We start from the raw sequence: 72,089 nt of genomic DNA, 5'->3' as shown, positions 1-72,089 counted from the left end.
GCTAGGTGGTTCTTTGCTGCATGTGCAGTCATTCCCTCAGCAGCATTCAGCTTGGAGGCCTGGGTGGTTGGCCCTGGGGTTAAAAGGACAAATAAAGCCTTACTCAAATGTCTAGTGATTTGGCCCATTTTTAGGTGGCCACTCAATGTGACTAGCAAGGGCTTTCTAATAGAAGTGTGGTTTCAGGCTAAACTTTTATATGTGGCTGCTGGTTTCAAGAGAGAACGTGAATGATACTGGACCTCTTAAAGTCAGAATGGAATTGGTGTGGTGGATAGAGACCCCCAGGCTTCAGCCCCTTCCTGTACGCTGCTCGCTGCTCTCCATTGCTCCTGCTGAAGTGGAAGAAAAGACCGAATGGCAGACCTGCTTGGTTAAGAAAAGGAAACAAGTTCCCGGGATGACTTGGCGCTCTCCTGCGACGCTTCCGTACAGATTATACTTCCACATAAAGGAGGCCAATCAGCCCTGAGAAACCCCGGAAAACGTCCCGTTACCATCCCCCAACACCCGTAACCATAAAAACTCACCCCTAACCCTGCCAGGTGCTCAGTCTTTGGGAAATGATCCCACTGAGCCCGTGGGCGAAAATAAAGCTGTGTTCTCCCAGATTTCTGTGTGCCGCTTGAGTTTCCTCGGTGGCTTCAGATTTTCCCCAACATTGGCATCATGACGTTTCTGCCACATTCTGTTGGCCATGGCAAGTAACAAATCCAGCCCAAATTTATAAGGAGGTGTGATGGTTAATTTTATGTGACAACTTGGAAGAGGCTACAGGATGCCTAGAAATTTGATCAAATTTTATTTTGGATGTTTTTGTAAGTGTATGCTTAGATGAGATTAACACGTAAATGAGTAAAGCAGATTACTCTTCCTAATAAGAATGAGCCCCATTCAATCAGTTAAAAGTTTGAATAGAATAAAAAGGGTGACTCGCTTATGAGTAAGAACAGGTTCTCCCTATCTGACAGCCTTCAAAATGGAACATCAGCCTTTTTTCCTGCTCTCAGACTCAAACTGAAACATCAGCTTTCCCTGGGTCTCCAGCTTACTAACCCTCACAAAAGAACTAAACTATTAGCTCTCTAGCTCGCTGATTCACTGTGCAGATCTTGACTTGCCAGATACCATATTCGCATGAGCCAATTCCTTATAATAAATTTCTTTAGTGAGACTGGTTACTCTACTCAAGCAACACTAACATTCTCTCATTGTTTTGAATTTGCCGAGTGTTTCTACCTGAGGGCCTTTGCATTTGCCATTCCTTTGTCTAGAATGCTCATTTCCCTACGGTTTTTCAGACAGGCTCTTTTTCATTCTTCAAATTGCCTCTAAGTGGGATTGTTCAAGTGGCCTTTAAAATAAACAAATATCTGGGGCACCTGGGTGGCTTGGTCAGTTAAGCGTCTGCCTTAGGCTCAGGTCATGATCCCAGGGTCCTGGGGTCAAGTCCCACATTGGGCTCCCTGCTCAGCAGGAAGCCTGCTTCTCCCTCTCCCTCTGCTGCTCCCCCTGCTTGTGCTCTCTTGTTCTGTCAAATAAATAAAACTTTTTTTTTTTTAAAGATTTTATTTATTTATTTATTTCACAGACAGAAATCACAAGGAGGCAGAGAGGCAGGCAGAGAGAGAGGAGGAAGCAGGCTCCCTGCTGAGCAGAGAGCCCGATGCGGGGCTCGATCCCAGGACCCTGAGATCATGACCTGAGCCGAAGGCAGTGGCTTAACCCACTGAGCCACCCAGGCGCCCCATAAATAAATAAAACTTTTAAAAAAATTCTTAGTGATTAGATAGATAGATAGAATGTATGTATATTTCTCTGGAGAACTCTGACTAGTGCAGGATGGGAAAAGATATGCTACTTCTTGAAAGATGAACACCAAGTATATGCAATGAAGGAAGAAATTGGTAGTAGCCTTCTTTGGAGATCGTGTAAAATGATTTGCTCTTTCCTTTGAATTTGTTCTTCCATTCTGCCCTTCACTACATACCCTTAGAATTTAATTGTCCATCTTTTCTACTGGGCTTTTAGCACATTAAAGGTAGGAATTGTGTCTCATGTATCACTATGTTCTTAGCACCTTCCCTCAATATAGTATTTAATAATACTTAATGGGTAAGGGAATGATTGAATGAAAAATGTACCCTACATTCATGAACATTTACTGAGTTTTAATAAGCTTTATTAATTCCTTCATCTTAACTTCTACTGAGTTACCTTATATTCTCCCTGACAAATACACTATTCTCTAAACCAGCATCACCACCTTCAAAATCTCCAAATAATCCAGAACAATATGGAACCAATGTTATACAATCATTGTTTTCAGTATCTGTCCTTTATCTAAGCAAAAAGATAACCCAGTTCTAACTAACACTATCCCATAGAATTAATGAGACAAATTTGAAATTATAAAATTATTTTTATACTTAGAAACTCCAAAAATCACATTCTCTAAGCAAATATAATTTAAAAATCTAACTTAATAACAAATTTCCTCATACAGATTTTGTTTTCAGTGTGATCATTTTCATATCTGGAAATAATAAATATTCCAGATCTCAGAACTCTTCTGTGGTATAAAGAAGATCTGAATGCATACTTCTTTGAAAGATTTTGGCTGGTCTAACATCCCTGCTTCCTACTTCACTGTATCACCTTACCACTCTTCATGACCTGCATTTCTAACAAAGAAAAGACAATTTCAGAGCTTTGGAAGGGCCTAAACTTGGCTTTATCAAGGACAATACTGGCAACTTTCCAGAAACCTGGAGGCCATGGCTGATCTGCAAATCATGTACATATATTTGCATGAATTTTATTTTGATTAGTAGCCTCAACCGATGATGGTACTCAGGATGAATGAAGCATTTTACATATATGAATAAATGAAGATGATTTAGTAGTCTGACTGCTCGTGGCTGTGTTTTCCTTATTCCTCTAACTCTAATTCTCCTCATCCATCCCTTTTTGTTATTCCTTCTCTTTAAATCTAGAGTGGGTGTTGCTTTTCTATTTTTAACATACTGATTCTATACAGGTGATAAGAATGAAGTTTTCCCTGCTTTTGTGTTTTATTGACCCATTTAACCTCAATCTACTCCACTCCAGAATTTCTGCAAAGTTCTTTCTCTTCACTGGCATAACTGGCATTTTTGGGGGGCTGAGTCAGTGGAGTATACAAGGCTTGATAACTGTGCAATTTTGTTTTGACAATCTTGTCCTTAAAATACTCCATAAACTGAAATACAACTTCAGGCACAAAGTGCTAAAAGTAGAGACAAAGGAGAATCACCACTCTATTAAGAGTTTTATATTTTCCCTAAACTTCAAAATCCCCCTAAATGTAACTCTGTGTGTGTGTGTGTATGTGTGTGTGTGTCTGTGTTTGACCTGCAATAGGGTAAGTTGGTGGAGAATAACACAAAAGGTCATGAGTTGATCAAGATAAAGGATAGTGAGGAGATGGTGACATATGATGACTGCTCTCAGAAAAAGGAGGGGAGAAAGACCAATGCATAACTCTAATCTAGTTAGATCTAATTCTAGATTTAGGGACAATTTTTTTTCTTACCTTGCTATTTCATTTTGTGTTCTTTTTTTCCCCCATTCTTTTGTTTCTTGTTTTATTTGCCTACACTCTTACACACTCAATTCCTTTCTAGTGTTTCAGTGTAGCCAGGTCTCCTATGAGCAATAATATATGCATTTTTGTATTAGTTATTACTGAGTAGGGTCTAGTTTACTTATGAGAAATAATAATTATTTATTCATATGTTTGGAGCAACAGAAAACATATGAAATTATTTCAGAGTATAAGTAATATCTTCCATTTATAAGTTATAGGGGGTGACAATATAGTTCTATTTAAGGTTTAAAATCTACAAATTTTACAGAGAACTAAGTTAATGTTATAAGGTAACAGAAATATTACTAGAAGGAGTACTTGAATTCACCTTAAAATGAATTTGGGGGTTGAATCAGGGTTTGATCAGAGAAGAACCACACAGAATAAGGAATTTATTATAAGGATTAGGTATTACACAATTATGAGAGCTGGTGAGAAAGCCCATGAAAAATCTCATCCCCTGTATCAGATGTTGTACCTGAAGTCACTACTGGTTGTCAGGGCCTGCAGTCAGGAAAGAAAGCTGCACTGGAGAGAGTGGGATAGAGTAAGGATAAACTGGAGCCCATTCAGATGAACAGGAATGCACAAAGGAGAACTCACATCTAGTTTTCACAGCCTCCAACCTGGCGTAAGGGACCTGCAGAACAACCTGGTGCTGTCTGCAGAGTCGCTCAAGTACGCAGGTCCAGAATTTGGAAATACTAAAGCAGAAGATCCAACAGGACCTGGGATGGGGTGGGGACAGGGGTGGACAGCAGTTGTCAGGCTGGGGCTGCTACACATCAACAAGATGAGCTAGCGGATTCACAACAACATAGGAAAGCTGCAGTAGTGTCTGGGACCCCACACTGACTTTAGAATGTAGAGTCCGTGATTTGCTTCCACCTTCTAAATCTCTATGCAAATTTCTCTTGTGGCCCACAGGAACCTGGGATCATACCTGAAGGATATTTAGAGAAGCATAGTTCCAGCTTCCACCTAAGAGGAAGCAGAAAAAAAGACACCACAACCTCTTAAACACTTCCGTAAGTATCAGTGATAGTACGTGTAAATAATTTACAATGTGCCTGGCACTTAACAACAGCTCAATAAGTGTTAACTGTCATTATTATATCATCATTGCCATCATTTTATCTTACCTAGAGTTAGTTTTAAATTGTGGTTATCTAAATTTTTATTCATGTATCTTTCACATTTTTTCCCTTGATTGTGAGTTCTTAATTATAAAGATCATGTTTTATTCTTTTGTGATATGTTGAGTACTAAGCACAGAATTCTATAGTTACTGCATAACCTTAAATTGTCATATTTAATACATTTGGCTCGTGGTATTAGGAATATTAGGAGAATGTTTAGATAGGGACAGAAAAAATGATGTGTGTATTAGTGATCTTACACTAAAATATATGATCCATATATGCTTCTATTCTGTTCATGGCCATATCCTTAGTGTCCAGGGCAGTATTTGGTCCAAAGCAAGGACTAAATAAACATCTGTTGAATAAATGAAGATGTATGGGGTTTTGGAAAGTTTGAGGCATAAACTAGAAACCCACACCTTGAATAACTGAATCGTTTCTAGGGGCATAACAAATTCCTGCCCTATTCCTCCTCAATACCCAGGTCCTGATGTTGCAGTATATATATTTTTAAAGATTTTATGTATTTATTTGACAGACAGAGATCACAAGTAGGCAGAGAGACAGGCGGTGGGGGCGGGGGGAGGAAGCAGGCTCCCCACTGAGCAGAGAGCTTGATGCGGGGCTTGATCCCAGGACCCTGAGACCATGACCTGAGCCAAAGGCAGAGGCTTTAACCCCCTGAGCCACCCAGGCGCCCCTGATGTTACAGTATATTACACATAGGCTGAAATTGTAGTTGCTTCCCTCTGAAGGCTTACAACCTTTATAGGTATATAGACACATATGCACATACATAGACACAAAAGCAAAATGTTTAATTACATACCATTATATAGATAAAATAGATATAAATTATAATTTTAACATTTCACCATGACAATTTATATCAAGTGAGTGGCATGTGGTATCTGATTTAGAGAGCAGAGATTCCCAAGCCTAGAGATTTAAGAGTAAGATTCAAGAAAGTATTTGAAGCCAAGAAGCAGCAGCAGAAAATTCCTTGGAGGTAGGGGGCGGAAAAAAAAGAGAAAGGAGGTGGAAATTGTCATAGTTCCAGAAGAACAGGTTAACTACTGAAGCAGAGTTTTGCACTAAAAAATAGTCAATATTCGTCACATTTAAATACGCTCAGTGTCATCATGTGAGCAAAGAGTGCCCAGAAATGACTACAGTCGTGTGTGTGGCATATCATGTGCTCTGCCTGCTGCTTCCCGGCTCTAAGTCTGCACTCAGGTGTCATGTGCACCCAAAGGGCCAAATATGCAGTCAGCAGAACATGCTGAAAAGACACATATTGTGTCTAGCCCTGCAGCCAAATTTATTAGAATCCCAGACTGTAGATAACACAAAGGTCCAGCAAACCTCCTTCCAGAATAAAAACAGTAAACTCTCAAGATTGGAACAAATTAAAGGACTGTGTTGTCAATCCATAGGAGGTTTGTGGAAAATAGATGTGTATTTTACAAAACTTCTAAGCCTTTAGGTTAATTTATGTTATTTTGCTCTTACTCAACTTTAACTCATTTTAAAACAATGGAAAATAAGAAGGGAAAAGGATTGTTTATCCTTTCTTATCTTCTTTTTAGATATGTGTCACCAATTTGATTCTCATTTTGAACTCTTTTGTGACCATCAGGAGCAGTGAGGAAAACTTACAATACAGTGTTCTGTACTGTAGAATGTACTGTTCTGTAGAATGATTCATAATAGTGATCTATTATGATATAAACCATCGTCTGAAAATTCAGTACCCAAAGCCTCAACCCGAGAAAATACAATTAGATTGCCTAAGGATAAAGCAAAATTAAATGAGACCTGGTTTGAACTTAGACATCTATTGGATGTTTTGAATCCCACTGTTAGCCAGTAGACAATCAATATGGGAATGAAATACAGGGATGTACATAAAACAGAATCAGACTGCACTATCAAAAATTTCCTGAGCCAGATCTGGATCCTCAAGTAGGTGGGTATTTGCTGTGTAATCTGCCTCCATTGTATGGCTTTCCCTCAAGACAACTTTTTTTTTTTTTTTAAAGATTTTATTTATTTATTTGGCAGAGAGAGAGAGAGAGAGATCACAAGTAGGCAGAGAGGCAGGCAGAGAGAGAGGGGGAAGCAGGCTCCCTGCTGAGCAGAGAACCCGACGTGGGACTCGATCCCAGGACCTGAGAACATGATCTGAGCTGAAGGCAGAGGCTTTAACCCACTGAGCCAGCCACCCAGGTGCCCCTCAAGACAACTTTTTAAACCAAACTATGAAACATGAATAATGTCATTTATTTTGGATATTGGTTGATTTACATTTAGTTAATGATCTTAAACTGAAGGGAAAATATGTGTTGAGATAATCATATTTTAGGGTTTCTCTCCTATCTAGAATCCATGGGCATGCAGAAACATAATCTCAAACTGTTTCAGTACAATGAAAAATCTTCTCATACAGTGGATAAAATTACCTCCCTTAGCACTTATAGCCTCTTGAAAATAAATGAGAAGCCAGAATCAAGGAATGTCAAATCTAAAAGAAAATTTAGTTGTCATCTAGACTTAATTTTGTTTTTTTAAGTTTTTATTCAAATTCCAGTTTACAGTGTAAGATTAGTTTCAGGGGTCCAATATAGTAATACAACACTTCCATACAACACCCGGTGAACATCACAAGTGCACCCTTTAATCCCCATCACCCATTTAGCCCATCCCCCACCCCACCTCCTGTCTGGTAACCATCAGTTTGTTCTCTTTGGTTAAGAGTCTGTTTCTTGGTTTGCCTCTCTCTCTCTTTTCTTTTCCCTTTGCTCGTTTGTTTCTTAAATTCCACATATGAATGAAATCATATGGTATTTGTCCTTCTCTGACTGACTTATTTTGCTTAATTAATAATCTCTAGTTCTATCCCTGTCATTGCAAATGGCAAAATTTCATTCTTTTGTATGGCTGAATAATATCCCATTGTGTGTGTGTGCGTGTGTCTGTGTGTGTGTGCACGCGCACATGCACACACACATACCATATCCTCCTCATCCACCCATCACTTTAGGTGGTTTTCATAATTTGGTTGCTATAGATAATGCTGCTATAAACATGGGAGTGTATGTATTTCTTTGAATCAGTGTTTTTGTATTCTTTGGGTCAATACCTAGTCGTGCAACTGCTGGACCATAAAAGTAGTTGTATTTTTACCTTTTTGAGGAAACTCCATACTGTTTTCTGGGAGGCTGCACCAGTTTGCATTCTCACTAGCAGTGCAAGAGAGTTCTCCTTTTTTCACATCCTTCCCAGCACCTGTTGTTTCTTGTGTTGTTGATTTTAGCCATTCTGACAGGTGTGAGGTGATATCCCATTGTAGTTTTGATTTGTATTTCCCTGATGATGAGTGATGCTGAGCATCTTTTCATATGTCTGCTGGTCATCACTATGTCTTCTTTGGAAAAGAGTCTATTCACATCTTCTGCCCATTTTTTTAATTGGATTATTTGGTTTTGGGGTGTTGAATTGTATAAATTCTTCACATATTTTGGATAGTAACTGTTTATTAGATATGTCATTTGCAAATATCTTCTTCCATTCCATAGGTTGCCTTTTGGTTTTGCTGATTGCTTCCTTAACCCTGCAGAAGCTTTATATTTTGATGAAGTCCCAACAGCCTATTTTTGGTTTTGTTTTCCTCAACTCAAGAGACAAATCTGGAAAGAAGTTGCTAACACAGACTGCCTATGTCTCACATTTAGGTCTTTAATCCATTTTGAATTAATTTTTGTGTATCATGTCAGAAAGTGGTCCAGTTTCATTCTTTTGGATATTGTTGTCCACTTTTCCCAACACCATTTGTTGAAGAGATTATCTCTTTTTTTTCCCCCATTGGATGTTCCTTCTTGTTTTTTTGAAGATTAACTGACCGTACAGTTTCATTTTAGAAATGAATAAACTAAGAACCTACAAAGTTCAGAGAGCTGCCCTCAGTCACACAGGCCATGAGGAGCAAAGAAAGAGCAAGATTCCTTAGGAATCCCAGGAGAGTGATTTTTCCAGTAGACCTCAAATGCTGGAATAAGGAGCCGTTCGGTTTGAAATAGGCCCTTTTGGTGGGAGTTACTGGGAGTTGGGCAGGTTGTGAAGACTAGACCAATGACAAAAGTGAATTTCTTTTAAAAAGTAGCATTTCTTTCTTATTCTTTTTTCATGACTTTTCTTCCCCTACATATTGTGTTCAATATGACTACAAGTTATTCAATGGGAAGACTTTCCAGTTCCCTGGGTAGGAAGTAAAGTCAGATGTACATACCCCACAAACTAGCTACGTTGATATATATTTGGCAGCTAGTGGATTTTAGAAAGATAGGAAAGCATAAATCAATTTCTCCTGCAATCTAATCCACTCATTTTTTTTTACACTGTTGAATTTTTGCTCTGCTAAACCCTCATCAGAAAAGCTTTCACTAAGCAAAAGTAAAAGTTGTGTTTTCTTTAGCTTTAGCTTCCCTTTCCCTTGTTCTATCATTTGGTCTATAAATATAGTTCTATCATTTGGTCTATAAACTATAAATATAGTCTAAAAACCACTGAAAATGATTTCACTCTTCAATTATGCTACACTGAGTAACCATTTATAAACCTCCTTGTGTAAGTTTTTCTCTAAACTGTGTGTTAAAAATAGAAGAGTTGGGTGAAAAGTTAAGATCATTTTAATTATTGTTAAAACATCTATAAAAGTTTAACCTATTTATATTTTCATCAACTGCGTGTGAGAGTACTTGTCAACCCACCAGACATTCACAATTTCACATTAACGCTGTATAATTTCCATCATGAATGGTTGACCTATTTTCCTTTATTTCATGACATCTAATTCTTTCTCATATCTTTTGCCCATTTTTCTAAATGTCTATCATAAAGGATTAATTAAATATATTACTCTGTAGACGTTTAATAAAATAATAGGCAGTCATTACTAAAAGTCAGACAATTCTACATGACCTAGTATGAGAAAACCTCCAATATATATTGTTAAATTTTTAAAAAGATGTCAAATGGGCAAAATGGGTGAAGGGGAGTGGTCATCTATATGTCAGGTTTCCAGGTTTCCAGTTATGGAATGAATAAGTAACAGGGATAAAAGGTATATCATAGAGAATATAGTCAATGGTATTATAATTAATTACATTGAATGGTGGCTGATGGTAGCTACATTTACGGTGAGCATAGCATAGTACAGACTTGCCAAATCACTATGTTGTATACCTGAAACTGACATAAAATTGTGTATCAACTATATTTCCAATTTTAAAAAATGAAAAAAAAAGGGCCAATAGTGTATATAACATGCTAACATTAATTTTCTCAGAAAGATATATACATCCATACTTGTAGAGAATAGCTTAGGAATGATACATAGAAAACAAGAAAACAAGGTTACTTCTGAAAAGGTGTATGATGGACTTACAGACAGGTTAAGAACAACTTTCTTTTATACAATAGTCATTTGGTAACTTTTTTTTGGTTTTTACTATATATATGTGTTAGCAATTTAAATTAAAAAATAGTAATGTCTGAAAACTGAAAAAAAAAAAAAAAAACATATTACATGGAAATAGTAAGTAAGTCAGGGTGAAATCAAAAAGCTGTCAGTGAATCCTTCCCCAAACAGCCATGGGAAACTGAACACACTATTGTTGGTTTTAACTGTCAATGAACAGCCAGAGGGCAACATGATCAAGACCTGCTGTGTTGGCAGCTACCCAAATTACCTTGGGTGACTGGTAATTCCATTTTTTTCCTGGTAGACTCTCCCTCTCCCTTGAAGGAACCCTGAGGCACAGAAGTAGCACAAAGAGTTTTTGGAAGGACAGTTGTAGTGAGTCTTCCTCAGAGAGGCAAAATAAAAAACAAAAACAAACAAAACCTAACTCACAAGTAATAATTTTTATCACTGAGTTCCTAGAAATCATGTAACACTCTGGATTATATTCTCCATAAGAAAACATCATAATTGGAATATGAATTATTTATTTTTATATTTTTATAACAACAGAAATAAATAAGACTTACAAAGAATTTCAACCAGGAATGAAAAATTAAATCTCCTATAATCCCACTTTACAGATAAACCAAAATGTTAGTATTTTGATTTTTTTAATAGAAATGCATACATTGGGAGTGCCTGGGTGGCTCAGTGGGTTAAGCCTCTGCCTTCGGCTCAGGTCATGGTCTCAGGGTCCTGGGATCGAGCCCCGCATCGGGTTCTCTGCTCAGCAGGGAGCCTGCTTCCCTTCCTCTCTCTCTGCCTGCCTCTCTGCCTACTTGTGATCTCTGTCTGTCAAATAACTAAATAAAATCTTTAAGAAAAAAAAAAAAGAAATGCATACATTGCATATTTTATATGCTTTGTATATTTTTAAATTTTTAAAAATTTTACACATACATAATTTGTATTTATATAAATATGATATATATGTTATATATATAATATATATATTAAATATATTTACTGCATTTATTTTTACATACTTGGGATCGTGCTTTTTAAAAACATTTCTATAAATAGATAAAATGAGTTATCTCAAGAATAATTTCAGAGAAAGCAAAATTTATATTGATGTCCAAAGTATTTAGGATTATTCTATTCTCTGTAAGTGTGATTATTGAGTTTTCTTGTCTTGGACATTGTTCGGCAAGTTTTGATATTAGATTATACTAGCTTTGTAAAAGCAATTACTGGTATGTGTGTGTATGTAAAGCAATTTAAAGGGTACTGCAACTAAAGTTTGAATATAATTTTATACAACACTGTCTGGGCCCAGAACCTTTTATGGAGGTAGTTGACAGATTTTAAATCTTGTCCCATCTCCCAGGGTTATTGTTATATTTAGTTATCTATTCCTCCTTGTCTTCATTTTAACTATACATATTTATCCATAAACTATCCAATTCAAGGAAATTGTCAAATGTGTACTTTTAATCTCCTCTTCAATTTTCATACATGCCCTCTGATTTTCAAAATTTGTGAGGAGTGGTGATGAATTACTTTCATTATTTTTTTTACCTGATTGCAACTGTGTATTTAGCTGACTTTTCTTTAGAACCAACTCTTGAAGTTGCTTACTTATAATTAACAACTTACTTAGACTTAGAATTCTATTCTTTGATGTTTTCTGATTCTGTTATCTTTATCACTCACTTCTTCCTAAGTATTTTCCAGATTCATGAGTTGAACGCTTATTTATGTTCCTTCTTTTATTTTTAAATAATGAAGGCAGTTAGAAATAGATTTCATTATTGATGCATATTGAATGTTATTTCATAAAACAAGGATATATTATATAATCTCTGAAGCCTTTAAAACATTTACAACTTAAAAATTATACTTGAAGGCACATAAACATGTAGTAGCCATATTGATTACAGAAAAATGTCCTAAGTGCTATAAACATATGGAAAGTATAAATCATAACACTAATAAATTTGACCATATAAAATGAATATAGCAAAGATAAATAATAAGGTAATGAATTATCAGAAATTTTACCTTCTAAGACTTTAGAAGAACATTTGGAGATAAACTTTACCATAGCAAACAAAGTTCTTTACTATATCCATTAATAGTGAATATAGATAATTTCTTCAATAACAACAAAAAATATCACTGGAGGTTATTTTCTACCTCCCATCCCCACACTTCTTACTGCACAATGTTAATTCAGCTTTGAAAATAAAAATAATGATATAAAGGTGACTTGATAATTGTGATTGAATGAATAAATCACCAATGCTCCCCTTTGTTGAAATATAACTATGAAGGTTTTAATAAAACTATTGGCTATAAACTGTCAACTCATCATGTAAATCTGGAGCCAAGAGCAGCAGTATGAAGTTATGTTTATTTGTTGGAAGGCATTCAACATAATCCACTCAGGTTTTAATGAACAAATAAATAAAGGTGGCAAAAATTTAACTACAGGATTTTATTTGGTAATATTAAATAATCAGATTAACCAAATGGGTCATTGCGAGAACTAATTTGTACTGTTGCTATTTATATACATACATTTTGTATCTACTTTCTTTTTTTTTTAATTTTTTCTTTTTTTTAATTTATTTTGACAGAGAGAGATCACAAGTAGGCAGAGAGGCAGGCACAGAGAGAAGGGGAAGCAGGCTCCCTGCTGAGCAGAGAGCCTAATGTGGGGCTCGATTCCAGGACCCTGAGACCATGATCTGAGCTGAAGGCAGAGGCTTTAACCCACTGAGCCACCCAGGCGCCCCTTGTATCTACTTTCTTAACTGGACTGAGGTCATATAAACCACTGAGTTTCTCCTCTATGAGCAGGCTTTTCAAAACACATTTTATAAAGAAGGCATTGGGTAGATATTTGATCTATCCAAACGTTCTTTTTTTTTTTTTTTTAAAGATTTAATTTATTCACTGGACAGACAGAGATCACAAGTAGGCAGAGAAGCAGGCAGAGAGAGAGGAGGAAGCAGGCTCCCTTCTGAGCAGAGAGCCCGATGCGGGGCTCGATCCTAGGACCCTGGGATCATGACCTGAGCTGAAGGCAGAGGCTTTAACCCTCTGAGCCACCCAGGCACCCCTCAAAACACATTTTAAAGGAATATCTTTTCTTCTGGGTATGAAATGGATGGGAAGCAAAATTTAACATAAAATAAGAGAACTTCTGATAAAAATACATAGTTTAAGTTGGATCCTCTTAATTTTTCCTTCTTTTTTTTTTTTAAAGATTTTATTTATTTATTCGACAGAGAGAAACATAGCGAGAGAGGGAACACAGCAGGAGTGAGAGAGGGAGAACCAGTCCCGCCGTGAAGCAGGGAGCCTGATGCGGGCTCAATCCCAGGGTTAATGACTGAGCCACCCAGGCACCTCAACTTTTCCTTCTTTTAAAGCATTGATTCTTGTAAGTTGATAGAAAAATTTGAAGAACAACCTATTTTTAGTCAAAGAATCACAATTATATCTTATAATATTCCTGAGATTAGGAAATGCGTACTGCCATAATATGTAATATTAGATAGAGGAAATACAAACATTAATAGTCTTTTCTTAGCTTTTTCTGTTCCTACCCTCAGGAATTAAAAGAAATTTATTAAAAGTTGTTTACATTAATCTCAGGACCTGGACAGTATTGCAAAAATGCATATAATGGACAAGCAATCATTAAATGCCAAAGCAGTTGTTTGCTATTTTTACTCAGAATTTTTAAAACATCTAAATCATCAAATGTGAAACAAGAATGTTATTTAAACCAGGAGGGAGTGTCACTTCTTTCTAATGCCCTTGTCAAACAATTACTCTAAAATAGTACAACATGTAATTCTGAAATGCCATAGATTAATAAGAGACATTCCAATCCTGCAATGCAATTCGGTTTTTGCTTCCAGTCATGACTTCCTTTTCCATGGCTTTTGGTTTAGTTTCTTAACTCATATATGTGCAAATTGACAGATTTTCTTAGATAAAAAAAATAAAAAGAAATGCATAGTACAATAGAGAAAGTGGGAAAGAATTACACATAGTTACCCATGTACACTTAGTTAATATACAAACTTTTTGAATATACAATTTTTTTACTAAATTTCAGAGAAGTGTGGGATCTACAGACTAGAAACTAAACCCTATCAAGAATTTGTCTCATAACAGGTAGAAGATGTGGTAAGTAGGGTAGAGGACAAATGGTTGTTTGGTGCAGCACAAAGTATAATGTTGACACACACATGCTAACTGCAGCTATCTGAGGTGTGATAGCTAGTGAAGTAAATTCAAGAAAAAAGTTATATTTAATCTTCTAGCAAATCTTCAAAACCATTAGAAAGGAATTGAAATTCACACTGTAAGTCTACTATGTTCATTTTGTTTAAAAACAATGTTTTGTAGGGATTTTAAAACAAATTTTTACAGTAACATCTAAACCTAATTATTAGGATTTCTAGTATTGTCCAAAGAAGATCAGATTTCTGACCTGACCACTACCATAAAAGAAACTCACTTTAATGGAATCTTTGATATCTTCCTCTTCTTAATATCCTTTAGTGAATTACTCTCCAAAAAAAATAAAATCTTTCTCCAAGGGTTTCAGAGGGGAGGGAGATGGGTGGATGAGTTAGACAAGTAAGCTGTCTGACTTTTCAATTCTGGGTAACTAGTAGGTTAGCAGTACCTTTAACAGATAGAATATTCACAAAAAGTAAAAGCATGCTGGGGAACACAATATCATCAATTTTGCAAGTACCATTTTGGGGTATTCCTGCGATGTCCAGCAAGAGGTGCATGACAGACAAATGTAAACACAGTACTCAAGCTCAGGATGTACCTCTGGGTGTCATCTCCTTACAGATAATGGTTGAAGTCAATGAACATATAAAAACAAAGAGTGAAGGAGAGAAATTTGGTAAAATCTGTATAAGATCTCCTGAGAGTAAGAGTTGATAGGAAAAGAAAAATTAAACAGAAGGAACAGAAGACTGAAGAAATGAAATTTTCTAGAATGCAGAGGCAATCAAGGTACAGTTGAGGAGGTAATGTTGAAGGAATATATCATTTGGAGTACCACCCTCAGATCCAGGCAGGCAGGGCCCCTCACACCACTGAGAGCCCTTGAACTACAAGCACATTCACACAACACTGAGATAAAGAAGACACAGCAACTCCTTCTCTCAGGATTCTCTAAAGATGAGGTCAGTGCCCCCAAACATTGGCTTTAATAACCCCAGATCATTTCTGATTATGGCACTATGTACTCTAAAAAAAGGCAATTGAATTCCAGTGATGTCAAGGTCTATGGGTTGTGCTACCACCAAAGATGGGATGGGATGTTGGGAGAATCTGAGTGACAGAAGAGCTTAGGAAAGGAAAAATCAGACAAATCAATTGACTTTTCAAATCTTTCCACTCAGATCTCATGAAAACAATAAATTCTTACGTTACAAAATGTGGTTTCAAAGTGATGCCAAATATCCATTTTCTTCTTCATTACACTTTGTATGAGATACTTATAAATTAGTGCTATATTTGTAGAAGTTCTAATAGTAATTAAGCAACATCTGACAATATTTCACAATTTATACTCTTTTAAATTTACATATAAGTAGGTATAAAACTAATATGCTTGAACAGTAATATTAATTTTCACATTTACAGCTAGACAATAAATTAAAAAATGATTAAGTTGCATTTTTATAAAAAATTTCATAATTTAAATTTTCCAAATACAAAAACAAAATTATTAGATTTAAATATTTTTTCCTTAAAATGTTCAGACTTACTACTAACTTATGACCTTCTCTTCATAGTCAATAGACTTCACAGTCAATAGAATAAAAATATATTTAACATATATGAAAATAATTTTAATTTTTTATTCTTTTATTGATTTTTAATACTTTTATTAAGATATATTCAAATTTTATAGATTTTGTACAAAATTTCATTTAATTTTTTATCTCTTTGATATTGGGAATGAGTACAAGTTGATATCCTGATAGAAATATAAAACAGAAAAGCAGAACTTAAGAAAGATAAAAATACTAAAAGAAAAAAGAAATAGAAAATCTTCAGAAGAGGATTACGCAAATTCTTTTTTTTTAATTATTTATTTATTTATTAGACACAGAGAGAGAGATCACAAGTAGGCAGAGAGGCAGGCAGAGAGAGAGAGGAGGAAGCAGGCTCCCTGCTGAGCAGAGAGCCCGATGTGGGGCTCGATCCCAGGACCCTGAGATCATGACCTGAGCCAAAGGCAGAGGCTTTAACCCCCTGAGCCACCCAGGTGCCCTGGATTACTCAAATTCTTAAAAATAAGAAATTTTCTTAAAAATTTGCTGACTCCTGCAAAGCATGATTTACATAAAGCTTATAAAAAGAACATTACAAAATTTTTATTTTAAAAAGTTATCATTACTGATCCCAACAATGGGAACAAGCAATATCGTTATTCTTAATCAAATTCACTGCAACAGGTTAAGCAAAATTGCTGCAACTTCGAACCATTTAATAAAGATTTCATTACTGATCAAAACAACAAGACTGAGAAAAAGAATTTTCATATCAGATATGCATCAAATGTAACTCTGGCCTGCTATTTAGAAGATAACAGAAATTAAATTCATAAAAACAAGAAACTGAGAAAGGAAAAATAAAACCTCTAGTTATTATGCTTATTAGATTATGATTCTGGAAAACACCTATCTCATCACTCTCATTGTATGAAAATGGTTCTGGTTAAACATGATCTGACTCAAATTAAAATCTGATGAGCAGATTTTTGGATGAACAAAGTAGAAAATTTATTATTTTATCAGACACCAAAGTTATTTCAAATGAAGAAAGGAAATACCTAAGTTGAATGTTCTATTTCAGGTTGTTGTTACACATTTTGCAAGCCATTTTTGAGATTCATTTTGGCTGAAGTTGTTACTGGAAACACTTTAGTTTTCCATTAGAATACAAAACTTCACTTACATAGAAAAAAAGCACATGCTCAATTACAAGAACTAATATAAAAGGGGCTAAAAAACAGCAAATGATCAATACTGTTAAACAAATATAAACGTAAAGTATACTATGATGTTCTTAAAGAACATGTTATTTGGCCAATAATTAACCAATCCTAATGATTCTTTTCAAAGCACAATGATTACAGAAAATAACAGAAATCTGGTTTAGTACAAATTATGTCAAAATTGGTGTTAAAATAGCCAAACATGTACAATATATTTCTTTAAATATTATTATCACTTAGAGGAATTAAAATCAGATGGTTAACTTAGTGGATAATAAAGTGAGAGAAGAAATTTTACACAAAATTAAAAGTAAGTACTATTTACCAGTTCAACCAGATTGCTCAGGAAAATAAGAACCCAAGCTGAAAATGACATTTATTATGTGTATCACAAAATTATCATGGAAGAAAACAAGGAGGTTGAAATTAATGAGTATTTTAATTTTTTTGCACTTGTTATTTTAAAAAGTACACATTTTTATTTAAATGAAGAACTGAAAAAGCAGCTGGCATTTTAAAGCCTTGAATAAAAAGATCATGGAGGACAACACTATGAAAATGTCACTAGAATGACTGATTAAGAAAGAGGCTTTACAACCTAGCATGTTTGGATGATAATCCTGAAACATGACCTGTGCAGCACATAGTTTGAATTTGTTATCAGAACACCTCAAGTGGACTCAAAGAAATGAAATACTTGGGAAGAATTTGAAATTTATATGGGCTATTTTCTTCATCTGACTAAAAATGTAATAACTTGAAGAAAGGTATCAATTTTACAAACATTCTTGGAGGCATTATAAGAATGCTAAGTACTGTTAAAAATATCCAAAATTGGGGCACCTGGGTGACTCAGTGGATTAAAGCCTCTGCCTTCCGCTCAGGTCATGATCTCAGGGTCCTGGGATCGAGCCCTGCATCGGGCTCTCTGCTCAGTAGGGAGCCTGCTTCCCTTCCTCTCTCTCTGCCTGCCTCTCTGTCTACTTGTAATCTCTGTCAAATAAATAAATAAAATCTTTAAAAAAAAATCCAAAATTAAAATTGCACATGAAAAAAATAAGTAAAACAGCCAAAGAACTTCAAGCTAAAGGAAAATTTGGTCTTTCATTAAAAGATGCAAGAATGTTAAACTTGCATAATTCAAAATTATTTGATATTAACTGTTGAAAGCTATTAATATTTTCTTAAAAATTACAAAAACAAATGCATATGTTTATTTCACTTTTAAAAGGATTAAAATTTACATTTTTAAAGGTTTACAGAGAATGTTCTTCCATACCAAAAGAAATTGCCTATGAAATATATAATAAAAATGTTTTCCAATATAATGTAACTAGAATAAGGAAATTTTTTTGCACGACTATATAGGAAATAATATAGATAGATAGATAATCCCAAAACTAATGTTAATAGAAACTAATTTCTAGCCATTACCAAATTATAGTCCCAAATTTGCTGTCTTCTGAATTCTTCATAATATCCCAGCACAAAAGGTTTAAAAGAAAAAAAATTTAGTAAATATTCCATCAATCTAGTTATTTACTTTAAGAGATGATGGAAAGCGCCATATAAATGATACAGATTTATATGAGGAAATTAAAATATGGTAGTATCTGAAATAATAAGTTATTAGTTGTGATCTCATAGTGTTTTAAGACAGGGAAACTGAAGGGACCCCATGAAAGGAAGCCATTTCTTTCTCTTTGCTCCTTTCCTGCTTCTATTTTTTCTAGGATCTGTACCATCCCCCTCTTTACAAATGTCTTAAGCTACTATGTACTCCTTGTAAAGGTCAAGGAATTAATGATTTTGTTAGAGTCTTTCAGCATAATAAATGACATCTAAGGCATGACCAGCTGAGGTTGTCATGAACTCATGAATGCTCTCCAAGATCATTGACTCCAAACATCTTGATACCAAGATCCCTGGCTCCGGGGCATAAGTGATTTATAGATGACATCTGAGCACTTGTCCTTGTTCAACCAGTTCCAGAATGCCTGAAAAGACACATACACTAGACCACCATCCTCAATAAAAACTCCAGACCCCCAAATGAAGACAAGACTCATGTTCCTTTTCCTTTCTGAGTCTCCCAGGTGCTCTGTCAGTATCTGCTCTTTATCTTCCATAAACTCTGCTCTTCCTTCTGCTCACATTTGATTTCCATCCTCCATAAAGCGAAGGACCCTCTTGGCTGGTCCTGTGGGACACACTCTGGGTCCTCAGACATGGACTGCCTGCATCATATCATCATAATATAAAAAATTTATAGTTTATTTCTCCATCTTAGTTTTAAGAATTTGTTGACCATTCTATTAGCTACTGACTCAACAAAATAAAGCTCCTCCAAATTAAAATAACATTAATCAGAAAAAAATATTTTGGCATTGATGTTAATACAACATAAGTTACTTGAAATAACTAGTGAATTTCCTAAAAAGGTGTGAAAATTAATTTTATGTAATTAGTATGAAATTTATGATTTATGAATATCCTGATTTTATTCTCATCCAAACATCACTGCCCAACAACAAAACATGCAAATAAGTACAGTATTTAAATTCATTCATCTGTGGTATTTTGCCAACTTTCAGTCATAAAATATCACAGATATGCACATTTATTATTTTGTTATGAAGGTATATTTGTCAAGATAAAAGAATAAATATATTTTATTTAATATTTTTAGCTATATATATGTGTGTGTGTGTGTGTGTGTGTATATCTTGTATCTTTTTAATAATTAGACTCATGGCATGTGGGCCTACATTTGTACTATTCCCCAGAGTTGAAAATGGGTTTTTTTTTTAGGATTTGTTTTGTTTTTTTCAGAGTCTCAAAAGGTTAATAGAAGGCCAAATCACTGGTTTCCCTTAAAAAAAAAAGTTATTTGCATTCTGAATTGAGAACTAAGATTGAAAATATGAAAGAAGATATTTGTGCTCTAGGTAGAGTAAGACTAGAAGACTGCCCCTGACCTTGCCCATAAAAGCCAGGTGACGTCTTATATACACTTTTTTTGGAGGGAGAGGAGGTTTCTCCAAGTATGTTCATCTGGATCCCAATAGAAAATACATTTAAATTAGGGTTAGTTCAAGGAAGGTTAACAGAAAACTACTTTCAAAAGTGAGGACTCTATAGCAAATGACAAGAACGCAGTACCTTAGGAAAGAACTTTTAATACACCTAGGCTCAAAGGGCTACCTTGAAAGGAAGAAGTTTCAGTAGGTAGAAACCACCCAAAGGAACCCACAGGACTAAATCCAGGGGAATAAGTAAAACTCAATTCTCTCTCTTTCTTCCCTCATATTTTTGGTGAGATTCTCATCAGATGAAAACAATCATAAACCAGAGGGCAAGAGAGCTCCTTGATGTAATCCATATAGATTATCTTCTCAGGACATAGATTAGGGTAAAGAAGGACAGAGAGTAGATCTAGTGGGTGAAAAAAGAAGTTACCTGGTATGGTATATCTTTTCTCCCCTTAGAGTCCATTCTTATCCTCCATCTATTTGAATTTGTATTCCCCACATAGGAGACATGCAAATATCACCAGGTACCATATTATTGTGGTGATAATAATTTGGCCATATACCCAACTTAAAACCTAAAATATTAACTAAAACTCAAATTCTTCATTTAAAAAATGAAAGAAAATAAGTGGAGGGGTAATTGAACATTAAAATAGCTGCCACATTCTGCTTCTATAGCTGACTCTGACTTCTACAGCTGAGTTAGTAAACATAATTGTTTACCTCACAACCTATTCTATGTTCCCTTACCCTGTCAGCAACTCAGCTCAGACCACTCTTGACACTTACTGTCACAGATTGAGTACTCCTAAAAAAAATTCTGAGATCATGATTTATGTGCTGAAAGTTTATTTGGACACGCTTAACAACAACTTTAGAGAGGGGACAGTTCCTTAGTTCTTTAGAGATGCTCTATATTGTGGCATTGGGGCAGACCTTAATGACTCTGTATGACCAACTATTGAACTGAGCTGTCTCTAGGAAGAGGGCATGACTTTAGGCAGGTAGAATCCCTTCAGCTAAAACAAAGTCTTGGACAAGAACTCAATTGAGAACAGTTGGTTGCCAAGTCTCCCAGGAGCAGAAGAAATGAACATTTCAGTCTTAGAGGATATTCATTGGATCATGACCTCTATGCAGCCACACTTTCAGGACCACCTTGGAAGCCACTGCCTACTTAAAACTGATGTTGATATAACAATTAGATCTACCAGTAAACCAGGTTCATTCTTTTTCCTTCTGCATGGTAAAGAAGTAAAGCAGGTACCATGTTCAACTGATTCATCCGTTGTGCTATTTACTATGTCTACCAAAGTAGCTTGGCTTGGGCTTAGTCTATTACATACTGCCTTCATTTTACAAAGTAATGCTGCTGTTCCTATCCAAATTTTATACTTGGGCTGATTCTGGATAACATATAGCTAACTCATCTTGGACAATCTGATTCACATAATCACAGGATTTTACAAGGCCAAGAATCTACTTTCTACCACAGTCCAGTGACAAACTAGAAACAGTTGATAGATGAATATGGAGGGTATTGCATCACTCCTCAACCGTAGCTGCCTGAGCTGTGATTTCTCTTGAGTTTGGAAGAGTCTCATACGATATTGTGTCTGTCATAAATACTTGAAAAAAAAAATCATTGGGTATGTTAGGTTATTAGTTCCAAATTATAAACTGGCTTAACCCTAAACCAGGCTTGTTTCAGAGCTCTTTATAATTCGAGACATGAATCAATACTAGTATCTTTACTGGTCTGGATAAGTAAACGGGTTAAAAGAAAGAAGATGATGTAAAATATATTGCCTCCCAAATTCAAAAAGATCCACCAAGCTGTTTCTTTTTCACTAGGTTGGGTGGAAAAATTTGTTTCATTGTTTAGAAGAGCTATCTTACCATGAACCCCTAAAAATTTCACTGATATGGCATACAACTGAACTTTTTCAGCATTTATCTCCATTCTCTGGCACACATATAGCTTACCTAAACATTTATGGTGCTTACTATTTTCTATTCACAATTTTCAATTAGCACAATGTGTTTGATGTAAAGAATTGAGATGATTTTCCACACCCAGCCCACACCCCAGACTGAATCTAAATCTGCATTTTAAGGATTCCCAGGTGATTCACGTGTACATTAAAATTTGAGAAGCACTGCCCCAGACTACACCATGTAAGACAGTAGATTTGACACAGCCTTGAGACAAAACAGGATAAGTAGCTTTTGTCCTACTACGGAAATACCCCATTTCCATCCTATCCTTCCCCACCATTGTCCTTATCTTGGTGTGAAATAATTAGGAAGGTCAAGTATTTCATTGATGTTTATAATCAAACCCTGTTGGTCTTTAGAATTACATGCCCTATGAATTCAAGTGATGAAGGATTCCTTCAAAACTGCCAAAAGGCCTTCTGGGTCTCCACAGGTTCATAATCATCTGTTCGTAGCTGATATTTTCACTTTTCCTATAAATACCTCCCTAAAGCTATAAATTGAATCCAAGAAATCAAACAATTTTATAATCACTACCATTGCCATGACTGCTAAGTGCCACAGCCACTTGATCTCCCTCTATCTATGCTTCATCTAATGATTTGATTTGATTAATCATAATGCCATGCTATGCCATGGACCACCCAGGCCTCATCTCATTTGGCAAAGAGCTATTATCCCTGTGATTTTTGCGCATATGAATGATTCCATTCTAGAATCTGAATCCATTCTAGAATCTCAAATCTCCATTTGAGAATCTGTTTCCTGGAGCTCTTTCCTGAAACAATTACTCTATTAGCCAAGACCAAATGTGGTTAATCTACCCTCAATATGGTTCCAGTAAGGAATACTCTATCTAGGTTATTTTGAAAAAGGCTGAAAAAGGGAAACCACATGGGGACACTGCATTACCTTAGGCCTAGTAACAGTGGACTGTGAACATGTCTGGGCAGGAAAAAGGAGGGTGGTAGAGTTGTTATCAGAAGCCAGAAGTGTTGGGGCACCTGGGTGGCTCAGTGGGTTAAGCCGCTGCCTTCTGCTCGGGTCATGATCTCGGGGTCCTGGGATCAAGTCCCACATCGGGCTCTCTGCTCAGCAGGGAGCCTGCTTCCCTCTCTCTCTCTGCCTGCCTCTCTGTCTACTTGTGATCTCTCTCTGTCAAATAAATAAATAAAATCTTTAAAAAAAAAAAAAGAAGCCAGAAGTGGGGAGTTTATAGAAAAGACCATCTTGAAAGAATTAGTAACTTTCAGTTAAGTGTCACACAAAGCACATAAGCGTCATAGGCACAGGGTGGAATAATATTCTGACCCCTTAATTGTCCTGCCCTCTTATTTACTTTTGGGGCTTTTCCACTGGCCAGATACAAGGAGCCAATGGACAAAAGAACCCATTAATGTATATTATTTAAACCAATCACTTGGGGCAAATAATCAGGTGCAAAATAATAGAAAATATATCTTGTGGGAAAACTACACAGCACATCACAATTCAATATCTAGGATACAATGAGAGATATAAGTGCCAAGAGTAGGAGAGGCATAAGTCCTCAGCAGAATATTTTCTGCTGGAAGACAAATTACCACAGGAAGGGAAGGGAAATTATAATCAGAAATTCACTTGATGAAAAAAGAAGTAAGAACCAATATGTTCATTAGATTAATTAAAGATTATTAACACCAAGTTATAATGATCTGATGTACTCATCTTCACTACAGTGACATTCTTCATTTCTTTTTTTAAAATAAGGTTTTGAATTTTGCACATGTCTTCAAGGAGCTCATAGTGAAGTGAAAAAACAGTGAAGGATAATACTATTCACCATAAGTGCTATGTCAGATGTACACACAAAGTACATCAGACCTCAAATAAAGGCACTTACATAGACTAATGGATTCAGGGAGTTTCTTGGTAAGGAATATCTGGGTAGGGTATTAAGGATTAGTAGATGTTAACTAGGAAAGAAGAATGAGAAGTATTTTGAGCAGAAACAACACCATGTGCAAAGATAGTACGGACTACAAGGAAAATTTCAAATTGTAATCTATTATGTCTGCGATGTGTGTGTAATCAGTGTGACAAGGGATGTTCATGTAGCCAGGAACAAAATCAAGCCAAGGCTTTTACATGCTAAGAAATTTATACTTTACCCTGGCATTAATTGGGGAGCTATAGAAAAAATGTAAAGCTTGGGAATAGCCTGAATCCTGAAAGAAATCCACCCACTAAATAGCTACTCTTTCCCCTAGGCAGTGTTAAAGACATTCTGGCAAATCCTTGTGCTGCTTCAGGCTCTAGTTTTTTAGAATTAAAGCTAATGATTGCCCTTCTGTTTATATGTTCTCCTTTCTGACAGTGGTTAACTAACTTGTTAAATTTAATTTTCTGTTACAATCAATTTCCAAATCTTCTGAAGTAACCTTAACTGAAAATGGATATCCAGGATCTCCTCAGTCACATATTTATGTATTTTTTCCCATGGAGTTAGTTACTTACATGGTAGCATACCTTTGTCAGTCAACCCAAGAACACATTTCACAGATTTTATTTTTTAGGTAATATCTTTCGGATTTAGGAATTAATTGCTCTTATTCTCAGGTATTGGTTAAAATTAAGTGAAGAATTCAGAACATTAGATCAGCTCTTTAGGAAGCTTATCTCTGAATGGAAGAAAATAATTTTATATTCTTATTAGATCATACATTAAAATATCAGAATTATGAATATATACATTATAGATAGACATTATTAGATGGATGGACAGATATAAGGATATACAGAGCTTGAGCCTGACTGCTTCCAAACGGGAAGGAATTTATGGAAGGCTGAGACTGATCACTATAAGCAAGAAAATGAATATATGAAGAAACAAGTTCCCAAAATAAAAAATTAATTTTGTATATAAATGAGAGAAAAACCAGGGAAAGAAAAAAAAATCTCCATATATCTTTCTCTAAGAAATAAAAAAACAGAAGTAGCAAGTGAAGATAAATAGCACTTCTAAGATATAATGGACAACAGAGAAATTTCTCACAACAGCCTTTTTTTTTTTTTTAAGTTTTATTTATTTATTTTGGCGAGGCAGAGGGAAAGGGAGCAGGAGAGGATGTCAAACAAGGAGACTCCTGGGTGAGTGCTGAGTGGATCTCAAGACCCTCAGATCACTGCCTGAACAGAAATCCAGAGTTGGGTGCTTAACCCACCGACCCACCCAGGTTCCCCTCTCACAACAGCCTTGTCTGTTGCCTATCTCAATCAACAGCCTTATCTGAGCCTATCTCAATAAAATGGGAGAATAAGGTTATGCTACTAGATAACCTTATTATCTGAATAATGAAGGTAACACAGCAAAATAGGAGTACTTAGATATATAGAAACATGTTAGTTCAGAATATAAGAATCTAATAATAACTAAAGTATTATTGACCAAAAGTGAAAAGGCTGACTAAAATTAAATAGAAAAACCTATTGAATGCAGCTACATTCAACCTGCAGCTAATTTTCTCTAGCAAGCTGTAATAGTACAAAGTTAAACTAGAAAAAGGAGATAAATAAATTAGCCTAGTGTGTAAGGTTAGAAAAGAAAATTTTAAAGACATTTTTAAAAACAAATTTTATTGTCTTTTAATTATAAAACAACAACAAGCAACTAGCTTTCAGTCTGAGGCCTTACACTGGGGAAATAAAATGTGTAATTTATAGAATACAGAAAGAATTCAGTTAAGGAATGAAGTACTATCTACATCATTGTCTTTTATGTTCAAAGATAGTTTTAATACAGTTGTTACCCAAAAACAGTGGTAAAAATGAAAGCTATAACTGGGGTCACAGGCTTTTTCTCCCTTTTTAAAAACAGAAGTGATATTCAGTGAGGGACAATGCTTTTACAGAGTAATACCAGATTGTTTCAACAACTATGTTCTTCAAAATGGGTGTCTTCATTGAATATCAATATTCCCGTGTTATGAACGGAATCATTTTCTCATGAAATTCATATTGTGAAGCTCTAATGTCCAGTATTTCAGAATATGATTATATGTGGAGATGGTGCCTTGAAAGAGGTAATTAAGTTAAAATGAGGGCAGTAGGGTGGGCCTTAATCCAATCTGACCAGGGTCCTTATAAGAGAGAAAATTTGGACACACAAAGAGATACCAGTGATGATGCACACAGAAGAAAAATCATGTGAGGACACAGCAAAAAGATGGTCATCTGCAAGCTGAAAAGATAGGCTTCAGAAGAAACCAAACATTTGCAACCTTGATTTTGGACTTCTATCCATAACAGAAAGAAAATAAAATTCTATTGTTTAAGCCACCTAGTTAGTGGTATTTGGTTATGGCAACCTAAGCAATTAATACAGATTTTGGTAGTGAGAAGTGGGGTGCTACTGTAAAAAACATTTAAAAATGCAGAAGTGGCTTTAAAACAGAGTAAAGGGTCAAGGTTGGAAGAATTTTGATGTGCACGTGAGAAAAAGTCACAATTACTTTAAAATGAGACTGTTGGTAAAAATATAAAAGATGCTTCTGGTCAAGTCATTCAGATGGAAATAAGGAACATGTTATTGGACTGATGGAAGGGCAATTCATATCAGAAAGAATTTGTCTGAATTGTGTTCTAGTTTTTGTGGAAGACAGAATTTGTGCACAATGAAATCCAATGTTTAGCTGAGGTGATTTCTAAGCAAAATATTGAAGGTATAGGCTGATTTCTCCTCATGGTTTGTAGTAAAATACAAGAAAGAGATGAACTGAAGGAATTATTAAACACAAAGGGTGCAGAACTTGAAGCTTTGAAAAATCCTCAACCTATCCATACTGCAAAAAATGAAAAACTATATTCTGAAGAGAACACCAAGGGTGTGTCTGAACAATCACTTGATAAAGAGATTATGGGTATGACTTACATGTGTGAGTCATATGTATAAATCATATATAACTCATACATGGTTGTATCTAAGGATATCTCAGCAGAAGGGAATAGACATGGGGTTCTACCAGTAGAAACACCACCAGCTTGGACTAAAGAACAGAAAAGAAATGAAACAAAGGAAAACTGTCAGAACAGAAAAGACAGGAAAACAGAGTTATCTGGCTGTGAACATTCCTTATCCTTAAAGAAAAGGGAAGAATGACACAGAAGGTAATGAAGAGATCAGTAGGGTGCCACTACCACTATAGCTATAGAAGATGCAGGCCCAAGGTGGTCTCTGCCTTGGTTTCAGTAGGGCAGGACTGTTGCCCAGAGCTGACTGGGCAATACTACCACAACAGGGCGCCCAGAAGATGGGAACACCATCTTGTGAGCCTGGAGGACAGAGCACTGAACCAAAGAGGATTATCTCAAGCCTTAAAAACTAAAGGAACTTCTCCTACTAGGTGTTAGTCTTACTTGAGACCTGTGACTGGATTCTTCTTTCTAATTTCCCCATTTTGGAATGGGAATGTCTATCCTATGCCTGTCACGTTTGTGTTTTGTAAGAACATAATACTATATGTGTACTATGGTTTTACTGGATACAGGTTCACAGCTGGAGATGAATTTTACCTTGGGATAAATTACCCATACCTGATTCAGTCACAGCTGAGAAATCGATTTTAGGAATTTCCAATTCTTTATAATGGGCTATGAGAAAGCCTGCACCACCTTTGCCCTTTGGAGAGATGCATTATCTTTATTACACTGGACAACAAAGAAAACTGTTCTCTGCTCTACAGAAATGATGCTTTCTCTATCTTGTAAGCCTGTTTCATTATCTAAACCTCCTGAAAAAAAATCTTAAAAAACTTAATGCCTCGGGATGCCTGGGTGGCTCAGTTGGTTAAGCGGCTGCCTTCAGCTCAGGTCATGATCCTGGCATCCTGGGATCGAGTCCCACATCGGGCTCCTTGCTCAGCAGGGAGCCTGCTTCTCCCTCTGCCTCTGCCTGCCATTCTGTCTGCCTGTGCTCACTCTCTCTCTCTGACAAATAAATAAAATCTTTAAAAAAAAAAAAAAAACTGAGGGCACCTGGGTGGCTCAGTGGGTTAAAGCCTCTGCCTTCAGCTCGGGTCATGATCCCGGGGTCCTGGGATCTAGCCCCACATCAGGCTCTCTGCACAGCGGGGAGCATGCTTCTCTCTCTCTCTCTCTGCCTGCCTCTCTGCCTACTTGTGATCTCTGTCTGTCAAGTAAATAAATAAAATCTTAAAAAAAAATAAATTAAAAAAAATAAATAAAATAAATTAAAAAAAAAAAAACTGAATGCCTCTACTTGCAAGATGTGCATAAATGACACACCCATGGAGAATTCTCTCCTAACAACAATTAGTAGAAAAGTTTTCTGTCTCTTGTTCTGCACGCTTGAATTCGTGCTATCATGTTTGTTTCTTTATGTCCTTCCTGGAGAATTCCTCTTCATCAAAGCCATTTGTGAAAGTACACAAAAATTAGCCCTCCTTTTCAAAGTTTTATGTCATGAAATCATACCTGGTTTTCCTCTGAAGCTTTAGCATTTGCCTCCTCATAGCTGTATTTACCAAAGTAAAATTATAATCCAAAGAATAAGGTTAAGTGCTACATGAGTGGTACAAATTGTGATGGAAGAACCACAAAAGGAAAAAGTAATAATAATTTACGTGGAAAGGATCTGGAATGTCTTCTCAGAAAATAGGGTTTAAAGAAGGTCTGAAAGAACAGTTGAGGCATGACAATCAAAATTTCATTGCTTGGGAAAGAATTACATGAGCAAAGAAAGCAGGTTGTAGGAAGCAAGGTGGATACTTGGAACAGCAGAGAACAAATCTGCCAGGTTAGGTCAAAGCAATAGGATATGAACATACTTTTTCATATTGTTTTGTGATTCAAATTCTGTTACTGTTAAAATGTCTGGGACATATTGTGTGTACATTATGCAGAACAAGAAGGAAAAGGCAGAGTCAGCAAAAAGAAGTCCACGATAGCCTGCTGTGACAAGCAAAGCAAATGAGAAGCTTGTTTGACAAAAATAGACTCTACAGTCCAGTGTCCGTTCCTGATGTTGACAGAGGCAGAGGAGATGTGCATAATATAGAGCATTTATCAAGGTGATGTCAAAGGATGGTGGTTCCCATCTGGGAACTTGGTCTAGAATTATGATTACAAAAGGCAAAGAAAGACTTCTGAATGTGTAGGTCATTGCAAAAAAAAAAAAAAAATTGATCATTTAAATTTATCATAATGGAATTTTTTAAATTTTTCACAAAATTTGAAAGCTATCCTATAAAGTAGATGATTTGATATTATATATAAAAATTTTTAAAGGCAGTTGAGGTAAAAAATATCTTCTGGTTTCACAAGCCTATGACAAGTATGTAATAATTTCATTAATTCTGTAGTTTGTCATAGAAAATCTAGTCATATAATTTTTAACAGTATTGCAAGTTACATATTAATATTTAATTCCCTTCTTTTATATCTGCATGGTTATCTTAAATCATTTCCATATGCAGTAGCTATATATCTCAATCCTAAACTTGAGTGCTCAAGAAATAGTATTTTCTTTTCTGCAAGTCAATGTTATTTCTGATTCCAAGTCCCTTTCCCTTCAGATACTCAGCCCTTCTCCCATCCTTCAGGCCATTCTATAGGTCTGATATATTGAGTCAGCACCAAGGCATTATAGCAATCACTTCTCTTCATAGACAAGTCCTTATTCCTGACTACATGGCTACTCCAGGACCATCAGTTCTCTTCAGCTCCCATGCTTTGATTGGGAGCCAGTCACTTTGAACGGTTGTCTTTGGTTCTTTTTACTAGAATCACCACATAGTCAGTTTTCTTTTTCTCACTTCATTAATGCCATAATTGTATGAGTCTGTGAGAAAACTGCTTCTTCAAAATGCTCTAGCTAACTCCCTCCCTTCTCCTTTCCTGTGGTATCTCACCTGTGCTATGGCATGAGTCCCTGGCTTCTGAGCTGGAGAGGAATATTTAGTTAGCATAACGGGCATGTTTCACGAAGCTGACACTAAGGAAACAGTCCAGAGCATCGCAGGACTGGTAAAACACAGGCAAATTGAAGAAATAAGTAAATCTATTCAGAATAATAAGTGTTAGGGTTCTACTGTTAGGTAAAGAAGGTACAAATATTAAAGGGGACAAAGCTAGAGCAAATCTGAGGTACTCATGTGAACATACGGTTTTTACATAGAAACAGATACAGATAATGTGTAAGTGCATTTGTGTGCCACCCTATAGGTAACGAACACACACTTGGTTCCCAGATGGGGGGTTCTAAATCCATTCTCCAATTAAAAAACAACAACAGCGGGCGCCTGGGTGGCTCAGTGGGTTAGGCCGCTGCCTTCGGCTCAGGTCATGGTCTCAGCGTCCTGGGATCGAGTCCCGCATCGGGTTCTCTGCTCGGAAGAGATCCTGCTTCCCTCTCTCTCTCTCTGCCTGCCTCTCCATCTACTTGTGATCTCTCTCTGTCAAATAAATAAATAAAATCTTAAAAAAAAAAAAAAAACAACAACAACAACAGGGACACCTGGGTGGCTCAGTTGGTTGGACAACTGCCTTCGGCTCGGGTCGTGATCCCGGAGTCCGGGGATCGAGTTCCCGCATCGGGCTCCCAGCTCCATGGGGAGTCTGCTTCTCCCTCTGACCTTCTCCTCGCTCATGCTCTCTCTCACTGTCTCTCTCTCAAATAAATAAATAAAATCTTTAAAAAAATAAAAAATAAATAAAAAAATAAAAAAATAAAAAATAAAAAATAAAAAACAACAACAAAATGTTTCTGGGGCTTTAGCTAGGAAAATGTAAGATTAACCTAAAACATTCTGTTATGCCAGAATAAAAGGGAGCTTATTGAAGGATTGATAGGGACATTTTAAAAGAATGGAGAAGTTAAAGGTGCCTGAGTGGCTCAGTGCATTAAACCTCTGCCTTCACCTCAGGTCATCATCTCAGGGTCCTCGGATTGAGTCCCACATTGGGCTCTCTGCTCAGCAGGGAGTCTGCTTCCCTCTCCCCCTCTGCCTGCCTCTCTTCCTACTTGTGATCTCCCTCTCCCTCTCTGTCAAACAAATAAATAAAACCTTAAAAAAAAAAAAAAAGCATAGAGAAGTTGACCTTAAGATGGCCCCACTGACTAACCCTGGGAAAAAATTAATATTAAAATATATATAGTGATAGTAATTTATTGTAGCCCATTGAAAATTAAAAATGGAAGAGAAATATGTACCTTATAGTAGAAGGGCAACTAACAATTATAGAAGGCATAGTGAAATTAGAAAATCACCATTCCATGATCATCATCATAAGAAGCAATTCAGGAAAGAATCATTAATGGATGCTAAAATTAGTAGATCAATGTTTGATGCAAAACAGGATATTGACATAGTCACAAAGTATCCTCCCACAAAATATTTTTTATTTATGTATAAGTACGAGATATTTATTAAGCTTAGAAAGGAAAAATTTGGCAGACACAATTTTAAACAAGTGGTAAAAACTAATCTTACTAACTATAGGACAAACTGTATGCCCTCCAATAAGATAGACTAAGAAGAACACTATATTACTTTTGTGGTATTCCCAAATTGCACAGCTGGAAACAAATTATAAGAAAACATCATAGAGGGGCGTCTGGGTGGCTCAGTCCTTAAGTGTCTGCCTTTGACTCAGGTCATGATCCCTGCTCAGCAGGAAGTCTGCTTCTCCCTCTCCCACTCCCCCTGCTTGTGTTCCCTCTCTCACTGTCTCTCTCTCTCTGTGTCAAATAAATAAATAAAATCTTAAAAAAAGAAAGGAAGAAAACATAAATACATACATCTTAAGAAAAAAAAGTCAAGGCCATAAAAGATAAAGAAAGACTGAAAGAGTCTGTTGGGTCCCCCAAAATTGGGTACCCCAATAAAGGGTCCGTGATTAAAGGAGTGAGACTGATAAAAAGCGAAGGTCAAGCAAAGCTTTATTTCGCGCCAAGCATCAAGAATCTAACCGAACGTTCGGGGACGCACCTCTTACAAGAGAGGACGACCCTTCTCTGTTTCACAGACTAGCTTTTAAGGGCAAAGGCCATGCGGTCGGGCCTGGCCATGCACAGGTGGCCTATGAGATTGTAACACACACAGGAAACTCCACAGTGATGCTAGGTGACCAATTGGTTACAATTTACCCTAGTAGACATTTGAACCAGCCTATTTTACCTTGATTGGGATTGGCACCCAAAAGGCTCCCAAAGGGCGGGGTCCATACTCCTTGGTAACCAGGGAGACAGTATGCAGCTCCCTCCACCCCCCCACTGATCCGGAGGTCTCCACCTGGCCTGACCCACCCTTGTATCTGGGCTTTGTTACCTGAAGCTGGTTTCTGGGACTTGTCTCCAAGTAAATCCCCTGGGGGAAGGGGAGCAGGGACAGTTTCTAAATATGTCCTTACAAGTCTAAACACACTTGGCCTCTAAATGCAATGTGTCATCTGGATTGGTTTATGGGCCAGAAAAGAAATGAACAGAAAGAAAAAAAAATTATTTTACTCTATAAAGGGAATTATCAGAAAAACTGGTAAAATTTATATGCGTAGAGGTTAGATGATAGTATTGTATTCTGGTCAATTTCCTTATTTTATTGGGTACATTAGAGTTATGAAGGACAGTGACGTTGCTTTTAGGAAACACTGAAAATTTGGGGAATCTAGGTCATTGTATCTGCAACTTATTCACAAATGGCTCAAGACAGAAAGAAACAGAGAAGGACACGTAAAGGACTAAAAATTGTAGAATACAGGTAAAGGTTTGTGTTAGGCAGGATTAGTCAGAGAAAAAAGAACCAATAGCTTATAAATAGATACATAAGAGGAGATTTATTATGGAAATCGGCTCACAAAATTATGGAGGCTGAGCTGTGCCATTTGCAAACTGGAGCACCCAGAAAACCAGTGGGATAATTCAGTTCAAGTCTGAAGGACCATGACTAAATTCTATACCTGAAACTAATATTACACTGCATGTTAACTAACTGGAACTTAAATAAAAATCTTGAAGAAAAAAAAAAAAATGAAGGCCCAAGAACCAGAGGAACCGGTAATGCAGCTCTTAGTCCTTGTTCAAAGTCCTAAGAACTAGGCACTCTGACTTCCAAAGTGGGAGTAAATGGATGTCCCAGCTCAACAGCAGAAAGAGTGAGAGTTTACTCTTCTTCCACTTTTTTGTTCTTTTCAAGCACTCACCAGCTTGGGGTGATAGATATTTTAGTACAGGCAGATCTCTTTACTCAGTCCATTGATTCAAATGCTAATCTCTTCCAGAAATACCCTCATAGACACACCCAGAAATAATGTTTACCAGCTATCTGGGCATTTCTTAGCCCAGTCAACTTGACACATAAAGTTGACCTTTATAACGTTGTACCAAAATTCTCTGTACCATTCACGAGGATTTTCTGAAATTTTTAAAAATTATTTAAAAGTAGAAGTTAATGCCAGATACTGCTATTGCTCTATCTTAAAACCCAAACTCTCTCTTACCTCTTTACTGTTCTTCTTAATTTTCCTAAGGGCTTACAAGTTTGGAAAACACATGCCAGGAAACGTTGCAGACAACTTTTACTTTCCACCCTTCCATATAGTTCTTCTCACAAGACGCATGTTGTCACATTAAGAATACTTTCTACTGGGGCACCTGGGTGGCTCAGTGGGTTAAACCTCTGCCTTTGGCTCAGGTCACGATCTCAGGGTCCTGGGATGGAGCCCTGAACTGGGCTCTCTGCTCAGCAGGGAGCCTGCTTGCCCCTCTCTCTGCCTACCTCTCTGCCTTCTTGTGATCTCAGACATATAAATAAATAAAATCTTTAAAAAAAATACTTCCTATTATCTTTGCCATTATATAAAACAAGTATATAATTCTGAAAAATCTATAGAACGCAATTACTGGGCTATAATATTTTGTAGTTAGAAAGTTAAGGTATAATGAAAAATAACTTAGAAGAATGCTTAATGAGCAAGTGTTAAAGTCAGTATTTGAAGATAAAGCCAATGTCAAATAATAACAACACAGGATAAACTTCCAGAGTAAAGAAAAAAATCAGAAATTTTATTAAAATTAAAATTTTATTATTAAAATTTCACGGGTCAGAGTTCTGAATTTTGACATGACCATGCAAGAACAACATACTGAACAGTTAGATCGCTCCTGTAGGCACAGTAATGTGCATTATGAAGCTAAACATATGCTCCCTTTCAGCTGAGGTCACCAAAAAACCAAGACAGTTTTTGGCTCACTCTGTTACTATATATGTTGCTGCTGCTGCTGAAGTCACCCCAGGTTATTCAGCATTACCTTCTTTTCATATGAAATAACAAGCACTTATTTTTCATTTCTGGACTCCAGCATTTGGTTGATGGTAACAATGCAACATCACTGAGGAGATCCCACACATTAAAGCTTTCTGCAATACCCTGGATGCCTTCAGATTATTTCCAGAAGCAGGTTTAAAATAACAACCTTCAAAGACAAGCAATTCTGGAATGGCTGAGTAAACTTCAAAATTTGATTCCTTTTTATAGACATAAAAACAGTGGATAAACTGTCAAAATCAACTTTTTCAGAAATGTAGAAATTCACCAAATGCTTACAATAATTCAGGGAGCATATATCAAGAAAAAATGCTGAATCTTGGTTAAGAACAGTGGTGAGTTTTGTGGCACTTTCACTTACCCTATTCCCAGTCTCCTTTCCCCAGATCCATGAAAACCTTGGAAATCAGCAAGCCTCTCAAACATGGTAGCTGTGAAAACAGTAGATTAACAATCAATGGGGTAGGTGCAGACGGAGTTTGGAGTCTCCCTGAAAGGTGCATCATCAGAGAACTTTCAGTAATTGACCTATCAGGTAATTCCCTGAAAAGTTCTGTAACCATCCCTCAGAACAACGTACTGCTTAAAATATAATCTATGAAAACTTATACTAGTTACCAAGCATGCTTAGATATAGCTTTTGAAAAACATGTACTGGCAACAGGCCTCTGGGGGAGAGGACGATAGACATCCTTGAGACCCAGCAGCTGGGGATGCCCTGCTCACTCAGGGCTGAACGCCACCTGCTTCATTTTTCCATTATCTCCCCTTCCCCAGAGCATCAGCAGTTAGTCAGAAATCCTCTAGTTTGGGCTTGCCCACTACAGGTCATGTACTACGTGACCAGACATATTTTGCCTTTCTTCTTACATATCTACAAGACTCATGGTCAATGTGTAATCTACTCTGGCTTCTTTGTTGGTTCTTACCCACTTTCTAATAAGTATGAGACTGAGGAGTTTTTAGGGGCAACAGTCCTTTCTACTGTTGCCCCCTGCTCCCATTCTCTTGCAGCTGACTTGTTCATGCCACATTCTTCTCCCTTGTGCCATCAGGAGGCAGCAAGTCCTATTCACAGGGTTTCTCTTCATTTGACTATACTAAGAGCCCCCTCAGTGTGAAAAGCACTTTCTCCAGGGCATTTCTTTAAAAACAAAACCGGAAAGAAAAGAAAAAAAGGAAGAGGAGAGGAAAGAAAAAGAAAAAGAAAAGAAAAGAAAGGAAATGAAAAGAAAAGAAAGGAAATGAAAAGAAAAGAAAAAGAAAAGAGAAAATAAGTGAAATCTTGGGCAATTATGTAACATCACAGCTGCCTGAAGCAGCAATACCAATTAGGGCAAACAACTGACCAAAAACCATGAAAGAAAAATACAGGCAATTAGGTAATTAAAAGTAATAAAAAGACATTCAAATTGAAAGGAAAGAAGTAAAACTGTATGTACAGATAATATGATCTTGTATGAAAAAAAGAAAATCCTAAGGAATTTACACACGTGCTGTGTACTCATGCCCATGTACACACACACACACACACACACACACACACACACACATGCTGTTAGAACTAATAAATGAGTTCAGATAAATTTCAGGATCAATATACAAACAGCCATTGCATTCCTATACACTAACAACGAATACTCAAGACATGAAATTAAGAAAACAATTCCATTTACAATAGAATCAAAAAGAACAAAGTACTTAGAAATAACTTTAACAAAAGAAGTACAAGACTTATTCACTGAAAACCACAAAACATTGTTGAAGTAAAAGATCTAAATAAATGGGAAGACATCAAAACTGTAAGACTTAATAGTGTTAAAATGATCATACTCCTCAAACTGATCTACAGATTCAATACAATACCTATCAAAGTCTCATCGTTTTTTTTACAGAAATTAAGAAGCTAATTCTCAAATTCAGATGGAAATGCAACAGGCCTATAACAGGTAAAACAATTAAAAAAAAAATCTTGGAACACTCATTCTTCCTGGTTTGAACTTATTACAAAATTAGAATAATCAAGACAGTGTGGTACTGGCATAAATACCTAAAATATATATAATGTGTGTGTATAGATATATAATATATATGATTTGGGAAACAAAAGAAGAAAAATTATTACATTTCCTTACTATTTATAGCCCATTGACAAGTCCTTGAAATAGGCAGAATGACATTCCTCTAGAGACTCACCTGCCTTGATATTAAAACTTTGCTAAGGGCAAAAGGCAATCTTAGCCCACCAGGATGCTATAAATCTACTTTCATGTATAAAAATTCCTTTGGAAACTTCCTTTATCTCTACCCCCACAGATACATGTTGGCAATCATCTCTCAAGCATAAGACCCACTGATCTATATCTGAAGGGTCTCATGACTAAGGTTTTATTAGACAGTAATAAATGACCTTTTCCCAACAATACCTTGCCCCTCAAGGTCCTGGAAATCTTGCTTCCAAAATTCCTTTGAAACTTCGGCTATCCCTAACCTCCTCCCAGCTTGAAAATATATAATGGCCCACTCCGCATGACCCCAGGACCCCTCTTTCTGCCCATAGGTCCTGTCCCCTTGCTTTAATAAAACTACCTTTTTGCACCGAAGATGTCTCAAGAATTCTTTCTTGGACATAGGCTTTGAATGCTAAAGTCGTTCCTACATTAATATATATACAAAATACATAAATACATAATATAAGTAAAATATATAAAAGGAATAAGGTTGAGAATTCAGAAATAAACCTATTTTGTTAGGTTCAACAATTTACATTTATTGTCAATTGATTTGTGACATAGGTACCACAACAATTTAATAAGGAAAGGATATTTTCAGTCATTGATGCTAGGATAATTGGATATCCATATAGAAAAGTTAGAATATCTCACAAGACACACAAAACTAAACTCAATATGGAGTACACACTCAATATAGGAGCTAAAACTATAAAACATAGAAATATATCTTTTTTACCTTGTATTAAGCAACGGGTTCTTATATATGACTTCAGAAGTATAAGCAATATCAAAATTAAAAATTTATGTGCCTCTTCAGATTACTAACTAGTTCTGAAAAAAAATCATGTGCCTCAAAAAACATCTTTTAATTTTCTTAATTTTTAATTTATTATTTATTGAAATATATTTGATATGAACATTGTGTAAATTTAAGTATACAACATGTTAATTTGTTGCATTTATATATTGTAGTATGACTGCTATTACAGTGATAATCAGCACCTCTATCACATCACATTATTATCATCTCTTTTCAGTGGCCTGAATAATTGGGTCTCTTAGCAAGTTTGATGATTATAATACAATATTATTGATGTCAAAGAACATCAATAAAGTAAAAGACATCCATAAAATGTGGGAAAATATTTGCAAATCATGTATCTGCTAAGGAACCTGTACCCAGAATATACAAAAAACACTTAAACAATTCAACAATACAGAGACAAATGACCCAATTAGAATAATGGGCAAGGGATTTGGATAGATAATTCCCCCAAGAATGAATACAAATACCCAATAAACACATCAAAAGATGCTCAACATCACTTATCACTATTGAAATGCAAATATAAACCACAATGAGCTGCCACTTTACACCTATAAGGGTGGCTAAAAAAGACAGTGAGTAAGACGTGAAGAAATCAGAACTCTCCTACATTGCTGGTGGAAACAAAATGGCAGCCACTTCAGAACACATTTTGGCAGCTTCTCAAAATGTTAATGGAGAATTACCATATGACCAGCAATTCTGCTTCTAGGTATAAACCCATGAAAAATGAAAATTTGTCCACACAAAAACCTGTAAACAAATGTTCATAGCATCATTAAGCATAATGGCTCAGGAGTGAAAACAACCAAGTATTTCCCAGCTAATAACGCATAAACAAAATGTGCTGTACCCATACAATGGAATATTATTTCTTATTTCTTTTAAATGAAGTATTGATTCATGTTGCAACATAAACCTTGAAAACATTATGCTAAAATGAAGTCGGTTATGAAAGGCCATTTATTATATGACTCTATTCATATGAAATGTCCAGAGTGGCAAATCTGTACAAAGAGCAGATTAGGGGTTGCCTGGATCCAGAGGGAAGGCTGGAGGGCTGGAGAATGACAGCTAAGGGGTGCAGGGTTTCTTGCGGGGGTAATGAAAATGTTCTAAAATCGACTTTAGCGACTGTTGCACAAGTCAGCTACTATACTAGAACCCACTGAAGTATAAACTCTAAGTGGGTGAATGACATGATAGATGAATTATATCTCAATAAGGCTGTTAAAAAAGAAAATTTCAAAAAAAAATTATAGCTCTTGCTTACATTTTTATTTCTAATGCTTTTTAAACGAATATGCAACCTCAAAAGATCCCTTGAGAAAATTCTGCTCTTAAATCTTAGATCTGGAAATGTGGTCTGGAACAGTGTAATTGGATTTCAAAGTAACAAAATCATCTTAGAATTTCTCTCTGTAGCTCTGCTCTCCTTACCTATATGCCAATTTTAGCATCAGTCCTAGAAAGGACTAATAAGTGGATCCTTACTGCAGGTAACATGTAAGAAACATTGACAATTTTCCCATTTCACGTGCAGGTTCTAGCCATTGTACTCCATGGGCAACTCTTGGTTATGTGTTGCTATATTGGTAATGTTAACTACAATGCATACCGTAGGTTTTCTTTGTTCAAGCAGGATTTTTAAAAAAAATCACTGAGGTATAATTCACATACAACAGTGGCTTCTTTTCAGGATTACAGCATAATTATTTGATATTTGAATATTTTGTGAAATAATCGCCACAGTAAGTCATCGGCTGTCAGATATAATTACAGAATTTTCTTTTCCTTGTGGTGGGAAATTTTTGCTCTCTTAACAACTTTTAACTATGCAATAGTTTATTAACTATAGTCACAATGCTGTACATTACATCCTCATGACATTTATTTTAAACAGAATGTTTTTGCCTTTTGACTCCCTTTACCCATTTCACCCACTCCTCATCTCCCACCTCTGGCAACCACCAATCTGCTTTCACTATCTATGAGCTTTTTTTTTTTTTTTTCAAATATAAGTGATATCATGTGATATTTGTCTTTGACTTATTTCACTCAGCATAATGCCCTCAAAATCTATTCATGTTGCTGGAAGTGGCAAGATTTATTCTTTTTTATGACTGAATAATATTCTATCTTACAAACATATACCACCTTTTCTTTATCTATTCATTCATCAATGAACACTTAGGTTGTTTTTATATCTTGCCCATTATAAATAATCCTGCAATAAACATGGGGATGCATATATTCTTTTCAAGTTGTGCTTTCATTTTCTTCAGACAAATGCCCAGGAGTGGAATTCCTGGATCATATGGTAATTCTTTTTTTTTTTTTAATTTTTTGAGGAAATCCTATACTGTTTTCCACATGGCTATACCAATTTACATTCCCACCAATAGTGCAGGAGGGTTCCCTTCACTCTACATCCTCACTAGCTTTTGTTATTTCTTACCTTTCTGATAACAGCCATTCTAATAGGTATGAGGTAATAACTTACTGTAGTTTTGATTTGCATTTCCCTGATGTTTAGAGATATTGAGCATTTTTTTCACGCATCTGCTGGCTTTTTGTAAGTCTTCTTTGGAAAAAGATCCTCTGCTTATTTTTTAATCAAAAATAAGTTGCAGTTGAGTTATAGTTGTAGTGTTTTGGATATTAACTCCTCATCAGATAGATGATTTGCAAATATTTTCTCCCATTTGTAGGTTAACCTTTTTATTTTGTTGATAGTTTTCCTTACTGTGCAGAAGCTTTTTAGTTTGATATGGCTCTACTTGTTTTTTGCCACCTTTGTTTTTTGAATCAGCAAAAATCCATATGTCAAGGAGTTTATCAGCTATGTTTTCTTCTAGGAGTTTTATGATTTCAGGTCTTATATTCAAATCTTTAATATGTTTACAGTTAATTTTCACAAATAGTGTAAGATAGTAGTCCAGTTTCATTCTTTTGCATGTGCCTATCCAGTTTTCCCAACATCATTTATTGAAGAGACTGTCCTTTCCCCATTGCACGTTCTTGTCTCTTTGTTGTAAATTAAATGACCATATAGTGTGGATTTGTTTCTGGGATCTCTATTCTGTTCCATGATCTATATGTCTCTTTTTAGGACAATGCCATACTGTTTTGATTACTACAGCTTTGTGGTAGAGTATGAAATCAAGGAGTGCCATGCCTCCAGTTTTGTTCTTTCTAAGATTGCTTTTACTACTTAGGGCCTTTTGTGCATCCATACAAATTTTAGGATTATTTGTTCTATTTCTATAAAAAAAAAACCAATGGAATTTTGGTAAGTATTACACTGAATCTGTAAGTTGCTTTGAGTAGAAGGGAGATTTCAACAACTGTGATTCTTCCAGTCCATGAGCATCAAATATCTTTCCATTTATTTGTGTCTTATTTAATTTCTCTCATTGGTGTCTTACAGTCTTCTATGTATAAGTCTCTCACATCCTTGGTTAAATTTATTCCTATGTATTTTTTTTTTTATGTAATTGTAAATGAGATTTTTTTTCATTTGTTTTCTGATACATCACTATTAATGTACAGATATGCAACATATTTCTGTATATTGATTTTATATCTGCAACTTTACTGAATTATTTGCTGGTTGTCACATGTTTGGGGCAGAGTCTTTAGGGTTTTGTATATATAATATGTCATTGCATATAGTCACAAATTTACTTCTTTTCCAATTTCGATAACTTTTAATTCTTTTTTGTTCCTAACTCCTGTGACTAGGACTTCCAATTCTATGTTAATTAAAAGTGGTGAGAGTGGGCATCCTTGTTTTGTTTCTGATATTAAAAGGAAAACCTTTAGCTTTTCACCATTGAATATGACGTTAGTTGTGGGCTTGTCATAAGTGGCCTTTATTACATTGAGGTATATTCCCTCCATACCCATTTTGTTGAAAGTTTTTATCACAAATGGTTATTGTCAACCATTTTTTTTTCCTGCATCTATTGAAGTGATCATATAATTTTTATCCTTCATTTTGCAAATGTGGTATATCACATTGATTGATAGGCACATATTCAACCATCCTTGTATCCCTGGAATAAAAACCACTTGATTACTGCGTATGATCTTTTTAATGTATATTTGAATTCAGTTTGCTAACATTTTGTTGAAGATTTTTTCATCTAGATTCATCAGGAATAGTGACCTGTAATTTTCTTTTCTTCTGGTGTCCTTGTCTGGTTTTGGTATCAGGGTAATACTGGCCTTGTAAAATAAGTTTGGAAGTGTTCTCTCCTCTACTTCTTGGAAGAGTCTGAGAATTACTGGTATTAATTCTTCTTTGAATGCTTGGTAGAATTCACCAGTGAAGCTCTCTGGTTCTGGACTTTTGTTTCTTGGGAGGATTTTGATTACTGATTCCATCTTCTTACTAGTAATTGGTCTATTCAGATTTTCTCTTTCGTCATGATTCAGTCTGAGAAAACTCTAGGAATTTACCCATTTTTTCTAGGTTAACCAATTTGTTGGCACATATTTATAATATGTAAAGAACACCTGAAAAGTCATTGAGGGGTACCTAGGTGGCTCAGTGGGTTAAGCCTCTGCCTTCGGCTCAGGTCATGACCTCAGGGTCCTGGGATTGAGCTCCACATCAGTTTCTCTGCTCAGCAGGGAAACTGCTTCCCCCTCTCTCTCTGCCTGCTGCTCTGCCTACTTGCGGTCTCTCTCTCTGTCAAATAAATAAATAAAATCTTTTTAAAAAGTCATTGAAAAATAACTTTCTCAACTTACAATAGGGTTATAGCCTGATAAACCTATCATAAGTTGAAAATATTGTAAGTTGGAAAATGCATTTAATAAACTTTATCTTCCAAACATCATAGCTTAGCCAAAACTATTTAATGTGCTCAGAACAATAACAACAGCCTACAGTCAGGTAAAATCTAACACAAAGCCTATTTTACGATAAACTATTTAATACTCATGTTATTTTATTGAATACTGTACTGAAAGTGAGAAACCGAATAGTTGTATGGGTACAGACTATTGTTTACCCTCATGATCATGTGGCTGATAGGGAGCTGTGGCTTGCTGCCACTGCCCAGCATCATGAGAGTATCATACTGCATATTGCTAGCTTGGTAAAATAACAAATTTAAAATTCAAAGGATAATTTCTATTGAATGCATGTTGCTTTTGCATCACTGTAAACTCAAAATATCATAAGCCGAACCCTAGTAAGTTGAGGACCCTCTGTAACTCTATTATTTCATGTAGCTTGGCTTTGACTTAAGGTCAGTTATCTGCTTATATTATGGTAGGTAACAGTTACTCTATGAACATATAATTAATGAATATGAACACACACATAAATCTTCATACTTGCTATACCATCAGTGACAAAATTCATGACACTTTCTATAAAGCTTTTCCATTCTGGAAATATATTTTCATTCACACTCAGTGTAATGTAAACTTGTGAAAGACTCAGAAATACCTAAGCAATGAGAAAAGTAGAAGTACAGAATTAGTCATTATTTCATTCTGCTGTTGAATTCAAACTCTTGATTGAATGTTTAGTCTCCATATATTCACCTCTAGAAGGAATTATCTTCTTAAACTATTTGTTTAGAAGCTATTGTCTTAAGGTTTAATTAGTGAGAACAAAATATGTTTTGGTTGGATATTCTGTTTATAATTCATTTTCACAAGATATGAAAAATTAACAAGAAATTTTTCTTGAAAAAGTCATGTTCTAACTAATGTCCTAACTGTAAGTAGTTTCAAATTTAAAATATTAAAGTAGTTTAATGCTGTAAATTCTAGTCCCTTACTTTACTTACTTGAAGTTCTCAATCACTTTATGTGCCATCAATTAGTGATGTATTTTAACTTTGAAATAATATCTATACTTTTCAATGATTAATGGATTTTCAACATAGAAAACATTTAAGATTATTTTCCACCCCAACTGATATGGAGAATATTCTATCCATCTAAAATGCATATTCAGATGTCAAAAATAAAACCAAATGATATATCTGCCTATGTTCCTGAAATTAACTGAATGTGATGATAACCTTTGTGAGCAAATCAACTGAAGATGAAAAAATGACATGGTATTAAGCATTCACTATTTGGCTTCACAAATACTGAAGCTGAACCCAAGGCTGAAGAAAGATTAGTGGCCAGTCACTGAGACCAAAGTTGAACTTAGGTGCACATGAAGAAGGCACCTAAAAAGCCAAAGTAAAAGCATGTCACTCAACATTCTTTGAAAACTTGCCAGGCATTAGCGAGGCCATCCAGACATTCCAGAGAATGTGTGAACTTTACAGTTTGCCTGAAACAAATACACATACACAAAGAAAGGTATTCTTAATGTTCTTTCCTTGAGGTAGCCAACATCATTAATATTTATTTTCTTGCAAAGCCACAAAGACTTGCAAATAGCATCTGCTTTCCTCTTACAAATCTACTTTTAAGAGACAACAATATATGCAAACTGTGACAATTCTCCAAATAAAAGTCTTTATTTAAAAGAAAAAAAAATCTCAAATTGTGACAGAGACTTTTCAAACTCGTCTGTTCCATTTCTCCATTATCTGCCTTTTTTATTGTATTTCACTCAGGTAATACCATTGACTAGTTCATATCAACTGAGCTATTAAAACAGATATCTGCAGAATGCAGCCTAGATGTGGCACTCTTTACATTCACATTGAACATGTAGGGAAATTCAGAACTATTAGTTTAGGTTTCCAAAGAGAAGGTGAAATATGTGAATCAATGTGATTTACGTGATTTGGAATGTATTTTGGAGAAGATATTTATTCTGTGTCTTTTGTACACCTTAAAATGTTAGACGCCAAATACTCCTCTCCTTTTCTAACCATGTTCACTTTATGCCCACATCTCTCTCTGCAGTACGCAGCATTTCTACTGACATCAAAGCAAGTTCTAAACTCTGATGCATTCTTCAGTCTGGGGATGGAGAGGCAGCTTTCAATAGAACTCTTTTCCCATAGGTTTCATCATAAACATATTTTATTTCAAAGTCAGTCAATACTTAAGGCAAGGAGAGAAAAACTCCCAGAGTAAACTACATCTTAAACTATCTAAACCATGAAAGTGAACACACACGGAATAGATCTATTTAAGTGTTTTGTCAATATCAGCTTTAGTATTGCCACCGGGCTTTATAAAAATTTTAGGACTTAGTTTTGTTTTGTTTTGTTTTTTTAACAGAAGCTTTGGAGCTAAATTTAAGTCATGGTTATCCATCTGAAAGTGAACGTATTTTTTAAAAAGTCTGAGTTATAATTTGACAAGAGTTTAAGAGCTATAACTAGCTCCTCCAAGGATGTCCATGCAGATTTTTTCATTCTCCTTTTTGAACTCCCCACAAGATATATCCATTGTATTTTATTGCCGACCAAGGTTTTCCTGAGCTGCCTTAATCATATTTCCTTTGGCATGGAATGACCCTGAAAAGGATATGGGATGAATAAAAAAACATTCATGAGTTTTTACAAAGTAAACCCGTGGGTTTGTTTTAAAAACAAACACTAAATGTTGTTTCAGGAAAGTCTTGCCATTTCAGTAGAAGTTGTAAAGGAAAAATTTTTAACATCACTATCACGTATTGGGTTTATAGCGCCCTCTCCAAACATAGCCTTTCTTATTTTATCCTTTTAAGGAAAAAGATGCATGTGTGTGTGTGTAAATATACACAAATGTTTAAGTGTATGTTTAAAATAATATTCACTTAACAAAAAGAAGCCATGAAACACAAACACTGGACAAATGTATATGGATTAAATCAGAGTTTAGAAAGATAGTTCCCAAGGTTTTCAAAGCTCTAAAAAAAAAAAAAATCTTAACGTTATGGAAAAAAAGATTAGCTCCACACTGTCCCATGAAGTTTCTTAGCAAAGCATAGTGAAATAAATTACATAAAAAAAGGGGAAAGTGTGGAAATGGGTCAGCTTGGGGAAGCCAGTAGATAATTTTATCACATAGTTAAGTATTCAGGAACTATCAATTAATTTTCCAGAAAATAATATCTTATATAGAAGGCCAACTAAAATACTCATTTACCAGTTCTTATGAACTGGAATGGCCATGAGCTAGATAGAGTTTAGAACTTTTCCTCACACAAAAGGTTTCTTCTGGAATTTTGCATCCTTACTATCTCTTACTAAATCTACATGATAGCACTCAAGTTTTCTCCTCCAAGATATGTTTTCTGATTCTTAGTCCCTTTCTGTCTGTCCCTCTACCACCCAGTATTTACCTTCATCATTGTATTTCTCAACCTATAATTTTTGGTTTAACTCTGTTTTTTCCACTAGGCTACAAGGATGTTGAAAGCATAGGTATGTCTCCTCCATTTTTGTATATCCAGTGCATAAACCACAGTAGTGACTCATTCAGGGTTTTTGAATGAATGCCATGAGTAGCAATGTCTGGGAAAGATGAAGCATATAAAAACTACCACTGATCATGTGCTTATCTTGACCTAGCCCTCTACTAGACAGTTAAGTATTTTACTCATTTATTTCTCACATCAACACAGTAAAGTGGCTATTTTACGTATGGATATGCTCAAATTTTAAGAGATTGAGTACCATGATCTGGTCTTCAACAAGAAGCTATAAACTGCATTTTAAATCCAACAATTCTTTTTTTTTTATTTTTTCAGTGTTCCAAGATTCATTGTTTATGCACCACACCCAGTGCTCCATGCAATACATGCCCTCCATAATACCCACCACCAGGCTCACCCAACTTCCTACCCTCAGATTGTTCTTCAGAGTCCATAGTCTCTCATGGTTCAACTCCCTCTCCAATTTCCCTCAACTCCCTTCTCCTCTCCATCTCCCATGTCCTCTACATTATTTCTTATGCTCCACAAATAAGTGAAACCATATGATAATTGACTCTCTCTGCTTGACTTATTTCACTCAACACTCTTCCAGTCTTCCAGTCCTGTCCATGTTGCTACAAAAGTTGGGTATTCATCCTTTCTGACGGAGTCATAATACTCCATAGTGTATATGGACCACATCTTCCTTATCCATTCGTCTGTTGAAGGGCATCTTGGTTCTTTCCACAGTTTGGCGACTGTGGCCATTGCTGCTATGAACATTGGAGTACAGATGGCCCTTCTTTTCACTACATCTGTATCTTTGGGGTAAATACCCAGTAGTGCAATTGCAGGGTCATAGGGAAGCTCTATTTTTAACTTCTTAAGGAATCTCCACACTGTTTTCCAAAGTGGCCGCACCAACTTGCATTCCCACCAACAGTGTAAGAAGGTTCCCCTTTCTCCACATCCTCTCCAACACACGTTGTTTCCTGTCTTGCTAATTTTGGCCATTCTAACTGGTATAAGTTGGTATCTCAATGTGGTTTTGATTTTAATCTCCCTGATGGCTAATGATGATGAACATTTTTTCATGTGTCTGTAGCCATTTGTATGTCTTCTTTGGAGAAGTGTCCGTTCATGTCTTCTGTCCATTTTCTGACATGATTATCTATTCCTTGAATGTTGAGTTTGAAGAGTTCTTTATAGATCTTGGATATCAGCCTTTTGTCTGTAATGTCATTTGCAAATTTCTTCTTCCATTCTGTGGGTTGCCCTTTGTTTTGTTGACTGTTTCCTTTGCTGTGCAGAAGCTTTTGATCTTGATGAAGTCCCAGAAGTTCATTTTCGCTTTTGTTTCCTTTGCCTTTGGAGACATGTCTTGAAAGAAGTTGCAGTGGCCAATGTTGATGAGGTTACTGCCTATGTTCTCCTCTAGCATTTTGATAGATTCCTGCCTCATGTTGAGGTCTTTACCATTTCGAGTTTATCTTTGTGTTTGGTGTAAGAGAACGGTCAAGTTTCATTCTTCTATACAAAGCTGACAAATTTTCCCAGCAGCATTCACTGAAGAGACTGTCTTTTTTCCACTGTAAATCCAACAATTCTTGATTCCAAAGATCCCTGCTTTCTTCCTGAACCCTGCTGCTTCCAAGGGGTAGACTTGAACTTAGAAAGTAAATTATTCAGGAAAAAAATAAGGTTCTATGGAGACTGCCCAGAAACAGTTTTACATCCTTAATCTTCATGCTGCTGTTTCTTGTTTACCCCTGTGTCATCAGAGACTACGTTTTTAAATACTTCCCACTTTTTGATGTAAGATAATTTCTTTGACTCAAGCTTAGATCCCTTCTCTTTGAAAGTTTCATCAGAAGTCCATTCTCCTACTAATTTCAAAAGGACTCTGGTGCAGAAGGTTGACTAATCATAGGACTCATTTCATGGTACATTATCAGCATTGGCCCACACAAACCCACACTTGTTTTATTTATCATTCCATTATATTCCCACAGCCCAGGCTCTTCCCCCTCTACCACAGGCAAACATTCTAATGTGTTTAATATGGTTGTGTTAGTATGTGTTTTTTAAAAATGCTTCTTTCTTGTATACACATATTTTTAATTTATATAAATTATGTTTTGTTGTACATCATATTCTTTTTATTTTTTTGTAAACACTACATTTAAAAAATACATCTTTATTGACATGTATATATTTAACACATTGCTCCACAGTCTGCATCAAATTTTCTACCAGAACCACCTGGAGACACTCAGCCTTACCTCCTTCTCCTATTTGTCAAAGCATATGGAAAACAAATAAATGGAAGGCAAATCAATTCAGAGTCACCTAATCTTTCACCAATGGACATTAAAGTAAGGTATATAGAATATGTTAAACTATACTGTTTAAGGTATGTAGGATAAATTAAACTATACTGCTCAGAACATTCACATGTTCATATTCAGGTATTTTGTGGGGTTATTACTTGATATGCAACATATGGGATGAAGTAGAGAAATTAAAAAGAATCTGGGATAATAAAATGATATGAATTAAAGATGGGTTATGGAGTGGCTATTAGAACTAAAATAAAAGAATATTTTTTTAAAATCACTGATGAATAGTAGCATTTACTTTAAAGACAAGGAAGTATCATCATTTAAACAAGTTTTATAGATTCTTCTTTACAATCTCCTTAATTTCATCCTCCTTCAAAAAGTAAGTTTATGGAGCACTAACTTTGAGACAGTCATTTTATTTTTTTTTAAGATTTTGTTTATTGATTTGACAGAGAGAGAGATCACAAGTAGGCAGAGCAGCAGGCAGAGAGAGATGGGGAAGCAGGCTCCCCACTGAACAGAGAGCCTGCTATGGGGGTCGAACCCAGGACCCTTAGATCATGACCTGAGCCAAAGGCAGAGGTTTAACTCACGAGTCACCCAGGTGCCCCTCATTTTAATTTAAACAACCCAACAAATTTGAAGTCATTACCCTAATTTATTAATAAAGAAGCTAAAATATTGAGGAATAGGCAAAAAGATGTTGAGTTAAGGCAAGGCAGGAAAGAAATGATTCAAGCCTCGAGTTGGACGAGCACAGGCTTTGGTCAGAAATACTTGTCTCAAATCTCAACCCTGCTACTTAACTATTCTCTGAGATTTTGCAAGTTACCTGCACTCTCTGCCTTAGCTCCTTATCTGTACAATGAAGTTATTGATGCCTACCTAAGTAATTGCTGTGGCTATTATAAATGAAACATGGAGAGTATCCAGAACAGTGTCCACCATTAGCTGGTACATATGTATGTAGGCATTTCCTCACTCTCACTAAATACACACATTTCACGGAAAGTGGCATTAGAACACACATTTTGGGGGGATAAATTCAGAACTTGTCCCAGGAAAATAGTTCTATCTTTAATTAATCAACATGTGATATACTTCAAAAGCACCTGCATCTAATCTATTTTGTGTCTTTACTTGCCTTGTTCTTCCTTTCCAATACTAACTGACATCAGTAGTCTTCCTCTACTAGCAGAGCAATCTTCCTTCTTGTCTTTTGCCTGGATCATATTAGTCATTTTCCCAAGAAAGCACCCATATTTAAAATCCTTCACAACCTGGACTCCAACTACTTTTCAAATTCAACTGTTTCTATTACCTGGGCTATAGCTTGGGGAAGGTCTGGTCTTTATTCTGCCTTCATTTTTACTTATCAATTGCCTTGCCCCCAAATAGCAATCTCCCTGCTTCTTCATTTCAAATTTTCATCTATCCCTTAAGGCTCCTAAAGCCTTTACTTCCCTGTAACTTGATGTGTGTAGGACATCATTTTTTTTCCCTCTTCTAATATGGCATTTATATAGGACTTCAAATTGTAGATATTTATATTAAATCATTCTCCACAGTTAATTAAAGCTTGTTGAAAACAGGAACTGTCTTACCCGTTTCTTGTCAGCTGTTACACCTCATATGTGAGAAGTTACACAGAGTTGGTGCTTAGCCAATATTCGTTGGACATAATTAAATTAAGAGCCTGAAGGTTTTCATTCGTGAGCTGCTGGAACTATGTTTCTGAAACTTTAATCTTCCAGGTGACTTCTATAAAATCAAAAGTAACTTTCAAGAAAATGATAAAGAACAACTGATGAATAAAAGAGTTAAACTTTGAGGAAGCAGTGACAGCATTCATTTGCTTCACCAGCCGAGACAGACTCAACAATGCAATCAAGAGCTATTGAAGTGAGCTGGGATCCTTGGTGAAGCAACATTGCATAATATCTCACAGTGGCTCTAAGTCACCACAGTGCAGTGGGTTAAAGCATTTTCCACTTGGAATCCAAGGCAACTTAAAAGGGTTATTGATTTTTTCCTCTACTTATAAATGAGACTCACATATTAGGAGTGAGAACTGCAGACACAACATAATGACCTTTCTACTTGGCTTCTTTTTCCTAACATAAACAGAATCACTTTCAGTGGTTAAGAGGATATTAAGCAGTAAATCTTGTAATTATGTGTGTGACGGTCTGTACCTTGAGAGCAAAAGTTAGCAGTCACATTTTTAATTTTTAAAATCTCAGTTCTGTTCACTTAGCATTAGAAATCTCAACATCTAATTGTGCATTGCTCTCCCTGCATTGGTGTTGAAAAGCCCTATGTTTGTTCACGCCTCAGCACTAATACACAAGTTCAGGTTGAAACAATCAGTTTATTGAAGACATAAGACCTTATTCTAGATGTAAGATTTAAAATAAACTTGGGGCGCCTGGGTGGCTCAGTGGGTTAAAGCCTCTGCCTTCAGCTCAGGTCATGATCCCAGGGTCCTGGGATCGAGCCCCACATCAGGCTCTCTGCTCAGCAGGGAGCCTGCTTCCTCCTCTCTCTGACTGTCTCTCTGCCTGCTTGTGATCTCTGTCTGTCAAATAAATAAATAAAATCTTTAAAAAAAAAAAAAAGATTTAAAATAAACTTATTGATTCCTGCCATGTTATCTTAAGAGAAAGATTCTAGAATATGAAACAGTGGGGGAGCCCTTATTAAAGCTGTCCCAAAACAAGAGCTAAGAGTTGATAGCTATTAAAATCAGATTTGTTTTGTACCTGTTGGATTTTGCTGTCATAATTTAATTAGGGACTTTCTGAAAACAAGTTGAGCTTGATGGGTTTCCCTTTTTTTGATCTAGTTCCTTTCTCAGAGATTTCACTCTTTGGGGGTGACATATTTAAATCATTTCTGTTTTGTTAAAGGAGGTTCATTCTTTGTTTGGGTTTTTTGTTGTTTTTGTTGTTGTTTTCTTTCTTGGGTATTCAGTGAAATCTATTATTGCCTATAACACTAAAATGGCAACATACTCATGTGTGGCTGGCCATCCACACCTACCTCACTACATGTGATCACAGACATTTTTATGATTTTAAAGGTCCTAGGTAGATACTTAATCTATCTAAACATAGTCCCCACTCCCCAACATACACATACATTGCCTGTTCTTAAGTCTACAATTCTCCCCTTGAAAATCTATTCAGTTCAGCTTGTTCAGCAACAAATACGTGTTTCCCAGATTAATAACAGCCATTCTATTAAACACCAGAGTGACAAAGATAACAATGTTCTGCAATTTAACCAGCACTAGTTGTGCACCAAGCACAGTGCTGCATGTTTTATATCTATATATTCTCTCATTTCATCCTTACAACATCACAATGCAGTAAGTTTTATAACCCTCATTTTCCATAGGAAAAAAGTGAGGTTCACAGAGTTAAGCACTTAGCTGAGGTCACAGAGCTAATCAGTGCCAAAATGAACAAGTTTTTCTGATTCCAAAGGTTGGGGTCTCCCTGAATAAGAAAGTCCTCTGGGTGATTGAGAGGGAGAAAATGGAAGTAATTCTTAAGAGTTTGGGAAAAAAGCTTTCCATTTTGGCAAGGATTCCATTTTTTAAGATAAGAAAACAGGTTCAGAGAATGTTTTTAACTTTCTAAGCTTATAAACTTAATGTGTCAGTTATCCATTTGTAATGTCCCCTCCTCACATCTGCGCTTCACTGCCTGCTCGTCATAAAAATAGACACTGTGTGTTAGTTTGCAAGGGTTGCCATAACACAGTACCACAAACTGGGTTAAACCACAGAAATTTATTTTATTTTATTTTATTTTATTATTTTTTAATTTATTTGACAGAGATCACAGGTAGGCAGAGAGGCAGGCAAAGAGATAGGAAGGAAAGCAGGCTCCTTGTGAGCAGAGAGTCCGATGTGGGGCTCGATCCCAGGACCCTGGGATCATGACCTGAGCCGAAAGCAGAGGCTTTAACCCACTGAGCCACCCAGGGGCCCCTATTTTCTATTTATTTATTTTCTCGTAATTCTGGAGGCTAGGAGTCTGAGATTGGGTCTCCACAGAGTGGGTTTCTTTCTAAGGCCTCTCTCCTTGGCTTGTAGATGGTCATCTTCTCCCATTGCCTTCAAGTCTTCCTTTGTACATGTCTGTATCCTAGCCTTCTCTTCTCAAAAGAAGACCAGAAATGGTGGATTAGGGCCCATCCTAATGACTCATTTAACCTTAAAGATCTATTTAAAGACCCTATCTTCTTGGGGCACCTGGATGGCTCAGTGGGTTAAAGCCTCTGCCTTCCGCTCTGGTTGTGATCCCAGGGTCCTGGGATCAGGCCCCGCATTGGGTTCTCTGCTCGGTGGGGAGCCTGCTTCCCCCTCTCTCTCTGCCTACCTCTCTGCCTACTTATGATCACTGTCTGTCAAATAAAAATATCTTAAAAAAAAAAAAGGACCCTGTCTTCAAACACAATCGATTCTGAGGGACTAAGGGTTAGAATGTCAAAAGATGAATTTGGGAAAGCACAACTCCACTCACAACCCCCTGTACATACGTCTTCTTTGCAGTCTGTATGGTATGAAACTATTTCAGTAAGAGGTGTTGATGGCATACTGCAAGGGAGGGATTTCTTCTCCCAGTTCTCATGGGCTCCTCCAAACTGGCTCCTGGAGCATATGCCTCACAGCTTCTGCGGTACCAGACTCCTGTAGCATGTGCAGCTTTTACAGCACATGCTTCCACCAGCACCCACCAGGCAACAGTGTGTGGCAATTCCTGATGTAGAGCTTCTCTGGGGGCTTGTTAGTGAGGAGTCATGGGTATGAAGCTGCTGTGAACAGTTTCTCCATCATCCTCTCAGATGGCTTCCCAGCAGAATGCTGCTAACCCAGTGCTTCTGGGGGGATAGGTCATTGAAAAGAAGTGACTGCCAGGTGACCCTTGAGCTGGACCTGGGCAATCAGAGGCTCCTCATCCCCCTTCCTGTTGTTGGAATAGGAGTTCTACTTGCCTTTTCTACTCCCAGAGGCTGTTCCAAGGACACACAATTATGTGGTATTGAGGACATCTGCATGATATATATGACTGAACCCAGTTAAGGCCTTTTTATAAGCTTTTAATATTTGGCAGGGAAGTGCAGGGAGCTATTGGTCTTGCTGCCACTCAAGACAAGTCACCTATTTTTTTTTTTTTTTTTTTTAATCAAAACTGCCACCTACCAACCTGGAGTGACCTGCCTCTTTCTTCAGTCTGTCCTTGCCCAGCAGTAGAGGGGCCAGTTTCAGATTACACTAGGGGGTCCCAAGAGGGTTGTGAACCAACAACTTCCCCATAAAAGGCTCTGCCAGGCATTCCCAAAGAGCAGCTTCACAGAGGCTTCTAAGGTGTAGCATATCCTCAGGGTGGGTTCCCACAGCACCCTACAGAATGGCTTCCTAGCAAACACTGCGGACATGGAATCCATCCAGAACACTCCTGGAAAGCCCTGCAGCCTCAGCCAACATCTGCCGGCCAGTAAGCCATGGCTGTACTGTCTCCAATGAAGCTGGGATCTCAGTCCTGGGGTAGGAGGGTCTTCTAGATGTTTTCCTTCCTTGGGTATTCTTTCTTATCCTTATGGACGTGGCTGCTTCCTATACATGCGATTAATCTACTCTTTTCATTATTTTACGTAGTCAATTTCCTGTTATTTCAATCCCTGTGAATAATTCTTTTTATTAATTGTCAAATCATTTTGTGTTTTCTGACTCCTGGTTATACCCGAACTGATAAAACTGGTAAGTGGTAGACCCAGTACTCAGATAATCCTACAAGAAAGAAAAATGCATAGGTGCTCTAAAAATTGGCAAGGAATCTGTAAAACTGTCATTCTTTTCATAGGATAAGATCATCTATCTAGAACATCTCATTATGTCCCCAATAAACATAGAAAACTTAGAGGAAAAATAGCAATCTATTCTTACAACAACAAATTTGTAAAGAATCTAAGAAGTAACCTATCATAGAACACATAAAATCACCTCTAAGAATTTTAAATAAAAGATTAAAAAAATGACATCAATATGTGGAGAAATATATGTTTATTAATGTTCTTAATAAACATTGTAAAGAATCCAATACTCCATGATTTAAATTCAATAAAATTCCATATGGAATCTCAGAAGAATTTTAGGGGAATTTGGAAAAATTATATTGAAATAAAAAATAATGATTGGCAAATTGTTTAATCATCTTTGAAAACTAAAACAAGGACATATTTAAAAATATACTGATGACTAAAATCCAAAGCAATTAAAATAATATGATATTATAGAACAGATAAGCAGACCACTAAAATAGAATACAGCTGTCAGAAATAAAACTATGTATGTATAAGAAACTGATACATGGTAAAAGTAAACCACAAAGCAAGAATAGAATACATTTTTATGTAGATAACTGCAGGAGAGCTGGCACACTCAAAGGAGAAAAAAAAAACTGAACTCATGCCTTATACTATGAACAAAGAAAAATTCAGAAGAATTATTGAGCTACATATAAATGGTAAATTTATAGACCCAATAGATGAAAATGTAGTAGAACACCTTTGTGACCTATGGCTGAAGAAAGACTTCAAGAAGCACAAATGATAAAGAAAGCATGATTTGACTGTATTGAATTTAAATTTTCTATTCAAAAAAGGCCATTATAGATGAAGTTAAATACACAGAATATAGACTGGGGAAAATATTTGCAATATCTATAACTAACAATGGGTTAATAGCTGAAATATACCCAGAGCTCCTGAAAAACAAACAAAAATGATTTTTAAAAACCCAATAGAAATTATAGACAAGGGATATAAACAGGCAATTCATAAAAGGAGATGTCCAAGCATATTACAAGATGCTCCAAATCACTAATAAACATTAAAATTAAAATAAAAGAACATTAACATGCCACTTCATATCTATCAAAATGGCAACAATTAGAAACCTAATTAACACTCTGGTAATACCAAGTATCCTCAAGGATATGAGAAAATGGGAATTTTTATGCACAACAGGTGGGAATATAAAATGACAATTATTGTCAAAAGCAATCTGGTTTTTTCTTATTAATTATGTTTTCAAACTATGATACAATGATTCCATTCTTAGCTAAATATAAAAATTGTTGTACAAGTCTATTAAGAGGACATATACAAATATTTTCACCTAGAAATTATTTGCATCAATAGGAAATTAGAGCTAAACTAATTGTTTATTCCTAAGGAAATCACTAATTAAATTATGGCAGATGCATACTTGAAAATATCATGCAACAGGTAGAAGCAACACATTCAGCAACACACAGAGATCTTAAAATTATAGACTTGAATGAAATATAGTAAAAACCGAATGATATTGTACATATACCATTTGTTAAAATTTAAAACGCATTATTAGAATATATATGAAACTTGTTAGCAGCAATGGCCTCAGTTGTCAAACTGTGGACAGAACCAAGAAGCCCTTCAGTGGACAAATGGATAAAGAAGATATGGCCCATATATACAATGGAGTATTATGCCTCCATCAGAAAGAATGAATATCCAACTTTTGTATCAACATGGATGGGACTGCAAGAGATTATGCTGAGTGAAATAAGTCAAGCAGAGAGAGTCAATTATCATATGGTTTCACTTACCTCTGGAGCATAAGGAATAATAACATGGAGGACATTGGGAGATGGAGAGAAGTGAGTTGAGGGAAATCGGAAGGGGAGACAAACCATGAAAGACTGTGGATTCTGAGAGACAAACTGAGTGTTTAGGAGGATGGGGGTTAGGGGGGTGAGCCTGGAGGTGGGTGTTGTGGAAGGCACGTATTGCATGGAGCACTGGGTGTGGTGCACAATGAATTTTGGATCACTGGAAAAAAAATAAAATAAAATTGAAAAAAAAAGAATATATATGAAACTTGTGAAAATGAATACCTTTAAAATACTATAATCAAACAGTATGGTACCAGCATAAAGACAAATAAACCACTGGAATCAAATAGAGAGTCCAGAAATAAACATCTATGTATGTAATCAAATGATCTTCGACAAAGATTCCAAGACCACTCAATAAGAAAGGACTGTCAACAAATGGTATTGGGTAAATTGAATATCCATATGCAGAAGAATGAAGTCAAACCTTTATTTTATACTGTACACAAAAATTAACTCAAAACAGATTAAAGACTTAAACACAAGACCTAAAAATATAACTCCTAAAATGAATTTTAAAAAAAGGAAAGAAAAATTTCATGACCTTAGATTTGACAATGGTTTTGCAACAAAAGCAAAAATAGACAAATAAGACTATATGCAACTTAAAAATTTATACTCCAGAGGACACTACTAACAGAGTAAAAAAGCAATCTATGGAATGGGAGAAATTATTTGGAAATCATATATCTGATAAGGAGTTAATCTATATAATATATAAAGAAGTCCTACAACTCAACAACAACAAAAAAATCAAATAACCCAGTTTAAATATGGGAAAAGGGTGTTTCTCCAAAGATGGTATACAAATGGCCAACAAGCACATGGAAAGATGTTTAATATCATTGATAATTAGAGAAATGCAAATGAAAACCGCAATGAGATAACACCTCACATCTATTAGGATGGCTACTAGATAGATAGATAGATAGATAGATGATAGACAGATAGATAGAAACTATCAAGTGTTGGGGACATGGAGAAGTTGGAACCCTTTGTACTACTGATGGGATTGTAAAATAGTGCAACTGCTACAGAAAATAGTATGGAGATTTGACAAAAGTAAAAACAAAACTACCATATGAATCAGCAATCCCACTTCTGGGTATATATTCAAAAATAAATAAATCAGGGTATCAAAGAGGTATTTGAATAACTATGTTCACAGCAGCACTATTCAAAATAACTAAGAAGAAAAAGCAATCCAAATGTCCAGCAATGGGTGAATGGACAAACAAAATGCAGTATATACATGTGATGGGATATTATTCAGGCTTTGAATGGAAGAAAATCCTGTCTCATGCTACAACATGGGTAAGACTTGAAGGTATTATGTTAAGTGAAATAAGCCAGCCACAAAACACAAAAACTGTATGATTCCACTTATATAAGGTACCTAAGGTAATCAAATTCATAGGGGGAAAAAAAAACAAAAACAGAAAGTAGAACGGTAGTTATCAGGAGGTAGAGAAAGGGGCAAAGGGAAGTTATAATTTAATGAGTATCAAGTTTCAAATTTGCAAGATGAAAGTCCTGGAGATCCATTACAAACCATGTGGCTATACTTAACACTATTAAACTGTACATTTAAAAAACTGTCACGATTTTGGGGGGGTGCCTGGGTGGCTCAGTTGGTTGAGCACCTGACTCTTGGTTTTGGCTCAGGTCATGATCTCAGGGTCCTGGGATGGAGCCCTGCATCCAGCAGCAGTGGTGGGCTCTGGGCTCAATGGGGAGTCTGCTGGGGGGGTCTCTCTCTTCCTCTGCCCCTCCCATCACACACATATGTTCTCATGTGTTCTTGTTCTCTCTCTCAAATAAATAAATCTTTTTAAAAAATGGTCACAATGGTAAATTTTATGTTCTGTTTTTTACTATGATAAAAAGGGAGGGCAGAGCACAGAAACAATGAAAGAAAGACATGAATACTAAAAAGCAGTTCCTTGCACAAATAATGATGAATGGTTATAAAGCTTAGAATATGACTACTTTCTCTACAAAAATTTCCTGAAAAAAATGTAACGAAATAAGATAAAATAAAAACAAAGGCTACAGGAATGAATATGATCACCTAGAGAGAGCTTTTTAACTAAAGGGAAGAATGTTGACCACAATGAGAAATGGAGTAGGGAAGGAATAGCCACCAAAGGGACTGACAAGAAATGAAAATAAATAAATAAATAAATAAATAAAGTAGAAGGAAAATTGTGGATGTATGACATAGACTCCTAAGGAACAAGAGTTAGCAAAACTATAGCCTGTGAGTTAGATCTTTTTCCACTTCCTGCCTCCAAACTTTCACCCAGCTTGTTTTTGTACAACCCCAAAGCTAAGAATAGTTTTCATGCTATAAGAACAAAGTTGAACAGCTGTAACATGAGACTGTATTTTAGGCAAAGCCTAAAATATTTATTACCTGTCCCTTTACAGAAAAAGTTGATGATCCCACAAAAAAAGAATGATTTTAAGAAAGGAACTGGTGAGCTCTATCAAATGGTAGTGTGGGACGGGATAAAATGAGGACAAAAATATGACCACTGTCTATCTGGGATCCTATGTCTATTGAATGTGAGTGTTATTTCACTAAATTGCAGGTATGTAAAAATATAACCTCTTTCTCCCTAAAACTGAATTTTACCAGCTCTTGAGCTACTATTCTCAAATTCAAGACATAATGTCACATTTCCATTGTGTCTTGCAGAGATTCTTTTGAGAAAATATTCAATCTATATTAGAATCCTCAGATTCTCCCCACCTAGGGGTGATTTAAGCTCAAACAGATCACTTATCATTCTAAAATTGAGGAGAAAGACTACCTGGTCCACAACAATTCTCTCTCCTCCACTGATATCCACCAAGATACATACTCCTCACAGAACTTTGGAAAAGAATGTTCTGGACCACAAAAGGATTTGTCTGATACTAGTAACTATTCCATACATCCTAACACTAGCCATTAATATCATCTGATCAACTCTTCTGATTCTATTCCTACTACCAACTTTCTAATTGTCTTCGGTTTGCATGTGAATTGCCTTTCAAAAGAGTATACCAACTACTGAACTCTGATCTCTCTTCCAATTTTTATTATAAATTTTAAAATTAACATTTTTACATTTTAATTTATATGACTTTAGCCAGTTAAGCCCAAGTATCCTCTAATTTTTACATGTATTGACTCTCATATTTCTAAGATAGACCCTCACCTGAATTGCAATGGCTACATGGAAATTCTACCACTTTAGAAACATACAGCTGTCTCGTCGCTTACCTTCAAAATGTAACAAACAGAATAACATATATTTGTTCCATTGTAATATAAAGAAGTTAGAGGCAGAAGATATATCTAAGCAAAGTAAATATATTAAGACTAATTTCCTTGTCATGTACTCTGAACATAGGTAAAATTGCATTGCACAACACGGTTAAGAGTAATGCAACTATTATGTTTAAAAAAAAAAACAACCTCATTGGGGCACCTGGATGGCTCAGTCAATTAAGCACTTGACTCTTGGTTTTGGCTCAGGTCATGATCTCAGAGTTGTGAGATCAAGCCCCACATCATGCTTTGAGCTGAGCATGGAGCCTGCTTGAGATTCTCGCTCTCCCTCCGGTCTGCTGCCCCCAATTTGCACTCTCTCTTTCTCTCTAAACAACAAAAAATTATTATATGTATTTGTATTTTATAATTGGCCATTATAGAAGAAGACATCTAGAAATCTTGTGACCTAATGAGACATATTTCACTTTTTTTGTCACTCTTAGTATTGAAAAATGACAAAAACAATATATTTCCAAAAGGATAACTGTTTTACTTGAATATATTGTCCATGTTGCATTAATGTTTAAATAATGTAAACAGGCAAACATTATCATACCCTCTATGAAATATCATTTAGTCTCCTTTAATCAATTTATTTTATTTAAAAAAGAAAAATTATTTTTGTAATTCCAACCTCCATTGCCTCCTTTTCTTCCTAATTCCCATGACATCTTCAGGGGCGTGTTTTCATTAAGGCCTTCCACACATTAGCTTTATTTTAATTTTTGTGAAATTTTAAAACATGTATATAAATAATATCAGGCATGCTTTTGTTATTTCTATATTTTGAAGCCTGCAAATGTAGTTCAGAATGACAAACTGCCAGAGACTTCAGGGAAAATGGATAACATACACTGAGTTTTCATCAGTCATATTGACATGATGTACATATGCTCAGAAAGACATAGCAGCATCCTGCTAAATAAATCTAGGAAAAAGTGGTAAAAGTTTAATAAAACAGTTAATGAAAATACTTTTTAACCTATTCAAAGACTGATTAGGGGCCCCCAGGGTGGCTCAGTTTGTTAAGGCCAACTCTTGGTTTTGGCTCAGGTCATGATCTCAGGGTCATAAGATCCAGCCCCATATCAGGCTCTGCGCTTAGTGGGGAGTCTGCTTGAAGACTCCACTCCTTTCCCCACTCGTTACCTCTCTCTCAAATAAATAAATATTTAATAAAAATAAAGAAAAAAAATGAACACTTATTGCCTCCAGAGATGTTAGTAGAGTACCTGAAGAAAGAAATATGAACATTTTGTTTAGTGAGCGGTGAAGACCAGACCAGGGTTGCATTCTGCTTATGTGACCTATGAGACAATCTGAAATAATACAAAGATAATACAAATATAAATAATACAAAGATAATAAATTCACATCTGTTATACTTTCATATGAGAAAATATAATTTTTATGCTCAGGAAATTTTGGAATTTGGAATAAAATTTGGAATAAAAATATTAAATTTCATAATTTAATCAAATCTATACACTTTATCTTTCTCCTCTTTGTCAATAAGTCTACATGTATCAGCAAACTTAAAGGAGTGCTGAGAAATAAGAAAAAGATGAAAGCTATACAAAGAAAAAAACTGTCTCCTGTCTAATTTTGAGGAAAAAGTATTCACCTCAAAGGTCAAATGTAGTAGTGGGAGACAGTATTATTTTAGAATTTGCTGGATAACCTAGGGGTATTGCATAAGGGTATTTACATCATAGGACCAATAAAAGTCATGTTCTCAGATTCAGTCAGCAATTAGCCTTGCAAATTTGAAGTACAAGCTTAGGGTGAACAAAAACACATATACAAGGGGCACTCAGTGGGTGGCTCAGTGGGTTAAGCCTCTGCCTTCGGCTCAGGTCATGATCTCAGGGTCCTGGGATCAAGCCCTGCATCGGGCTCTCTGCTTCCCCCTCTCTCTCTGCCTGCCTCTCTGCCTACTTCTGATCTCTCTCTGTGTCAGGTAAATAAATAAAATCTTTAAAAAAAAAATACATACACAAAAGTTATGCCACACCATGCTAAAGTAAAATTTAATCAACAAATAATGGGTGTCACATGGCTGGAATTTCCTCCACTTAGTTTCCAAACTAATTACTCAAATCTCAAATGACCAGTTTAAAATGAGAGAGCTAAACACTCCATCTAGATGTGTCATGAACTGCAAACCCATCATGCTGAAAACTGGATTCACTACACATTCATTTAAAAATTATTTTGAGGGGCGCCTGGGTGGCTCAGTGAGTTAAAGCCTCTGCCTTCGGCTCAGGTCATGATCTCAGGGTCCTGGGATCGAGCCCCGCATCGGGCTCTCTGCTCAGCAGGGAGCCTGCTTCCTCCTCTCTCTCTGCCTGCCTCTCTGCCTACTTGTGATCTCTGTCTGTCAAATAAATAAAATCTTTAAAAAAATAAATAAAAATAAAAATAAAAATTATTTTGAGAAGATATTATGGTCAAGGCAATATGTCTTTTCCCCTTCCCATTTTCTATTGTCTCATTGAGAAACCACAAATCACAGGACAGCAGACAGGCTAAATACTTCTATTATATATTACTATATATACCAAAGTTAGCTATTTTATCACACACTTCTATATATTCTTTATAATTATGGACATTATTCAGCAAATGATTGCACAAAATACCCTGTTAACATGGCCTGGTGCCTTCAGTTCTTCCCATGTCTTCTTGTTTCAAAAGCTTCCCATATCAGTATGGTACAATTCCACAGGTCTCTGCAGAATCTCTACACTCACTCTCCACTAGTGCTAAGATTTTTATTGACAACAGAACCAGAAAGACATAACTATCACTCAAAAGAGTAGACTTTTTTTTTCCCCATCATATTAAATTTTTTGTATGGTTGAAGATACACTGGAAAATCATTGCTTTACTAGGGCATATACCTCCATGAATAGTAAGGATATTTTAAAACTTCAGTTTATACCCAATAGTAATAGAATCAAAGATATGTTAACTAATGATTTCAAAGCATAATTTCTAAATAGGGCTCTTTTGTTCATTTCTTACCACTACAACCCCGCTGTTACAACTTCCTGACTCTGAACAAACACATACACAAATTGCATGAATCATATTTTTTACTGGAACCTGAGAAGATTTTGCTCTATTTAAGGTCTATAATACTTTACATATGTAATTACATGATGTCCTCCTTCTCCAGCTTAGTTTTCTAACACTTTACCTCAGGGTAAATTGTAATGGTAAATATTTACAATATCCTGACCAAGATTTTAGAGAAAGAAAACATCAGAAAATGTTAGACCTGTATCTTAGTCTACTCAAACTGCTGTAACAAAATACCTTGGACCAGGAGACTTAGCAACGGACACTTATTTCTCATAGGTTTAGAGTCTGAGGGTCTCAGATTCAGCTGCCAGCAGATGAAATTCCTGGAGAGGGCCCTCTTCCTTGGTTGTGGGTGACCCTACATGGCAGTGACAGCTCTGGTGTCATTTCCTCCTTCACAAGGGCACTAATCCCATCATGGAGGGTTCAGGATAGGAATTTTAGAAGACATAATTCAGCACACAGCAGTCTGTTTGTAGTATTCACATGACCTTCTTCAAAATCAATTCAATATTATTGGACAATTATTTTTTAAAGATTTTATTTATTTATTTGACAGAGAGATCACAAGTAGGCAGAGAGGCAGCCAGAGAGAGAAAGGAGAAAGCAGGCTCCCTGCTGAGCAGAGAGCCCAATGTGGGGCTCGATCCCAGGACCCTGAGATCATGACCTGAGCCGAAGGCAGAGGCTTTAACCCACTGAGCCACCCAGGCGCCCCTGGACAATTTTTTTTAATTGTCATATTTGACAAGGCAAAGTTTATTATAAACCTATTTTTCCCCTTTACAAATCATTTTTCAATAAGAAATTTATAATACTAAGAAATCTATCAACACAGATCAAAATATTGGCAAAAATAATACTCTGAAAATATTTGTTATGTTTATTTTATAACAAGTGCTCTTTCTTTTAGAAATATATTAAGCACCAGAGAAATTAATTTTTTATATTATAAATTGTTTTTATCCGTCCCTAATGATAGTATTGCTAACTTGTAACTACTCATGTAAGACATGCTGCCAATAGTAAAAGAGAAATGCCCCAAATAGGAATATTATATTATTCAGAATAAGCTAGGCTAAAGTAGTAAATGCACTCTAAATTTTATCAGCTTAAGAAAATTTGAAGCAAGGAGTGGGTGAAGGGCTAGGGAGGTGTGCACACTTGCATTTTGCCTGTTCAGAAGGGTAACTGCATGGTTCAGAAGGGACTGACCATTTCAATCTGCTTGGTAAATCCACTGTGCTGACTGCAAGACTTGTGTGTTTATGGATACCACTTTCCAGAGTTTTCTATCCAGCTTTCACCAAGGTCTCCTCTCTGTGAAGAATTCCATCACAAAGAATCAATGGCTCTTAACATCCAGCAGGGAATATGCTTAACACCTAGCAACAACCTGGTATCTGGTGTGGAAAAGCTGGTCAAGAACTCAAGGAGGCAGTATTGGAGCCATTGATAGAAAAATACTTAAATTTGATCAGATGAGAAGATGGCTTATTGGTGGATGGCCTGCTTGGTCTTGGAGCATGGTGCTACTATGGCTTAGGAATATATAATCAAATTGGAACCATTGAAAAGGCTATAAATTGGCCTTGGTATGTTAAGAATAGAAATCATTCTAAGAATACGAACTAAGCAGGAAGTGCTGATTTTACAGCTTTGTCCACCATGGAGGTAAAGAGAACTCTTCTTATGAACTTCATGAAGAGAGGCTCTTGGATGACAACCAGTACAACCTTTGCAGCCATAACTGGAGCTGGAATGTGGGTACAATCACTATCATATGACCAGAGCCCAAGACACAAAGCAACTTAATTAGTTAGCATATTCTAATGTGAAGAGTGTCATAGAGGTTCCTCTCACAAATATTGGTGGGGGAGAGCTCTTCTCATCAGAGCTGCATAGTACACAGTGGGCATCAGAAGAGGCCCCTCTACTATGGCCACATGCGCACTCAATGGAAAATTTCTGAACATAGGAACATCCTTGTGAGCGGGCCTTGGTCTCATCTTCACATCCTCACTAGGATCTATGCTTTGTCCACCTACCACTGTGGCTGGTTCCACTCTATTCTGTGGCAGTTTATGGTGGATTAGTTCTTTTCATTGTGGTCCTTCCAAATAATAGCAAAAATTAATCAAGCATGCAGAAATAGTACCAATATATAAAGTTCAAAAATATGATCCCATCAGTTCAGTGCTGGGAATCTACATGGATATGTTAAATATATTTTTGTGAGTTGCCAGTATTCTAGCAACTGGAAGCAATAGGAAAAGTGAAGTGACTCAGCTTTTGTCTCTTCCAAATAAGCAAATACATTCCCAATTTTCATGTTTGGGTAATTTTAAAATGCTTTATGAATATGAAAACTAAGGTTAGTGTTGTGAGAATTTACACTTATTTTAAAATTTATTTGGTTAAGCGAAAATTAGCAAACTTGTGTTTACCTGTATATTTTTGAGATACAAAATATTAACAAGTAATGTCAAAGTGAAGTAGAGGTTTGGTAAAGGGACCAGAGAGAAGTAAAGGTTACCTGTAGTCCTTCTATGAATACTTAGCGTTTGTGTAACTGGTGAGCCAATATGAAGGATCTTGCTATTTGGAAACAGATCACTGCTGTTCTTGTTTTTTTGTTTTGTTTTGTTTTGTTTTGTTTTGTTTTAAGATTTTATTTATTTATTTGAGAGAGAGAGAGAGATCACAAGTAGGCAGAGCAACAGGCAGAGAGAGAGAGAGAGACACGGAACCAGGCTCCCTGCTGAACGGAGAGCCCAATACGGAGCTTGATCCCAGGACCCTGAGATCATGACCTGAGCCAAAGGCAGAGGCTTAAACCACTAAACCACCCAGGTGCCCCAGATCGCTGCTGTTTTTATAATCATCTGCTGAACCTATCAAAACCATTGAGCATGAAAGACAAGAACGATTCATCCTCCCACTCTTCCTTCTCTGTGCTATCTTTGTAACATAGATGTGGGTCATGTTTGGCTTCTCATTATTTGACACTATTAGGACAGTCCAGAATGTTAATCATACAGAGAATTCCTGATATATAACACACACATATATATAGTGTGTGTGTGTGTGTGTGTGTGTGCATGTGTGTATTTGAATGTAAGTTTTACTTTTAAATCTTTTAGAACAAACTATCCTTAAGACTCTTATCAGGACTTAATATTTAAAGCATGAAAATAGTTGCATTTTTAACTCTACAAACACTATGTTCATAATTACTGATTTTTACATATTTACTGAAATGTTTAATAGAATACATGCTTGCCTTTCTTATCTCTTCAAGCTTTGAAGGTTTTATCGGTAAAGCCTGTTGGTGGCTTACACTTGAGATTATGAAAGCAGTTTTTCCTCCTAAGACTTAGTTTCCTAGGTTCGCTCTCAGACTAAGCACTAAAAAAGGAAGGCAAAACGGATCATTCTTCATGGATTGTATCAATAAAAAATGTAGCAGGCAAAATAATTCATTAGAGTTTCCCCTAGCAGAATTTTCCTTCTCTCCTGCATATACCATTAGATTGTGTCTATATTTTCTAATAAAGATACCATATCCAACAAAAGAACTGAGAGTGGAGTATCATTTGTTTATTTATTGCATCATAATCTGTCATGATCAATTTGTGTTTAGAGGGCCCACAGAGGCAAATTAAATAGGGATATGATTTTACCAACTCCTCTCTCCATAGTCCTTTAAATCTTTCATGGTGGCACTAAACTGGGCAGTTCCTCTGGGGTTGTACTGTTGCTTCTGAATTTCTGTTTTTGCTGGCAATGAGGAAGCAGACTACAGGGCATCCCATGAGGCTTCCTACAATAATGGCCTCTTATTTCACAGGTCAGGAAATGAATTTTCAAGTTCCACTGGTCACAAAACATACACCCAATGGCTAGGGAAGTACTCTCAGAATAGATACATGGACCATGGGTTTCATCATGAAACTGACTTGGATCAGTGTTCCTGGACTCCATAAGCCCCAACCTTATCCAGAAGACCATAATGGCATTCTGGGTCATCTGTTAACCATGTAACCTCAGATCTTTATCCAAACTCTGCTCACAGTCTAGGTGTTTCTTTTCCCCAGAATTGTTACCTTGGTAAATAAACAGCTACCTAGGAAAAACCTGAATTTCTCTCACAAACTATGTGTTGATGTTGCAAAAGTACTTCTCAGTAGAATCTGACCTCTTTTCAAGCAGTGGGTACTGGGTGTGTGAACTTATATCTGAAAACTGATTGACGCACTATAATTTTTCCAACACAGGGTCTAACTTCAGACTTTTGCTTGTCAGATATTGTATTTCTGTTTTTGTCACTGTTGTTGTTACTATAACCCAGATAGTACTATATTGGGTTAATTGTCTATCATGTACTGTGGGCACCATAATCTATTAGCTATGCCCGGAAATCACTGTGGAACAAAACACCCTGATTGCTTTCCTCTAGCATTCAGAGTCTTTGTCAGCACAGAAAATCTGGGAAAATCTGGATATTCAATACTCTCAATTCTATGGCCCATTTTCAGTAATTATATCTAATTTGTCTCTGCAAGTTATGTGCTTCAAGCTGGTGTCTAGCCTCAATGATTCCCTTTATTCTCTTGATTCTAGGGAACCCAGTCTCATGGCATCCTCTTGTACTCCTCACACCAACCTACAGATAGTAACTACCACGGAGATCCTCCAAGATGCTGGTATATTTCTTATTGTACATTTCTTATTGTCTCAGTAAAGTGAATGTCCTCTGGGACCTCCCAGGAAACAGTTCTCTGGTTCTGGGGTTCTCTGGTCTGACAGAATAAAACCATTCAGATATTCTCATTTTCCTGAGCTTTCTAGCCCCTTCCTTACTCTATGTTAAAGCAATCCCAGTACCTCCATGTTATTGCTGTGGATTATTGTTATTTCCAAACTATGAGGAGCCATATCAGGGATATATCTAAACAGGTTAGACTTACCAAAACATTAAAACATGACCCCATGACAATAGGTTTTTCCCAACCCAGGCTTATAGTTTATACCTTGAATTCTAATATCCACAAGATCCTACATACTTTCCTCTGGTTCCTGACAGCATACATTGGCCAAATCTTATGATTCTTCTTGTTTGTGAACTGTTCCCTCCCATAGAAAGAATTTTTCTTTTCTTTTTTTTTAATATTTTTTGAAGATTTTATTTATTGATTGATTGATTTCAGAGAGAGACAGAGAGAGAAAGTATGCACATGAGTGGGTGGAGGAACATAGGGAGAGAGGAGAGAAAGAGAGAATCTCTGGCAGACTCTGTGCTGAGCATGGAACCCAACACAGGGCCCAATCCCACAACCCTGAGATCATGACCTGAGCTGAAATCAAGAGTTGGACACTTAGCCAACTGAGCCATCCAGTGTCCCAAGAATTTTGTTTTCTAGCTCAGAATGTGTTAAACTCTCGTCATAATGTAGGGTGAAGGAAATGGGGATTGGCAAGAGAAGTTATAGACTACCAAGCATCGTGTTTTAAGTTACTGGGCTTAGTTGAGGTTTTTACAGGTTCTCCAAATAAGAATAGCCTTTTCTCTAGTATGCAGATTCTTTGCTAGTACAGTGAATTTAGGGAAATCTGACCACATTTGCCAGCCCACATTCTCCAACCTAAGTCTCAGGCTTATAGTTCCTTTTATGAAGATCCAGCAGTAGGTCCTACTTACCTGACCATGCCCCCCCATAAGAGATTCCAGGTGACTACAGATACCACAACTAGCTCATCTAGAATCCTACACCAGGTGACTGGTGAATGCCAGCCTATAAAGCCAGCCTATAAAGACCAGAAATAGTGACCATATCTTCAAAAGTACAGATATCGATACAAGGATCATGAATAATCAGGGAAACACGACACCACCAAAGGTAACTAATAAAGCTTCAGTCATTAACCTTAAATGGATGGTGATATATAAACTACTTAACATCAAAAAGAAGCTCTGTGAACTACAAGAGAACATAGACAGACAACAATGAAATCAGGAATGCAATACATGAACACAATGAGGAGATCGACAAATAAACAGAAGCCATAAAAACAAAGAGAAATTCTAGAACTGAAGAATACAGTGATTGAACTGAGAAATTCATTGTAGAGCTACACAACATTGAACTCAATCACATAGAAGTAAGAATTAGTGAACTCTAAGTCATTTGAAATTATCTGGTTAGAGGAGCAAAAAGAAAGGATGAAAAAGAATGACAATAGTCTGCAAAATCTATAAGATATCATCAAAAGAAACAATATATACATTATGGGAGTCCATGGAAGTGGTAGAAGAGGACAGAAGGACTTTTCAAAGAAATAATGGCTAAAAACTCCCAAATCTGTAGAGGGAAATGGACAACTAGATTCAAAAAGCCCAAAACTTTTCAAATAGGTTGAGCCTGAAGAGGTCTATGCCAAAATACATTATAATTATATTATCAAAAAATCAAAGATAAAGAGAAAATTCTGAAAACAAGAAAAGTGACTCATTACATTCAAGAGAATCCCCATGAGACTATTAGCAGATCTCTCAGGAGAAATCTTGCAGACAAGGAAAGAGTAGGATGATATGTTTAAAGAACTGAAGGGGAAAAAAAATACCAACCAAGAATACTATACACGGCAAAACTATCCTTCAGAAATGAAGGAGAGATAAAGATCTTCCCAGATAAACAAAAACTGAGGGAATTTTCCAGCACTAGACCTACCTTCCAAAAAGCAACATTGCCAGCCCACATAATCATATGAGCCAATTCCTCAAAATAAATCTCTATATGCATACCTACATCCTATTTATTATTTCTTTGGGGAATCCTGACCAATACAGATGAGACTACTTTTATGGTACTACAGGACAGAAGATATCCCCATCCTCTTAAGACCAGGAATGGGATTATTATTAGCTTTTTAACAGCAAATGATCTCACTCTAAAATCCTGTCCAGAGTGTGTGCTTTTAAAGGCCACTCCCAGAACCAGTTGTATTAGCAGGGGTTCTCCACAAATCACAGTGTGGGACAGAGGTGTGTGCACAAATAATTTATTTGTGAAGTAAGCTCAGGGAGTAGGAGTTAAGTACAGGGGTTGTGAAAGAGGAGAGTAGGTAAAGTTGAACAATGGATTTGGCTACTTCAAGCAACTTACTGTTGTTTCTTGCCAGACCATCTGACAAGTCTTATAAAATGAGTCATTGAGGCACTGACTCCCAACCCCTGTTGGCTTAAGAGTGGTCCTATGGGATTGGAATACCCACACATCCATGTTCCGTACACGTCAGTGCTGGATGGGTTCTCTGCAGCATCAGTAAGCTTTGGCACGGGAAGGCAGAATTAAGCACATGGCTGAAATAAAATGCTCTCAGGTTATATCTGCATGAGGTTAGTGGAAACCTGCACAAGAATGGATTGCCAGAGCAGTGGCTGGAGTCAAATGCAGAGCTGAGATGTTTTAAAGTATTATATACAAAATAAGTCTATACAGATTATAAATTTCCAGAGACCTAAAAAAGAATCAACTAAAAATGTCTTAAAATGGGAACATGTACTAAGAGGTAGAATAGGAATAAGGAGGAAGAATTTCTTCTGAGACCTCACAGAATCCTTTACTCTCTCAGAAAAAATACATTTATTCCACTTTATTGTAATTATTGTCTTGTCTGTATCTCTCACTAGATTGTGAATGCTGATCTCCTTTGGGATAGAGATGTGTGATCTTAATGTGTGTAGCACAGAGCAAAATGTTAACATTGAAAGCAGGATTAGTTAATTATTTTTATGGCTGAGTAGCATTCCATTGTGTGGAGATATATTTATATATATAAATATATATGTATTTATATATATCTTCTTTATCCATTCATTAGTCACTGGACACTTGGGCTGTTTCCACAATTTGGCTATTGTAGATAATGCTGCTATGTTCATGTATTCCTATGAATTAGTATTTTAGTATTTAGCATTGTGCATGTATTCCTATGAATTAGTATTCTTTGGGTAAATATCTAGTAATATCTAATAATGCAATTGCTAGATTGGAAGGTAGTTCTATTTTTAACTTTCTGAGAACCACCATACTGTTTTTCAGGGTAGCTGTGCCAGTTTGCATTCCCACCAACAGTGTAAGAGTATTCCCCTTTCTCCACATCCTTGCCAACACCTGTTGTTTCTTGTATTGTTGATTTTAGCCATTCAGACAGGTGTGAAGTGATATCTCATTGTAGTTTTGATTTGTATTTCCCTGATGATCAGTGATGGAACTAGAGAGAATCATGCTAAGTGAAAGAAGACAGTCAGAGAAAGAAAAATACCATATAATTTCACTCACATCCAGAATTTAAGAAACAAACAAGCAGGGGCATCTGGGTGGCTCATTGGGTTAAAGCCTCTGCCTTAGGTCATGATCCCAGGGTCCTGGGATCAAGCCCCACATCGGGCTCTCTGCTCAGAAGAGCACCTGCTTCCCACCCCCCACTCTCTCTGCCTGCCTCTCTGCCTACTTGTGATCTCTGTCTGTCAAATAAGTAAATAAAATCTTTGAAAAAAGAAAGAAAGAAAGAAAGAAAGAAAGAAAGAAAGAAAGAAAGAAAGAAAGAAAGAGAGAAAGAAAGAAAGAAACAAGCAAAGGGGGGAGAAAAAGAAAGAGGGGCAAACCAAGAAACAGACTCGTAACTACAGAGAACAAACTGATGGTTACCAGAGGGGAGATGGTATAAGGAGAGGGTTAAATAGGTGATGGGGATTAAGGAAGGCAGTTGTGATGAGCACCAGGTATTATATGGAAGTATTGAATCACTGACTATATTTTGTATACCCGAAACTAATATTATAGTGTATGTTAACTGGAATTTAAATAAAAACTTAAAAATAAATTTAAAAATTTTTAAGTCAGATGCTTTATAAATGTCAGTTTCTAATCCTAATGCCTAGTTTATATTCATCTTCATACTAAGCTATGCTATTTTTCAGGATGAATTAAATTCTTTTCTTTCTTATATTTGTGTAGATGGCTGCTTTAATTCTGAAACTACATAATTACAGTTTCCTTAATACTTATGTAAACTTAACTTTAATAATTTTACTCCACTTATTTAAAATTCATGTTCATAGAAGCTTTCTTTGTAACTGCTATAATATTGACTCATTTTTATATATTTTATATTGACTCATAATTCCCTTCTCTGATCATCCTTATCATGTTTAGTAGCAACATATTAGAATTTTGATCTTACTCCCATAATATCTGAAAAGCATCTACTTTAGAATTTTATTTTATAAATATTTTCAATAGCACTGAAACTTCACTATCCCAGTGGGAATAAATATCTACTTACAAGCTAGAGCTATCTGAATCAAAGTAATTTTCTATGTATGTCCCTTCACAAGTAAATACATTATTTTTACATTGCTCTACCAATATTAGAGAAAATACTTGAACTCTGCTGCCTTAACATTACTCTAGGCCTGAAACAAGAGAAAATATCGGCAGCTCTGTTTAAATCTCCTTCAAAGAAGTTTGGATCAGGTCTCACACTGTGTCTGAAAGTAGATATTTATAAATTG

At 36.1% G+C, this 72,089-nt stretch overlaps 1 pseudogene; it reads left to right on the top strand.

Moving 5' to 3' along the window:
* Positions 1-30,286: 30,286 nt before the first annotated feature.
* LOC125093531 (uncharacterized) lies at positions 30,287-64,882 on the top strand (annotated as a pseudogene).
* The last annotated feature ends 7,207 nt before the right edge of the window (positions 64,883-72,089 follow it).

The sequence above is a fragment of the Lutra lutra genome, chromosome 1 (assembly GCF_902655055.1).
Source record: "Lutra lutra chromosome 1, mLutLut1.2, whole genome shotgun sequence".
Classification (NCBI taxonomy): domain Eukaryota; kingdom Metazoa; phylum Chordata; class Mammalia; order Carnivora; family Mustelidae; genus Lutra; species Lutra lutra.
This window is presented reverse-complemented; position numbering and strand designations above follow the sequence as displayed.